Here is a 72,089-nt window from a genome sequence, read left to right on the forward strand (position 1 = left end):
GAATACTCCGGGACAACACAGTCCCTTCAAGGTCCACTGGTTCAGGAGCCTGATCCCCGCTCTCCCCCCTCTTCCCCAGTTGCCCACCAACCAACCACAGGAGGGGAAAACAAAAGCACGATTTCCACACATTCTTCTTCTTCTTTTTTAAATTTTTATTGTTATTCAATTACAGTTGTATGCCTTTTCTCCCCATCCCTCCACCCCACCCCAGCCGAACCCACCTCCCTCCTCCACCTCCACACTCCCCCTTGATTTTGTCCATGTGTCCTTTATAGTAGTTCCTGTAATCCCCTCTCCTCACTATCCCCTCACCATTCCCCCCTGCCCATTGTTAGATTGTTCTTAACTTCAGTGTCTCTGGTTATATTTTGTTTGCTTTTTTCTTCTGTTGATTATGTTCCAGTTAAAGGTGAGATCATATGGTATTTGTCCCTCACCGTCTGGCTTATTTCACTTAGCATAATGCTCTCCAGTTCCATCCATGCTGTTGCAAAGGGTATAAGCTCCTTCTTTCTCTCTGCTGCATAGAATTCCATTGCACACACTCTTCTTTTAAAGACTGTCCCAGTAATGCCCTGCAGGGCAGATGTAGATAGAGGGTATATCCCTCCCATCCAATCACCTCTCTAGCTCCAAGCATCTGCTCTTTCGGCTGAGTCAGGTGTGTGTGGTAGGGGTTGCTGGGGTAATGTAGGCATGCACAGTCTTAGCGCTTTTCTGCCCCTCTTCATTTCCAGCACCCTTCCCCCATTACACAATGACGCATATCAGTTCTCCAGTAAGAAAGGAATTTCACCCTGGGAATCAAGAAAAATCTCTTGACAACTTAGTGTAACTATGTAACTGGAATGCAGGTTCAGCTGCCTGCCGCAATAAAAACCAAACTCCACAGGTGCTTGTGCAAAAGGAGAGAGGGTTATTCAGCTGCCTTGACTTGAGAGAATAGTGGACTCCCATCTCAAAGACCATCCCCCCTTCCTGCCCAAGCCCTGGTTCTTACAGTGTTAGGGAGGGGAAGGCTTTTTTTCTATCCAATTATCTTGCTAACTTTTGGCATACTGAGACCTTTTCCATTTATCTTTCCAGGTTTTGGCATGTGCAGTGTAAGAAGCTATCTTGGCCAATGGGGGAAAGCCCCAGGCGTTCCCTGACTGTCTATGGTATCAGGGTCAGTGGGGGAAGGAGGAGACTGTAGGACTAGCCATCAGGAAGCCTGGAAATGCCACAGCCTCTGTGCTGCCTCACTTCTGAAGTGGCCACTTGGGCCACACTCACCGTGTCTCTGACTGATCATGCTCTGTCTATAGTAATAATTATACCATCAGCCAGCAACCCATTGATAATATTTTTGTTTGAAGCAGGACTTTAACATACCAGAAAAGTCTTCATAGCAGAAGCTGTTTATGGTATAGTAAATAACAGCAACATTCAAAAAAGTCTTATAGGTTTTAAAATTAAATTCTCCTTACTAACACAGTTATTTTGTTGACAGGAGAGACCTGGTTCTTCTTGAGGATGCATGTAAAGAATTACAGATCAGCAAATCTATTAAAGTGCAATCAGTTTATTAGTGATACATCCCCATGGAAGAGAACAGGACTAGCTAGAGTGGGGGATGAAAGACAAAGTTTCAAGGCAAAGCAGGGCAGGAAAAGTAAGAGTGGCTGAAGACCAGGGTGGTAAAGCCCCCAGGTGGCCTGATGCCGGGTGGCCAGAGAGCCAGGAGCTCCAAGAGCACCCCGAGTGCCCTGAGGCCCTGAGAGAGAGAGAGTCCTTTGTTCTGAGGACTTATATAGTTGGTGGAATAGGAGAAAAAAAGTTACACATTGTTTAATGGATAAATATGGTGCCAGCTTTCCCGGGGGGACGTGACTACTCAAACATAGGTGTGTGTGGGGGGTCTGTTAGCCCAAATCCTTGTCTTGCTCCAGACTCCATTCATTCATCTTGTTGTAAAACAGATACGTGACAGGAGGCAGTTAATTAAAGTTGGGGCACTTTCCCAAATTTATTTATGGGCTCTTTCTGTAAGAATCAGGGACTCCCTTGTAAAACAGATAATAACCAGAAGTAGGCAATTAACCAAAGTTGTTTTATGGGCTCCTTCTTTGGGCACTGTGGACCCTCTCCCGCATTCCAGGTCTTAGAATTGAAAGCACAGTATCAAGGGCTTCTTTCCCAGGGAGTGGAAACACTGAAACCAGAAAAGACACTGGCATTCAGGCTGCCTGTCATGTACCAAACCCAATAAGCAGAGACAGGGATTGAATCTTTATGGGCACTTTATTCAGATGGCCTGCAATCTGAGAAGATGGTGGGTTCATACCCTGATAGACCATCTTGTCTTTTCTTTCCAGGCCAACATTTTTACACCAGGGAATAAACAAGGTGAGGGGTTTTGAAGTCCAGGGAGGATTAAGTGAAAGAAAATGCAACATTCTCATCCTGGACAGTTAGCTGTTCCCAGGGGCAGATGGTCATCTGTCTCTCCCTGGAATACAATGGCCTGGATGCCTCCACTTGTCCCCAGGCAGTAATCTTTAGCAGTGTCCCAGTAGGTAGGCTGTTTTCCCAGGAGCCAGGATGGGCCTTATCTGTACTTTCTGAAACAAAAACTTTAACATATGCATTACTTACTAGGCTTATAACCATTTACCTTAAACTAAAATTTTCCAATTCTTGAGTCCCCTATCAATACTACATAGAATTTCAAGGACTTCCCTCCTCCCATGCTAACATAGTGTTTATTGTGATGTTGGACACCTGGCAACATTATCAGACCAGGCTCAGGACTGCTGAGCTAGCATGTGAGACATGTCTTCTCCTCCTCCCTGCCTCGGTTTACTATTCATTCTACCTAACTGCTAAAAGGCTAACAGAATGCAAGACACTGGCCAGTAACAGCAATGCAGCCTCAGAATTCTTCCTATGCTGTCTCCTGCCTCAACTTCATGTGAATAGGATGCAATCTATTCCTTTTTTCATATAATGGATAAATTGACATTTCCTTTTAAAATTTTTGTAACATTGCACTTCAACTCCAGGTATATAATAGTTTAAGGCAGTAATTTTCAATCACTATGCCTCAAGAATTTTAAAAACATATGATACCTGACTACTTAGTCAAGGGCACTGACCTCTTTTCCCTTAGATTGTCAAATTAAAAAAAAATGACAATAGCCAACACAACAATAGCCATCCAGTGTGAATGAATCGCAATTACACCTCTTTTTGGTCAGATCAGCAAAAATATATATTTTTGTTGTGCCGCAGAATTTTATTAATTAATGTATATGTGCCAAATGGTTGAAAATCACTGGCTTAATATATAGAGGCTTATAATCTATAACTAGCAAATAAATACACAACCCAATACCCCCATTCCTTGAGGTATCTTTGATTGTCATGCTACAAATCATGCTTTATTTACCTATAATGTTTTTCTCTGCATGGTACAAAAAGTTACTTTTTGTACATAACTTACAAAGCCCTCTTTAAAGCAAACACACTGAAATTTTGGCTGATTAGAAAATATTAAGCCCCATGAAGTGTATTGATTCAGGAATGGTTAAGCCACTTCAGCAAACTCATGTCAAGGTTTTTTAGAGAGAGAAGAGTCATACAAACACCCTCTCAGATAGAAACTTTGTGAAAGAATGGATTACACTTCTGTGTTACAAAGTAAGTGATATTAACAAGAAGATTGAAATCCATCAAACTCAAAAGCTTCTTCAGAACTGTGTGAAATGATATATTTAAATATCTGAAGGTTGTACAGATACCTCATCCATTTAGTTCTTGGAATTTCTAAATTCCAATAAGGAAAGGCACCTGCTGCCAGACCAAGAAAGTGGAAGTTAAGGACAGAAGGTTTGGAGCAGTATTATTCAAAGCACAATAAGTGTACCCCATGCATCCAAATCACCCAGAGTATTTAGTATGAAGACTGATTCCAGGTTCCACCACTCCAGGTATTCCAAGGTATATTTATTGTCTGAAATTGGGGAAATTTGGCACATCTCCTTATAATAACCCCCTACGTTATTCTATCATCATTAATATTTGAGAAACAGGCATTTACCCTTGGTTATTCTTTTGATGCTCAAACAAGTCTTTCAAACCTCTTCTGTGTGAAAGTTCACTACTATTTTAAGTCAATGGGTCTCACTATGCCCAAATGATAGCAACAAACAAGGTCTTTACAGTATTTAAAACATAGCCCCACTTTCTGACAAGGGACTGTTTGTATTTTGCAAACTCCAGTATCCATTGTCCACATTTATTTATGTCTTTGGGGGTCTTCAATCAAAAACATTTGTTGAGACACAACTTGGTAAAGTCTTGATACTATTTTAAGTTATAATTTCCCAGAGGACAGAGAATGTTTAACTGAACAATGAACATGAATGAAAAATTTTAAAGAGACAAACTTTTTGATGATGACTACTCACAAAAATAGAAAAGTGCAATTTAATATTTACTCACTAGAATATGAGAAACATTCATTGAATGTTTATACCACACACATACAAAATCCAGTTAACAGTTTTTGCAGAGCAGAAGAAAAAAGCCTATTAGATCTTGATCTTCTGATTTAGACATTGTGGTCAATGAAATCTGCAGAAAGTTCACAGAAGTAGTGGTTTACAATAAGCTCCATAATTTTCCATGTCTTTCTGGTGAACTTAATTATCACAGTGTCATTTAAACCCCAAATGGGCAATTTCTATTGATTATAATGCTGCATACTGCTGAGAGCAAAACTGATCCACTGCATACTCCAGAGTAGGCAATCCTTGCCAGCAGGTCACTTATGCCTCCCAAGGTTTCTATTTAACACAATTAATGATGATGATAATGGTGGTGATAATAATAATAATAATAATAATAATAATAATAATACTCCTTAATGTTTACTCACCACATTCTATTAAGATAGGTGGAAAATTAAATAGGGTTCACATAATGTCATTTTCTTGGCAGTGAAAACATAGGGTAGATATTCTAAAGGCCCAATTATGTTTTAATGGCAATTTGAGATTTTATTCAAAACTTGATCTTAAGACATCCTTGAAACAAAAAGAGGCTTAAAACACATTTAATGAATAGGATAATACAACTATGGATTTATTACAAAGTTGTATCATCTAGTGTATGACATTTTGCTATTTCCCATAACTCATATCAAAATACTCATAATTTCCAAAGAATATGTATATATGTGTGGCAGGTGGCTTCTGCTTAGTAAAGGAAGAAAACAATTACATCTCTTATGAGTTTTGCAAAATATGCTTCCTTACTCTTCTAAAAAATAAAAGGACTATACCTCCCAAAACTAGCTCTACCAATTTATCAGATTCGCTAATTGACTATTTGTTATACCCTTAGTAGGTTCAGGAGTGAAGATAGTTGCTTTTCCTTTGAAGGAAAGGTGAGGCCATTCATGTTTTCTGAAGTTCTAATGGTAGGTGAGTCCAAAGTTGAATTAAAATTTGCTTTAACAATATAAATATAAAACCTAAATCTATTTAGTCTTCTGTACACATTTTTTGTCTTTCTATCCCTTTCCTTTATTTTTTAAAGGTCCACTTGCATCAGCATTTTTTGAAATGTCATTTGGTAATGAAGCTGTAGTTCTTTCATTCATCCTTATTTTCTTGGGAAAGTAAAACGAAAGGGCTGAACAATCTTACCTTTATGATCCCTTCTCTAAATCTATGATTATGGCATTGTTAGATAGGACAAGGGTCTCAAGGCCTGGGCCATTCTTATTAAATGTTATTTCCTGCTAAACGTTAAAATGTAGTATAGTATTTTGTCGATGCAGCTGTACACAGGATTATCTGACAGGAACTCAACCAGATGAAATTAGCTAACTGCAAAGAAGAAAATAAACATGTAATTGACCAAATAGTATAACTAAGCAATGGCTAAGCATCCCTTCAGGGAGGCAGAGCTTTAAATATGAATCCCCTGCCTCCTTTACTTGCTAGAAGTAAATAAAAGTACCTTTGGACATCCATGTCTCATTTTTTAATAGAGCATGCCTTCAATTCAGTAATAGAATAACCATTAAAGAACTACTTATTTACCTTCTTTGATTAGAGGGAAAATGCAGCCTGAGAAGCAGTACCTACTGTTTGCATGAAAATATTTAAAATACACTGAAACCAAGCTATAAAGACGTTTCTTATGAAACAAAATTTATTACAAGCTACTTTTAATTGTTTGGAAACCATATAAGGATCATTGTTTTCTAATTAACTGTATGGCAGTGTCGTTACAGAAGGAAAAGCCCACCAAAACCAGTGAAAACCTTTATACCACCATTATCTTCATCATTCAAAAAAATAAAAAAAAAAAACAGGTTGTAGAACTATCACTGCCTTAGTCTACTCAGGTTGCCATAACAAAATCCCATAGGCTGGGTGGTATAAACAACAGAAATTTATTAATCATAGTTCTGGAAGCTGGAAAGTCCAAGATCAATGTGATGGCACAGTAGGTTTCATTCTGAAGCCTATTCTCTTGGCTTGTGGGTGGCCACCATCTCTCTGTGTCCTCACATGATAGGGTAAAAGAGAGAACAAGCTTTTGGTATTTCTTCTTATAATCCATTCATGAAGGTCATACCCTTAATACCTTACCTAATCCTAATTACCTCCTAAAGGCCTCATTTTCAAATGCCACTGCATTAGAGATTAAAGCTTCAACATATGAATCTGGGGGCAACAGCAACATTCAATCCATAACAGTCATGTGACCTGTCACTACCAACTTCTGTCATCTTTGCTGAGACATACTGTTAAAGAACAATGATTCGATACAGTGAATGCAGTACAAAGCAAGAGTTGAACAATACAAGCATCCAATCTGAGTACTTCCTTCTCACTGCAGAAAAAAAAAAGTTCCACCCCAACCCCATCATGCCAATAACCTTAGGCTTTGCCTGGACTGGCTATTTAAATGCCCTAATTTTTAATTAATTAGTTTTTTTCTTTTATTAGTTCTAGAGACAAGGGAAGAGAGGGAGAAAGAAAGAAATAGAAACATTGATGTGAGAGAGAAACATCAATAAGTTGCTTTTTCCACAAGTCCCAACTGGGAACAAAAACCACAGCCCAAGCATGTGCCCTGATGAGCAATCAAATTGGCGACCTTTAGGTTTGCAGGAGGATGCTGAACCAAATGAGCCACACTGGCCAGGGCTAAATACCCTAATTTTTTATTCCACCTTATTTATTTATACACTAACCAATTCTATGGTGAAATACATATAATTGGCTGAGAAACTATTCTTCCAAGTTGACTTCAGTGTATAGGGACCTCTCTTAAAAAAAGAAAATGCATTGTTCACCAGTCCTCTTTCATCACCAGGTACAAATTACTCTGTCCAGTTGGTAACATGACTTCCTCACATAAATTGAAGATCCAGATTTGGTAATACGTTGGGGGAACATGAAATTAAAGCACAAATCATGTCCTTCCTCATCATCATGGTACATCTGTTTTCCCACTTTCAGAAGCTACCAACTCTCAGGGAGACTGAAAGTATAATGGCTATGGTCTAAATGTTTGTATCTTCTGCCCCAAATTCTTGTGTTGAAATACTAACTCCCAAAATGATTTTATTAGTAGATGGGGCCTTTGGGAGGTATTTAGGTCATTAGGACAGAGCTTTCATGAAAGAGATTAGTGTTTTCAAGAGGGAAGAAGATGGCAGAGGAGTAAATGGAAGTGACACTAACTTCCTCCCAGGAACTTTCTGGAATTACAACTAAATTGTGGAGAAGTCACCTGGAACAAACAACTGATCAATAGTGAGAGAGAAACCATATAACCTCAGACACACAGAAGAATCAACTTCAGCACTAACTGATTGGTAAGGAGTGTGATGGAGACTTGAGAGGGCTGGCTGGGCTCCCACAGTGGGCAGTGCCAGAAGGGTAATTAAGCAGCTGGTTGGTTCCCCCTGAGAAATGTGGGATTTAAACTGTAAGCTAGGATTCCCAGCCTAGAGCACCAGAGCCCAAAAAGTACACAGATAACAACTGGTGGCAAAAAGTGGCAGGATTGTTCTCTGCCAGAGACAGAGGTCTGGAGACACAAAGAGCCATTTAAAGGGCCAACATACAACTTTTCATTTGCAGCCACTTACCGGGGGCTCTGGCAAAGGTGGGGGCCTGAGTGGGTGGGAGATACCTGAGGAGAGACTGGAGACAGAACCTTTGGGGAGAGGACTGAGAGAGTAGATGCTTGGATCCTGGCAGTGAATCATATCCCATATATCAGCAGCCATCCTGCTCAGGCAGATAACTCCTCTGTGGCAGCAGCCTGGGGGAAACAACAACCCTGCCCCCAAGAGGGATTCTGCCTGAGCTCTGTGGTGCTTAAACCTGAATGCTGAGTGCAGAGTATTTAGATTAACAATGGAAGGAGTCAGTCACAGACAGTAGAGCCCTGGAAGTCTCAAACTGGCTGCTAAGGTCAGACAGAGTCAACACCTGACATTGCCAGAGGCGGATCCAGAAAGAAAAAAACTGATAAATACTAGAGGCTACAGACATAAATCCACTGTGGTCTTCTCCATGATTTCCAATATTTTCTTTCCTGCATAGCTTTTTAACATTCATTTCTTGACCAGCAAGTTTGTATATATTAATTCATTAGATTTTATACTATAACTTATTGCAATTCACATATTTTGCGCCTCCCTTCTACCTCTATTAAAATACCTCTATTTTAATACTTCTTTCCTCTCATTATTTTCATTTCAAATTTTGTTTTCTCTCTTGCTACACCTTGTTACCATTTCACACTGTTACTATTTATCCCCTGTCCAGACACTCAAAACCAATTTTCTTGTCAATGTTCATCTCACATTCTTTTTCCCTTGCTCTTAAAATACCCACATTCTATCACCAACTTTAGCAATCTTAACAATAAGCAAGGGCCAAGAGGAAATGAAGAATACATTTTCTGAATTAAAGAACACAGTATAAGGAATCAAAAGCAGACCAGATGAAGCAGAGGATTGAATCAGTGAGCTGAAGGACAATGTAGAAAAAAACTCCTAGAAAGAGCAAGAAAATGAAAAAAAGACTCAAAAAGAACGAGGAGGGGATAAGAGAACTGCAGGACAACATGAAACATAATAATATCTGTATAATAGGGATACCAGAAGGAGAAGAAGAGCAAGGGGTAGAAAATCTCATTGAAAAAGTAATGATGCAAACTTCCCTAATTTGATGAGAGAAAAAGTCACACAAATCCAGGAAACACAGAGAGTCCCAATAAAGAGGAAGCCAAAGAGGCCCACTTCAAGACACATTATAATTAAAATGGCAAAATTCCAAGACAAAGAGAGAATCTTAAAGGCAGCAAGGGAGAAACAGGAATTAACATATGAGGGAGCCCAATGATGCTAGCAGCTGACCTGTCAACCAAAACACTACAAAACAGAAGGGAATGGCAAGAAATATTCCCAGTAATAAAAAGCAAAGACCTGCAACCAAGACTACGCTACCCAGCAAAGTTCTCAGTTACACTGCAAGGCAAAATAAGCAGTTTCCCAGACAAAAGAGGTCTAAAGGAATACACCTCCATGAAACCAGCTCCAATGGATTGGATCTGTTCATGGATTGACTGCTCCAATTAAAAATCATAGGGTAGCTAAATGGATAAGAAAACATGACCCACATATATGCTGCCTACAAGAGACCCACCTCAGAACAAAAGACCTACACAGCTTGAAAGTGAAGGGTTTGAAAAAATATGCCAAGCAAACGAACAGAAAAAAAAAAAAGCCAGGGTAGCAATACTTGTATCAGACAAAATAGACTTCAAAAAAAGAGCCATAAAAAGAGACACAGAAGGACTCTTCATAATACTCAAGGGAAGAATCCATCAAGAAGACATAAATATTATAAACATATATATACCCAACATAGGAACATGCAATACATAAGGAAAATCTTGGAGGACTTCAAGAAAGATATGGACAGCAAGACAATTATAGTAGGAGATTTTAACACTGCACTGTAAACAATGATATATCTTCCATGCAAAATATGAACAAGGATATTGTAGCATTGAACAATGCCCTAGACCAAATGGAATTAACTGATATATATATATATATATATATATAGAACCTTTCACCCCAAAGAAGTATATACACACACTTTTGAAATCCACATGGAACATTTTCAAAGACAAACCATATGATAGGACACAAAACAAGCCTCAACAAATCGAAGAAAATTGAAATCATAGCAAGCATTTTCTTGGACCACAAGGGCCAGAAACTGGAAACCAATCTCAAGGAAAAAACGCAAAAAACACTCAGATTCATGGATATTGAATAGCATGCTATTAAACAATGAATGGATAATAATGATCAAGGCAGAAATCAAGAAGTTTCTGGAAACAAATGAAAATGAATCCAAACTATCAAAAACATATGAGACATGGCAAAGGCAGTCCTTAGAGGGAAATTCATAGCATTACAGGCCTACCTAAAAAAGATAGAAACATTTCAAATAAGCAACGTAACCCTACATCTATGAGAACTGGAGGAAGAAAAAAGAGAAAAATCCCAGAGCGAGTACAAGGAAGAAAATAATCAAGATCACAACAGAATTAAGTGATGTAGAGATTAAAAGAACAATTCAAAGGATCAATAAGTCCAGGAACTGGTTCTTTGAAAAGATGAACAAAATTGACAAGACTTTAAGGAGACTCATCAAGAAAAAAAGGCAGAGGACCCAAATAAATAAAATCAGAAATTAAAGAGGAGAAAGTATGACTGATACCACAGAAATGCAAAGGATTGTAAGATATTACTATAAAGAACTATATGCCAAGAAATTTGAAAACCTAGGTGAAATGAACAAATTTCTAGAAAAATATAATGTTCCGAAACTCAATGAAGAAGAAGCTGAAAGCCTGAGCAGACTGATAACAGCTGATGAAATTGAAGCAGTAATCAAAACACTCCTGTCACACAAAAGCCCTGGACTGAGTGGTTTCAAAGGAGAATTAAAAAAAAAAAAAACATTTAAGAAAGAGATAACCCCTATCCTTCACAGACTACTCCAAAAAATCCAAGAAGAGGGAAGACTCCCAAACTATTTCTGTGCGCCGAGCATAATCACTGATGAACATGGATGCTAAAATCCTAAACAAAATATTGGCAAACTACATCCAGGAATACGTTAAAAAGATCATACACCTTAATCAAGTGGGATTCACTCAGGGATGCAAGGGTGGTACAGCTTTCACAAGTCACTAAGCATATTACGTCACATAAAGAAAAGGAAAGACGGAGAACCAAGATGGCAGCGTAGGTAGACACACTGCGCCTCCTCGCACAACCAGAACTGATAGAAAATCGAACGGCAAGGAAGTCCAACACCAAGTTGATAAAAAAGAAACATACGTCCAGACTGGTAGGAGGGGTGGAGACGGGCACTGGGGCGGAGAGGAATAGCGTGGCCATGGTGGGACCAAGACTGGCAGAGTGTGGGACAAACGGGGCAGGCAGTCTGACCACTAGCAGACCCTGCGGGCCCACATTTGTGCACAGAGAAACCGAGAGGGCTGGACTCAGAGTGGGAGAGAACAGGGCAGGCAGAGCAGGGGGTAGCACTCTGAGGCCCCACACTCGCGCACAGATAAACCGGGACGAACAGTGGGCAGTAAAGCAGACCATGTAACCCAGGGCTCCAGCACGGGGAAATAAAGCCTCAGACCTCTGAGTGAAAACGCCCGTGGGGGTTGGGGCGGCAGCAGGAGAGACTCCCAGCCTCACAGGAAAGGTCATTGGAGAGACCCACAGGGGCCTAGAGTGTGCACAAGCCCACCCACTTGGGAACCAGCACCAGAGGGGCCCAATTTGATTGTGGGTAGTGGAGGGAGTGACTGAAATCCGGTGGAGAGTGGAGTGGGCACCATTGCTCCCTCTCAGCCCCTCCCCCACATACAGCGTCACAGCGCAGTGACCAGTGTTACTAGGCCCCGGTGAACACCTAAGGCTCCGCCCCTTTAAGTAACAGATGTGACAAGACAAAAAAAAAAAAAATGGCCCAAATGACAGAACACTTCAAAGCTCCAGAAAAAATACAACTAAGCAAGGAAGAGATAGCCAACCTATCGGATGCACAGTTGAAAACACTGGTTATTAAGACGCTCACAGAATTGGTTGAATTTGTTCGAAAACTAGATGAAACATGAAGGCTATGCTAAGAGAAACAAAGGAAAATGTACAGGGAACCAATAGTGATGAGAAGGAAACTGGAACTCAAATCAATGGTGTGGAACAGAAGGAAGAAAGAAACATCCAAACAAAAAACTATGGTATATCTACACAATGGAATTCTACGCAGCAGAGAGAAAGGGGAGCTTATACCCTTTGCAACAGCATGGATGGAACTGGAGAGCATTATCTTAAGTGAAATAAATCAGACGGTGAGGGACAAATACCATATGGTCTCACCTTTAACTGGAACATAATAAATAGACAAAAAAAAATGGAAACAAAATATAACCAGAGACATTGAAGTTAAGAACAATCTAACAATGGACAGAGGGACAGTGAGGAGTGGGGATTACAGGAACTACTATAAAGGACACATGGACAAAATCAAGGGGGAGGATGGAGGTGGGGGAGGGAGGGGGGTTGGGCTGGGGTGGGGTGGAGGGATGGGGAGAAAAGGCACACAACTGTAATTGAATAACAATAAAAAGTTAAAATTAAAAAAAAACAACACCATAAAAATAAAGAAATATTATAGTATTCTATGTAAAACCTTAGAGACTAGGTTAGATTAGTGATTCTGGAGTTAGAAATATCTAGAACAGAAGCCAAAGTATGTACAAAATTCACTTTTACCCAAATTCTTTCATAAGCATGCTATGTCATGAAAATTTATGTATAATAAATATTACATTTTAATTAAACAAAGAAAAAAAAAAAGAAACATCCAACCAGAAAAGAATGAAGAAACAAGAATTCGGTGAAATGAGGAGAGGCTTAGCAATCTCCAGGATATCTTGAAACATTCCAACATCCGAATTATAAGGGTGCCAGAAGGAGAAGAGGAAGAACAAAAAATTGAAAACTTATTTGAACAAATAATGAAGGAAAAGTTCCCCAGTCTGGCAAAGGAAATAGACTTCTAGGAAGTCCCAGAAGCTCAGAGAGTCCCAAAGAAGCTGGACCCAAGGAGGAACACACCAAGGCACATCATCATTACATTACCCAAGATTAAAGAGAAGGAGAGAATCTTAGAAGCAGCAAGAGAAAAGGACACAGTTACCTACAAAGGGGTTCCCATAAAACTGTCAGCTGATTTCTCCAAGAGACCTTACAGGCAAGAAGGGACTGGCAAGAAGTATTCCAAGTCATGAAAGGCAAGGGCCTACATCCAAGATTACTCTATCCAGCAAAGCTATCATTTAGAATGGAAGTGCAGATAAAGTGCTTCTCGGATAAGGTCAAGTTAAAGGAGTTCATCATCACCAAGCCATTATTATATGAAATGTTAAAGGGACTTACCTAAGAAAAAGAAGATAAAAAATAGGAACAGTAAAAATGACAGCAAACTCACAGCTATTAACAACCACACCTAAAACAAAAAGCAAACTAAGCCAGCAACTAGAACAGAAACAGAACCACAGAAATGGAGATCACATGGAGGGTTATCAATAGGGGATTGGAAGGGGGAGAGAGGGGGGAAAGTTACAGAGAATAAATAGCATAAATGATAGGTGGAAAATAGACAGGGGGGGTAAGAATAGTGTAGGAAATGTAGAAGCCAAAGAACTTATAAGTATGACCCATGGACACGAACTATAGGGGGGGAATGTGGGAGGGATGGGGTGGGCAGGATGGAGTTGAGTGAAGGGGCAGAGATGGGACAACTGTAATAGCATAATCAATAAATGTATAAAAAATTAAAAATTTTTTAAAAAAGAAAAGGAAAGACAAAAATCACATGATCATATCAATATATGCAAAAAAAGCATTTGATAATGTACAGCACACACTTATGATAAAAGCACTCAGCACGTGGGAGTAGAGGGAGCATTCTTCAACATAATGAAGGTCATATATGAAAAACTTATAGCTGACATCATCCTCAATTGGCAAAAACTAAAAGATTTTGCACCAAGATAAGTAACAAGACAAGAGTATCTAGTTTCAGCACTTTTATTGAACATTGTATTGGTAGTTCCAGTCATAGCAATCAGACAGGAAAAAGATATAAAAGGCATCCAAATTGGAAAGGAGGATGTAAATCTGTCATTGTTTGCAGATGACATGATAGTGTACATAGACTCCACCAAAAAACTAGTCAACCTAATATGTGAATTTGGCAAAACAGCAGGATACAAAGTCAACATTCAGAAATTGAATGCATATTTGTACACCAACAACAAAATATCAGAAACAGAAAACAGGAAAAAATCCCACTTGATATAGCAACAAGAAAAATACAGTGCCTAGGAATAAACCTAACCAAGGAAGTAAAACACCTATACTCAGAAAACTACACAACACTGAAGAAAGAAATTAAGGAAGACACAAACAAATGGAAGCATGTACTGTGCCCATGGATTGGAAGAATTAACATCATCAGAATGCCAATATTACCCAAAGCAATTTATAGATTCAACATTATCCCTATTAAAATACCAATGCCATATTTCACAGATATAGAGCAAACACTTCAAAAATTTATGTGGAACCATAAATGACCCCGAATAGCTGCAGCAATTTTGAGAAAGAAGAACAAAGCAGGAGGGATCACACTACCTGATATCAAACTGTATTACAAGGCCACTGTAATCAAAACGGTCTGGTAGTAGCATAAAAACAGACATATGGATCAATGGAACAGAATAGAGAGCCCAGAAAGAAACCCAACTCTCTATGGTCAAATTAATATTTGACAAAGGAGGCAAAAGTATAAAATAGAGTAAAAATAGCCTCTTCAATCAATGGTGTAGGGAGAGCTGGACAGGTACATGCTACAAAATGAAACTCAACCTCCATCTTACAGCATACACAAAAATAAACTCGAGATGGGTAAAAGACTTAAATATAAGTCATTACCCCATAAAAGTCCTAGAGAAGAATATAGGCAAGAAAATTTCAGTTATTCGATGCAGCAATATTTTCAGTGATATGTCCCCTAGAGCAAGGGACATAAAGGAATGAATAAAAAAAATGAACTTCATCAAAATAAAAAGCTTCTGCCCAGCTAAAGAAACCATCAGCCAAATGAAAAGGGTAACAACCGTATGGGAAAACACTTTTGCAAATGATACCTTGGACAAGGGTTTGATTTATAAAATATATAAAGAACTCACACAACTCCACTCCAGGAAGACAAGCAATCCAATTAAAAAATTAGCAAAGGACCTGAACAGAGACTTCTCCAAGGAGGACATACAGAGGGCCCAGAGACATATGAATGGATGCTCAACATCACTAGCTATCAGAGAGATGCAAGTTAAAAGGACAATGAGATATCACTTCACACCGATCAGAATGGTCATCATAATGAAATCAACAAACAAATGCTGGTGAAATTGTGGAGAAAAGGGAAACCTAGTACATTGTTGGTGGGAATGCAGTCTGGTGAGGCCACTGTGGAAAACAGTATGGAATTTCCTCAGAAAACTAAAAATGTAACTGTCCTTTGACCCAGCAATTCCGGTGCTGGGATTATACCCTAAAAACCTTGAAATACCAATCCAAAAGATCCTATGCACCCCAATGTTCATAGCAGCACAATTTACAATAGGCAAGTACTGGAAGCAACCTAAGTGCCCATCAGCAAATGAGTGGATCCAAAAACTATGGTATATTTACACAATGGAATTCTACGCAGCAGAGAGAAAGAAGGAGCTTATACCCTTTGCAAGAGCATGGATGGAACTGGAGAGCATTATGCTAAGTGAAATAAACCAGATGGTGAGGGACAAATACCATATGATCTCACCTTTAACTGGAACATAATCAACAGAAGAAAAAAGCAAAGAAAATATAACCAGAGACATTGAAGTTAAGAGCAATCTAACAATAGCCAGAGGGGAATCAGGAGGGGACAGTGGGGAGAGGGGATTACAGGAACTACTATAAAGGACACATGGACAAAATCAAGGGGGAGGAGGGAGGTGGATTTGGCTGGGGTGGGGGAAAAATGCAGACAACTGTAATTGAACAACAATAAGAAAAAGAAAGAAACAAAGAAAGAAACAAAGAAAGAAAAATAAATAAATAAAAATGTATAACTTTATATCCCATTACAATAAACACAAGTGCGAATATAAAAAAAAGAAAGAAATTGTGGCATATTTACACAATGGAATACTAGGCAGCAGAAAGAAAGAAGGAGCTCCTAAGCTTTGCGACAGCTTGGATGGGACTGGAGAGCATTATGCTAAGTGAAGTAAGCCTGGCGTTGAAAGACAAATACTATATGATCTCAGCTATACATGGAGCCTAATCAATAAAACAAACAAGCAAGCAAAATATAGCCAGAGATGTTGAAATAAAGAACAAACTGACAGTAACTAGGGGGTAGGGGGAGGGGATAACAGGGAAAAGAAGGGAAAGTGCCATCAAGGAACATGTATAAAGGACCCAAGGACAGAGTCAAATGGGAGAAGGATTTAGGGTGGGAGGTGGGAGTGGTGGGGCCTGGGAAAAGTTGTGGGGGTGGGTGGGATGGAGACAACTGTTCTTATACAACAATAAAAGAAGAGGTTCTAAAAAAAATAAAAGACATTAGTGTTTTCATACAAGAGTCCCCAGAGAGTCCCCTCACCATTTCCACTAAGTTATGATGCAGGAAGTCTGTGGAAAGGAGCCCTCACCCCACCATGATCCTCATCTTGGACTTCCAGTCTCCAGAAGTATAAGAAATAAATTTCTGTTGTTTATAAGCTACCCAGTGTGATGTATTTTGTTATAGCAGCCTGAATGGGGTAGAACGGTATTTCATTTATGAAACAGTCCACAAAGCTCAGATAATACAGTGCAAGAAGAAATCTAAGATAGTCATATTGGATATCCGATTTTCTTAATAATTACAACTAAAACTCAACACATTATTCTGGAGTTTGGTCATGTAAATATATATATTTCTTGTTTTCATTTAAGAAAGCACCGAGCTACTGCTGACTGTGATGTTTTGCTAGATTTGGGCTTGAACAGTGTTTTTTACATTCTTGAATGGTCAATTCAAAAATATCTGCCTTAGTGGTATCCCAGAACTTCTAAAATAAAACAGAATGGAATTTTTTTTTCTCTTTTCAGTTATTTTATACCTTGAAATATTCACCAGTGGCTCCTTTCTCTAATTCATATATATTTGAATACTGGAGCTACTTTGAGATAAGCCTATTTCAAATTAATCATGACTGCTAATTTTGAGACTTGAGTTGATGTGTCTAAGTTCTGTATCAGTTCATTGACGTGACAATCAGTTTCTTCACAGAAAGTGTGGGCAATTTAGAGGTTTAAAATCAGTGTGAGCAAATTATTTAAAAGCTACAGAAGAAAGAGATTAATCAGGTCACAAGAATGGCTGGAGTGTCCCATTTCCAAGATCTCACTTATTTTCTTATCCATTAATAGTTTAATCAAACTTACACAAATTTCACTTAGTGAAATTTTTTTAAATATACAATGATCTGGCATTCATAGCTGAATTTAAGTATTTTTGTCCATTTTCTGACTGAAGGTTTTTTTTTTCCAAAATGAATGACCAGTAAAGTTTAACATTCAGTGGAAAATTAATAAATATTATTGACCACTAGGAACAAAAATTTGATGACTTAATGTCTTGCTAATTACATGTTTAAGTACTTGATTTATGGCTTCTAAATACTAACCCTTGTTACATATCCTTTTAGTCAAGCAAAACTGGAGGAAGTTTGAAGGTTACAATTTAGTTTTAATACTTTTAAAAAATAGAAAACTTATGAAAATGTTTAACTGTCATAAAAATATAAGGAAAAAATCTAAACACAACCCCATAAGCATATATATAATTTCTACTTTTGGTCCTTTTTTTTGGATGTAGAGCATAAGAATTTATCTTTTTATTTTTTAATATATTTTATTGATTATACTATTACAGTTGTTGCATCCCCCCCTTTTAGAACTCTATTTAAAATAGAATGGCCTTTATTGACAAAGTTGACAAACTGAATTTTGGGTGGGTATTTGGTTTCTAGCTTTATACTATCCTAACATTATAACTTCTAAAAATGTTTTCTTTAAATATTGGTAATTATATATGAAAATATTATAAATACATTTTGGAGTTTTAAACCCAATAGCTTGTAGTGGTCATGTTTTGAATACTTATTTGATGAATTAATCAAGTAGATTTCTTCTTTGTATTCCAAGGAAGATTGCCAGTACTTTGTGGGCAAAGTGGTTATAACTCATATTCTCCACTGTTACATCAATTTGCAGTCTATATTAGGTTTTTTATCTACAATCTTAAGCAAGAAATATAAATCTTTCCATAGTTTCCATAAAGAAGGCCAAAGTCTAATGAAGCAGTGGGCAAACTATATGCTAGAAAACTTTAATTGGATTGTAAAAAGAGAATTTCAGGGTCAGATTTGGCAGATCACCTAGTAGGTGTTAGGGGATGGGAATCAGGGAGGCACGCTGACTTTCAATACTGGCTAGGAGCACAGATCCTGTTCCTAGGTAGCAAATAATTCCAAACCTCAGCACTATAACCTTCCACATCCTTTAAAAAATTGGCATCAGATGGTTGCCAGAGGGTAGAGGGATTGGGCAACTGGGTGAAAAAGATGAAGGGATTTAGAAGTACACATTGGTATTCACAAAAGTCACAAGGATGTAAAGTACAGTATAGGCAATATAGTTAATAGCATTGTAATAACTATGATGCCAGGTGGGAACTGGAAATATTAGGGGACCACCTTGTAAAGTATATGATTATTTAACCACTAATCTTTACACCTGAAACTATTACAAAGTAATATTGAACGTAAACGGTAATTGAAAAATAAAATTTAAAAATTTGCCATCAACTCACTCAGAGAATTCAAGCATATTACTTTGTTAATACATTTGACATTATTATACAAGTTGGAGAGAAAAGAAAAATAATTTAATATAGGGTGTTGGCAGAGCACAGCTAGGTGTACATGACCAAGCATGTTACTATGACACTCTACATTTAGCTTTCAGGTGTCTAACACAAACTTTAGGTCTATTTTTTCACTTTTATTTATTTATTTTTTATTGTTGCTAAAATGGGCTTCTTCTCTGGAAAATCCTTTTCATGATCTTTTATCTTTATCAGGTAGCATTATTTACACCTCCATGTCATGACTCTTATGATTGCTATATAAGACACCAATGCACAGCACTCAAGATTTAGATATTTGGATCTAGCCCTGGCCACATGACTCAGCTGGCTGGAGCATTGTCCCATACACCAAAAGTTTGCAGATTTGATTCCCAGTCAGGACCTGCACCTTGATTGCAAGCTAGGTTGCAGGGCACATACCTAGGTTGCAGGTTTGATCCATGGTTCTTTCTTTGTTTCTTCCTATCTCTCTGAAATGAGTAAACACATCCTCAGGTGAGGATTAAAAAATCATTAGGTATTTGGAATTTAAGCAAATGGAGTCTTAATTATTATTTACAGGGTTTTAATTTCATTCCACTGATTTTGAGTGAATGCAAAGCTTTCAGAACAATACTTGTTTCATTATTGTGGTTTTCTTGTTTCTTATAAATTTCTTGACTCGCACATTTGTTTGGTTTGCAGGCAAGAGATTCATTTAAACTGAAGGAAGTGAATAGTGAGAGAAAGACCATTTCTGCGCCAAATTCAACATCTGGTTTCAGATATACTATCCTATGATCCACCACTTTAACAGTAATTCATGGTTTAGTTTCTTAGTGAATAGCTAATTTGTATCTCATCAAAATACTCTGTCCTCCTCCAAAAGATAAACTGGACTATGAAGTTCTCAGCTGCTAGTGGCTTAGAGAGACTGCATCTCCCAGAATAGGTTCCTGCATATTCAAAAATAGATAGCATACAAATATCTTCTGTTTACTTCCTAACATTTGTAGATTACTTTCAGATCCTTTTATCTCACAGAGCCATCTTACTGCTAACACCCTTCCACACCATGTCCAGATCACTGTTTGTATGTCACTTTTGTATGGCATAATCCCCTCCAAGCACTTCCAGAAACACCCACTAAGAGCAAAAGATGTGCTATGCCCACTTACCCATTAAACACTTTTAATACAAAAATTTTTAAATTCTAATTACCAAAAAATATGTGTGAAAGTGATAGGGGACTCAAGAGTTGGGAAATTTTAGCTTAAGGTAAAAAGTTATAAGCCTAGCAAGTAATATATATGTTAAAGCTTTTGTTTCAGAAACTACAGATAAGGCCCATCCTGGCTCCTGGGAAAACAGCTGACCTCCTGGGGCACTGCTAAAGACTACTGCCTGGGGACAACTGGAGGCATCCGGGTCTTTGTGTTCCAGGGAGGGACAGAGGACCACCTGCCTATGGGGACAGCTAACTGCCCAGGACAGGAATGTTGCAACTTCTTTCACCTAATCCACCCTGAATCTCAAAGCCCTCACCGCGCATTGTTTATTCCCTGGTATAAAAAACTGTTGGCCTGGAAAGAGAAGGGAAGATGGTCTGTTAGGGTATGAACCTGCCATCTTCTCAGATCACCGGCATTCTGAATAAAGCGCCCATAAAGATTCAATCACTGACATTGCTTATTGGGTTTGGTAGTGACAGGCAACCCGAACGCCAGTGTCTTTTCTGGTTTGAAAATAATAAAATTACAGTTTTAGTTATGAAGGCAGAAAACCTACAAACTTCCATTCCGTATCATGACAAACTCACAGGCATTTTCCTAGAGACCAAATAAGGAGATGTAGACTAATTCAGACCAGGACTGAGGAGTTTGCCAGGATATGGGACTTTTAGTGTTAACAGCAGGAATGTCGTGAGCAAATCAGTATGGTTAGTCACCTGAAGACCAACTAAATGTAGTAGCTATTGCTACTGCCAAGAAAATCAAAACCTCTTGTTCTCTTTTATCCTTATACTTGAAGTCATTGATGAGCCTCTATCTCTTATTATAATAATGTTTTCCACCCTGACTGGTGTGGCTTAGTAGGTTGGGCATCATCCCACAAACCAGAAGTTCACTGGTTCTATTCCCCAGTCAGGGCACATGCCGCAGTTGTGGGTGTGTGAGAGGCAATGGTTGTTTCTCTTACACATTGAAGTTTCTCTCCCTCTCTTTCCTCCTCCCTTCCCCTCTCTCTAATAATAAATAAATAAATAAAATATTTTTAAAACATAATATTGTTTTCTACCTGTTGCTACCTTCTTATCTACAAAGCCAATATATTGTGTCTTCTAGTTTTCTTGTTATTATGGTTGCTCTTTTGACCAAAAAGATACTAATTTGTTTTTAAATTATCACCTTAAAGACTGTCCCTGAACTATCTTATTATATGATTTTTAAAAATAGGTATGTATTCTACGATAATTTCTGGAATCATGCTACCATTCTCCATTTCTTCATCTCACCAACGAAAGTAGCTGGGGTTTTTGCTGACTATCTCATGACACTTGCACATGCCTTACATTTATCTTGGCTTCACAATAATAATATTGTTCCCATTTTCCTGATGAGAAAATAGAGACTATGTGGAGTCAGGTGACTGACACAGGTTGTAGAATTAGTCACAGGACCAGTCTACTGTCTGTCATCACCTTGGCTGTCCATATTAATAATGACTCCATTTTCTAGCCTATTTATCAAATATTCTTCACATCTGTAAGCAGAGAAGAATTATGGCTTAAAGCTTGTAGATCAAAAGACCTACTGGAAAATATTTTCTAGCCCTGCCTTGTATGTAGTTTAGATATAACTTCATGGTTGACTTTTATAATTGCTCTCATGAGACCATAGAATTTAATTGTCTGACAGACTGCTATTGAGTTGTTTTCCCTTATTTCGACCTTGGATACACTAGTTGTGTTTTAAATTTTCTTGGTAAACATTACTCAGAAAGTAGGTTCTCATAATATTTCAAAAAGAAACCATATTGAAGAGCCTGAAAATTGAGGGGGAGGATGATAGTCCTGATTTTTAATTTTTTATTATTATTTTATTTTATTTTTTTTTACTCAAAGTACCCATGAGAGAAGATTGAAGTTCAGGGCACCAGACCAAATAATTTTCTTCAAAATTGAAGTTAAAATTCTCTTCCTATAGATAAAGACAAAAGATTTTTTTTCCTATTTATCATTCAAGAATTAAAAAATGAGCCAGGAACCTATCTTTCACTTTAGTAAAAAAAATTTCTTGGGAATTATACTCTAGAAATGGCTGTAGTGTGGCAATTCTAGAATTTATAATACAGAAGTCATTTATATTCCAAATTAAATCTTTTCACTTTGAAGGATAGCTCTGCTTTAGTTAAATTCACATAATAAAGTAGAAATAAAAGCCTAAAGTCACTTCTGTAAGAGTATAGGGTTACAAGCAAGCTTTGATACAAATTAATGACATCAAGTCAAGTCACAAACTTGAAGTTTATTGGACAGAGTATCTTCAAAGTCAAAATATACACAGAGGCAGTAGCTATGAATGTGGAGGAAGATATCAGTCCAAGATCACTGAAAGACAGACTTATAGTTCAGCTTATCTGTCTACAGGTAAGTTTTTATTGGAATTTGGTTCATTCTAGAAGATTCCAAAATGGGAATTCACTGAACCTTAACTCACAGAAAACTGACAGCCAGTCAGGTACATTTCACTCCAGTCAGAGTTGATGCTGTCTTCCTGGAAATGTGTGTATCTGTCTATATTTGAGGTGTGACCCCCCAAAAACCAGAATTATCTTCTGGAGGGTAGACTTCTTATAGTACAGGCTTCCCCCATTAGGTAACTGTTCTAGGAACCTATCTGTATCAATGTACCAGCTGGCATTGTTGTGAGAGGCTGCATTCTGCTTCAGTGAACGTTTTTGAAGACTCTTTCAATGTGTTTACCCATTTTATGATGGGTGATTTCTGAGAGTACCTGCCCACACCACATGGAGTGTTCAGCAGTTTTTGACCAAAATCAGCACGAGTCCAATGCCCCACCCTCCCTATTCATCAGATCTCACCCCTGAGCGACTTTTGTTTGTTTCCCAGGATGAAAAAGGGCCTCAAAGGGAAACATTCTGATAATGTGGGAGAGGTGAAACAAAAAAAACAGCAGAAGCACTAAAAGGCATCAAAATCAACAAATTCGAAAACTGTTTTTCATAGTGGAAAAAAAATCCCTATAGGTGTATTGCTTCAAATCGAGCGTACTTTGGAGGTGACTGAAATTTAAACATGTAAGAATAAATGCACAATTTTTGATAAATAAATTCCTGGGTTTTTTTGCATCTCCTCTAGTACATCTCTTTAACCCCAAATATAGGGAAATGAGTATAAACAATATAGACTTCAAAAGGACAGGTATAATGTATAAATTGCTAACAATCTTAACCCCTAAATTGTATTTCCTATACATGTCTGGCTGAGATTTCCATGACACTTGTTTTAAAGAACATGCATGTTCTGCTCTGGCTGGTGTGGCTCAGTGGATCGAGTGCTGGCTTGCAAACCAAAATTTTACCAGTTCAATTCCCAGTCAGGGCACATGCCTGGGTTGCGGGCCAGGTCCCCTGTTGGGGCCGTGCGAGAGGCAACCACACATTGATGTTTCTGTCCCTCTCTATCTCCCTCCCTTCCCCTCTCTAAAAACAAATAAATAAAATCTTTCAAAAAATAAAAACAGCCATGTTCCTAATGATTCCCACAATGTGACTCTTTATTTAACACTGTTGCTTTAAGATTTAAAAACTATGTATGGCTCAAACTGGTGTCCTACTAAACTGTAATTTTAAAAGTACAACATCATTAATAAACCAATGATGACTGTTTGTGGGAACAGTGCTTGGTAAACTGAATAAGGTAAATAGGCATTTAAACATCTACCTTAACATCTCTGTTATACTTTATGAGCAGTTTGGTAGGGAATGATGCCACAATCACTTATGAAACCATGTCATCGAATCATTAAAGCCATTGGGTTCTCACATCTCTAGAAAAATGGCCTTGTTAAAACAGACTGATAAGCTATATTGCTTCATGAGCCTGGATAGCCCCATTCTACATTTGATTTAAGATATCCAAAAAATCATAGAGCTGAAAAGATATTCAAATGAAATAAATATATACCTTCCATTTGATTTCCATTTGATTGTAATCTATCACATTGAAATCATAATGCAGTGTTTTGTTGTTGTTGTTGTTGTTGTTTTATCAAACCAGGGTTCCTGCCATACTTCAAAGACCAAAGTGGAAATAGTAAAATACCTTTCCTGTTTCACATATATTCCTTGTCACCCACTAGGAACAGCTGTTTTTATCGGTTTATACCTTTGGGGTAGAAGGGAACAAAATGGTTTTATTAAAGTTGTAAAACTATAAGAATTAACAATTTTAGCACAATATTGAGAACTATTTCTTAGTTCTTTTAAAAATTATTTTATTCCTCTTCAACTGTTAATGATATATACTGAACTATTTACAAATAAAATATGATGGATTTGCCTTAAACTATTCCAGGTGAAAAAAAGGATGGAATAGATGAAAAATCATTGGGAAAGTGTTAATAATTGTGGAAATTGGGTGATAATTACATGGAACTGATTACATTAGTAGTCTCTCATTTTTCTCTTTTATATTCTCCACTTTTGTGCGTATGTGAAAATCTTATATGAATTTGTTAAAAATTGTTTGTTATCACAGTTTATCCTATCTTCATGGGATTAACTCTAGTAAGTGTGGTTTAGTGATGTATATGAACTTTATGTAAAAACACCATGTTTTACTCTTTGTTGAATTCAAACATGAAAGAAAATTGACCTGTAAATGATATTCTACCACAAATACATAGGTGCTGAAAAATAGCCTAAAATTAGCAAGATTTTATGAGACCAATCCTTGAAGTGATTTAACTGATTGCTTTATGTCTCAAAAGTAGTGGGAGAATCTAAGAACCAAATGTAGACATCGGCTGCTTCATATGAATCAATCAACCATTTATTTAGAAACACAGTAGAGGCTGTGAAACATACATTTAAATAAATAAGACATTTCCCCAACTGTCAAAAAGTTTTAAGGTCAGCAGAAGAGTTAAGAGTAGCACACACCAAACAGGAAATAGTTAAAAGGTGACATGCATTGTCCAGGTAGTAATTATAAAGGAATTTATCAAAGAGAGAGTTTTGTGAAGGTCTCACATAAAAAAATTAGAATTTAAATGCTCTTTCAGGAATGGATAAAATATGGGCAAGCAAGAAAAAGTATCATGTTGCATGTTAGGGGTATCCAACCCGTGGCTTGAAGGCTGCACGTGGCCTGGGGTGGCTATGAATGCGGCCCAACACAAAATCTTAAATTTACTTAAAACCTTTTTTTTTCTCATCAGTTTTTGTTAGTGTTTATGTATTTAATATGTGGCCCAAGACAACTCCTCTTCTTCTAGTGTGTCCCAGAGATGCTAAAAGTTCAACAGTCAACACAAGCAAAAATAAAAAGAGAAAAGTAAGCATGGCATGTAGATATTAAAGAGAACATGAAGCCTAGAGCAAAGGGCACATGTTAAGGAGTAATAATAATGACAACAGTAATAATAATAACAAACATTGTGTAAAGCACTATTCTCAGTATTTTATATATATTTACCCGTTGGAGTTATATATTATCAGTAGTCCAATTTTGCAAATGTAGAAACTGAGGCACAGAGAAATTAAGTAGTGTGTCCAAGGTCACAGAGTTTATAATGATAAAGCAAGGTTTTGAACCCAGACAATCTAGTTTCAGAATGCATGTGCCAACTCCCATGTAGTACTGCCCAGTGGGAAATAAAACTTTACAGGTAGTTTGTGAGAAAATAATGAAAGTAAGAGAGAGGACTTCCCACTTGATGCTGACCATATTGGTTCCTGACAGACAAATAACTTGGGAAAAGAATTGTGGCTATACCATGCATTCACAGAACTCATTTCTGATACTAAAACTGACCTCTTTTCCATACCACGCTTCCCTTCCAATACTACAACTTTTATGGACTGTCCAAAGTTGGTCAGCCTAGAAGTTGAGAGCTAACTTTTGCTGTCTCAAATCAAAGAATCTGAAAACCATGGCACTAAGTTTAAGCAACTTGACTGAAAACACATTAGTTTGTGTTGGATCAAAGAACTAGAAATCCAAAGACTCTTGATCTCAATCTTAGACTTCATGCACAAACGTACACTTCTTCTCTCAAACTATAAGATAATTCCATAGACTTAAAATGGCAGTATGGTGTAAGTGCTGAGACACAGAATAAAATTATAGAATCTAAGTATGTAATTATTAATATTGTCTTCTCATACTTTTCATGTTACCTCTGACCTTGACACCTGACTAGTTCTCAGGCCTGTTGTTTTTACTATTTTCTTGTGTACTACAGTTATTAAGTTATCTTCTCAAATCTACCCTCTTTAAGTCAGGAATTACCTGTTGTGTATTATAAAGATTTTGCATTGTCATATCAGAATGATTTTTCTGAACTCAGGTGACCAACCCTCTTGGTTGGTTGGAGACACTCTTGGTTTGGTCAATGAACATCCTGCATTCAAGGAAAAGCCTTCAGTTCTGGGCAAACCAGGGTAGTTGATCACCCTAGTGCCTTGCATAACTTCTAAAATGTTAGAGAAAAACATGTGTGCTTGTCTCAATATAACTGTTTGCATATCTATGCAGTGTTTGATGAAACAAAGTAAATATGTGAGGGTGAAAAAAACACATAGAATAAAAAGTGAAACTCTCCCTTAGCCTTCTGGAGACACACTTAATCTTAGCATGAGAACTCCTTCTACTTGGAACAGAAGTAAACTTGTTCCCTGAACCTGTTATGATCTGTTACTAAACAGCTACAATAAAGGTAAAAACATTTCCCAGTAACGCCTTAAAGTTGCAGTAATGCTGCTTACATGCTGCACAGGGTAAGCAAGATACCAATTTACCTGAAAAATCTAACTAGCTCTTAATTAAAACTAATTGTTCAACACAGAATTTCTCTATTACAGTGTGCTGGCCTGTGACCCAATTTTCAGGAACTACAACAGTTAAAGAATGTTTTATTTTGGCAGAAAACCTGGTAATGGCATAAAGCAAAATGACTCACATTTATTATTAAGGTGTTCTTTGCGAAATCCATAATTTATGGAAAACAAAGAAGGGAATAAAGAGGAAGCTGATATTTTAGTAAAATACTTCTCCTGAGATACTTACCAAGAGTGTGGACACTATTTTTCAACACACACTCTAGCCTCAAAAATACCTGAAAAAGGACCTACAAGAGTTCCCCTTTCCAGCTATACTTTATTTTTTAAAAAAGAGTTCTCCTTCAGAAAATTTTAAGGAAACATTCTTCCTGCAAATAGACACTACTTTTGAGAGAAAGCAAAGGATGAAATTAATTCTGTGTTAAAAACCTCCAAAAATATTTTGAAGACATTTCTCTTTTCTTCAAATAGAAGTTGTTTGGGGGGCCTGATAATAAATGGGAAATGTATTTTTAAATTGCATCTAATTTATAAAATATGATATTTCTTTACAATCTCTTAATTATCTAAATGAACTCCCATCACCAAAAGTATCTTGAATAAGTCTAATGAAAATAAAATCCTTGCCAATCAGAATTAGATTTGAAATTAGAATTAATCATGTATTTTTAAAAGATTTTTATTGATTTATTTTTTACAGAGAGTGGGAGGGAAGGGGAAAGAGAGGGAAAAACATCAATGTGTGGTTGCCTCTCACGTGCCCCCTACTGGGGACATAGCCTGCAGCCCAAGCTTGTGTCCTGACTAGGAATCGAACCGGTCACCCTTTGGTTCACAGGCCCGCACTCAATGCACTGAGCTACATTCATCACTCATTTTATTTGCTCACTATAATAAAAGGAAAATGACAAGAATAGTTAGTATATACAGGATCCAGCAGAAGTAACGGCTGTTTGAGTGTGGTTGGTAGGGTAATAATACGGGTGTAATAATTTATAGTTTTAAATGGAACATTGCATCTCAAATATCATATGCTATGCTCGAGTGTGACATTGTTATGTTACAGAATTGCATGCTTATGATTTTGTAGGAAAATAATTTGTAATAAAAAGGAGTGTTGTTTGTGCTGGACCCTGTATATAAAGAAAATCAAGCTGAAGTAGTACATTGTATCATTACAGACTTTTGTTATAGAACAAACATTTGAGATTAAAAACTTAAATTACACATTACACTGTTGTAAATGCAGAACATAAGGTATAGACAGAAAAACGGATTGCCTTCAGATTTATGTGTCAAAATGGAGAATTTATGTTTACTATTGCTGAGACTCTGTGATAAGACCTTAGGCTGAGAGGGCCAGGGTGAAAAATCATATACAGAAAATCAACTTCTCTACATACATGCTCTTAGCAAAATTTCACTACATATTAAGTGAGAAAAACAGTTAAAAACAAAAGCAAGCAAACAACCAGAAAAGCTAGGAAACAACAAAGATCAAGCTGAAAAAAGTTACTTTCTTTTTGATGCATTGCTGTTTTCATGTATTTGACAATGAAAGATATCACTAATAGAACCTAATGTCTATTCTTGGTCTGACAAACTTATGTTCAATTGTTTAATATAAAAAAGCCTTCACTCCTCTTAGTCTCTAGCTTATCACCTTGTTTTAGTTTCTTTATATCAATTACCTATTCTGTAAACATATAGTTTATTCATGACTGTATTTACTTGCCTATCTCCTTCTCCACAGAATGTAAGCTCCATGATTTTGGAGGTTACAAGAGTCATAGGAATATAGTGTGGGGAAAAAACAAATTTTCCTCTACTCTCAAGGTTCTTCTGGCTGGTCTAAGGATGAAATAGATGTAAGACAGATTAGCAAGAGAAAATAACCAAATTTAATAAAACATATGTATGGGACCCTGCATGCATGAGAGTCAGAGACCCCACATGCACAACAGGTTCAGAGTTAGAAAGGGGGATTGAGGTATATAAGACATTCATTTTTTTTTAATTTTATTGTTGTTCAAGTAACAGTTTTCTGCCTTTTTCCCCCACTCCAGCCCAACCCCCAGCCCTCCCCTCCTCCCACCCATTTCCAACCCCCACCCCCTCCCCGTTATTGTCCCTGTGTCCTTTGTAATTGCTCCTACAAACTCTTCACCCTTTTCCCCTGAAATTCCCTCCCCTCTCCCCTCTGGTCACTGTCAGCCAGTTCTCAATTTCAGTGTATATAAGACATTCTTGAGCTAGGGGTGAGGTAATGTTACTGAACAGAGCGAGATTTAGCTGCCTGCCACCAAACACAAGCATAAAACAAAAGTAGGAGGGGAAGGAAAAAAGTTCTTTATTAAAATGTTGCCCAATTTGGGGAGTGGGATACTGCCTGGCTCCAGGCCAGTCTCTTCTGCAAAACACAGAAAAAACCAGCCACTCCCAGAACCAGAGGCAGTGTCAAGAAACCCCTCTCCATCCTCCTCTGTCCTTCTGGAGCCCAAGGCTGCTACATGGCTTGCTCTCCGGCTTCAGGATCCCTTCCTAGAGTGCACGCTTGTGGGGCTGGCATCGCCATTGCCACACTGCAGCTTCCCTCTGCATGCAGGGGTTCTGGCCCAGCACCAAAGGCTGCTAGCACCCCCGGGGACAGTGAGCACTCTGGTCCGCACATCTGTGCACTGATCTCAGAGGCAGAGAAGGGCATGATCCCGGATCCTCTGTGCTGTGAGGAGCTGCAGCATCCCGCAGGCTGCCGCCAGGGCTTGCATCCCCAGGGACGGGGGATGGGAGGCGGTGGAGCTTTGATGCAAGCCAGCTCAGGACAGGGTGAATGAGGGGAAGCAGAAAAGGGCCGAGACTCTGCTTGCCTTCCATTCAAATCTTTGGCCCCAGAGTTCCATGTGTCGTGGAAGCAAGTAGGAGGGTTTTTTTTCCCCCTCTGTCCAAACATTTCACTAGCCTGACACAAACTGCACAAGCCTCCTTCTGCTATGTCACACGCCGGTTTTGTTTTCCCTTGTGAGGGTATGGAAATCTATCACGTGTTGTGCTGCAGTTTCAGTCCCACAACCTCTGGCATTTCCTGCAACCTTTCTCCTCCTTGCAACACAGGCTCTTGTGCACTGCTTCAGGGGTCCCTCCCCTCTCCCCAGCAATCTTGCCAGATCCCCACGTAACAATAATGCATCTTGGGGTCTTCAAAGGATCACTGCAGAATAATAAGAGTAGATGTTTAGTATATAAAATTTGCCCTGCCATATAGGTGGGTCAAAAAGTTATGGTGATAATCTTTTATAGGCAAGGCCTCTAATTCATATTTTTCTAGGCAGTTAAGGGTGGCTGCCAAAAGTTTCTTCTGGGACTATGGCTAAAGTTGCCTTTAGCTCAAAACAGTCTGCATACTACAGAGGCACATTTTGAGGTGACTCATTCTGAACCCCTCAAAACTGTAAGCACTCAATAAATACTTATCAAATGAATAAATAAACCAGAAATGAGTCATTTTCATCAGACCCAGTATTATTGCTCCATCCAGAGTGAACAGTTCTGTATTATGCTTACTAAACTAGCGAAGTCTGGCTTTCCTTTCAGAAATTATACCATTTAGTCCTCTTTAATACTAGTTGTACAAAGACTCTAAAAGGAAACTTAAGAATGACCTATAAGGGCAGTGCTTTTCTGTACTCTTTATCTAAGTATAAATAAACTCACTTCTCAGAGTGATCTAAAATAAAAACTATGCAAGGTTATGCTAGTTGTACCATCACTTAAACCAAGAATAGAATGTTAACAGAGAAGGGCTAGTTTTACCCATTAAAGAAAACAAATGTAGTTCACTATGTAAACTGTTCTTTAATAGTAATTCTGCTGACAGATTCTGTTGTTAACGAATATTCAGTCTACGTCCACATTCATCAAAGGACAGAGAGAGCCCTGGTCCCACTGGGTAAGCTTATGGAATGGTTCTCATGATCAAACAGTTGGGAAACATTGTGTACTCTAGCTTTCTCTTAAGAGATTCACAAAGCATATAAGAACAGAATAAAGCTTTTGAGAAGTCTTACATTCGAAAGCCTTTGAAACTGTTTAATCCATGTTTTCCAAATTTTGACTGATCCATGTAAGCAAAACACACTGTGGGAAAAGCAACTTGGTTATTATTTGTTTTGTTTCTAGTGAGTGACAAATTTCTGGTGGGATAGCTAGCTAGTACACAAGGTCATTAAGACTGTGCCCGGATATGGACCTTCACTGAATGAACAATGAGTGTTTGATTTTCCAAGATCCTTAGCATTATTCAGGGTTCTAAAATAATCTTCTAGCTCTCTAGCCTCACAAAACTGCCTAGGGACTTATGTGGTTGAAATTCCTTCAGAGTTAGTTTACAGCTCTTTGATCAAAGCCATCAGATACAAGAAGTTGTATTAAAAATATCAGATAATTTGGCCCTGGCTGGTGTAACTCAGTGGATAGAGCACAGGCTTGCAAACCAAAGGGCGGTGGGTTCAATTCCCAGTCAGGGTACATGCCTAGGTTGCCTGCCAGGTTCCCAGTAGGGGGCATGGGAGAGACAACCACACATTGGGTGTTTTTCTCCCTGTCTCCTTCCCTTCCCCTCTCTCCAAAAATAAAATAAAAATAAAATCTTTTTAAAAAATCAGATAATTTGGCATAGCTTTAGGAGAGAAAGGCATGGATCAGTGAAAAAGAAGGGAGCACTCCAACAGTCAGTCAAATCAGCTATATCATGCCTGAGGTCAATTGGTGGCAGATATTGCTGTCACACACATACGGAGATAATTTGGTTGCTCTCCCCCACTCCCAGAGAGACTTCTAAGGAACCCACAAATGATCAACTTCATGGAATTTTCTCTTCAGATAGGAACATAGTTTTCCTATAAAGAATGCCAAAAGAATTACTTTTTCTCTAGAGGTTTTTAGCCCTTTCTGGTTTAAGGTGCAGTATGACAATACTGGGGAATGCCTTTCTTCCTTCCTTCTTTCTTTCCTTCCTTCCTTCTTTCCTTCCTCTCTCTCTCCCTCCCTCCATCCTTCCTTCCATTTAAGGGGAAGTCGGCCTGCAAAACAGTGACATCCTGGATATTTTCCAGAAAGAGAGATTGCACAACTCATATGTGTCACACTAACAGACATCAATTTCCCTCTGGAGGTGGCCTGCCAACTTAACTCAACAAATACACAGGGAGGGGAAAGGCTTTAAGCCTTTCTACAAATGGCCAGAACATTTGCTTTTAAATAACTAGTGGAGAAATGCTAAATAATACCTTTTATCAGAGGGAGATGGGTGCACTCTCAGACAATTTTAAAGGTTACTTTGAGTATTGTTGGCACCTGAGGCTTTAGATCTGAGAGTTACGCAAATTCTGCTTGTAGTTACAGAGAGAGTCTCTTATCTCATGTCTGCCAGTGTGGTTATACTGATGAATCTAAGGCTTTGTTTCAGGCAGAATCCCACATTCTATGGCCTAAACTGATGACCTGGTCTTTCATTCAAATGTCTCATGGGACTACATTTTGTTGTGCTCTGCGAACTTTATTGATTCAGAGACTTAACTTCTTGCTCCAAACTATTGTTTTCCATGAATGAATCTGATGTTATTTCCATGCATAATAAACATTACTGATAAGATAATAAACATCTCTGATAAGAAACAGCACCATTATCTATGTCACTTGGTTCCCCTAGTTTATGGGGAAAAAAAGTTGATGGAACATTACTTCCCTTAATCAAAAAAAGGTAGATACCTAGATATAATTAAGATTGGAAAGTTCAGAGATCCAGCGGTGACCATTATACTTCATTTCCATCATTCCACAAAAGGTTATTGACAATAATGTAGTACAACAAAAGCTGCTACAGTGTTATGGGATTATAAGGTAGGTTTCTGCAAACCAAGGAATTTTGTAAGGAAAAATAATAGTGTGGGGAAGTAAGATAGAAAACTAACAGAAATGGGAAAGGTAAGACTGTAGAACATTGGACATTCAAATTAGGCCTCAAAATATAGTTGGCAAAGGGAATGGATGGTACAGGTAGAGAGTATTATAAGAGCAGAAGCAGTGGCAGTGGGAAAGGACAGATAGGAAGCACATACTCGTGTATGTTCATGTGTGTGTGTGTTATGTATAAGGTGTGGATTTGCGTGAAACGTAAGTCCACACATGGGAGTCATTAGTGATAGGAAAAGCTAGAAAGACGAATTGGAGCCTAATCATGGAAGGCCTTGAATGTCAGACTAAAGAGATTCAGCAGATGATGGGGAGAGACTGAAGGGTGTTTTAGGAGGAGAATGATATTATTCATTAATTAATTTGAAGATGTACCTGGTTATGATGTGGAAGATAACCAGGGTTTCATGAAACACTGAGCAGAAAGACTACTTAGGTGGTTTTTCAGGGGGAAATTAGAGAAAAATTGAAGTGTAACCCACAGCAATTAAATTATAAACTAATGCAACATATCACATACAACATATCACAACCACCTCTTTCTACTTAGTGCCCTCTATGTACAATGGATGACTTAGGAAGACCTAAAACAAAAACATAATGCTTTGCAAAGTTCTTCTTTACAATACGAAATTGCTCAACCAATAGAGAAAAACGCACCATTTTATTTTGTAACTTTTACTGCTGGGAATATTAATAATGGGAGGCATAGAAAGAACTAAAATTAAGCTTCTTTACTATACTATGTAAAAAATGCACATGGTAACTTCCAAATATTTTTAAAAAGAGGGAGAAAGAGAAACCATTTTTTTTTCAAAATTCAAAAATAGCATTCTTCTGTGACCCAAGTCATGAATAAAAACATAAAACTAGTGCTAAGCACCGCTGTCACATTTTATTTGATGGAGAAACTTTAGTTAAACTCTAAATCTTGCTCTTGAATCAAAAAAAAAGAAAAAGAAAGAAGGAAGTCAGGAAATGTGTTTGCGTTGTTGTGAAGCAAAGCATTTACGCAAAGCTGAGGGGGGAAAAGGATGACTTTAATATAAATGTCTTGGATTCTGGAAAGCTTTGGAGTATTCATATTGTTTTATTTTGAGAGTCAGAGTGAACTATATGTCAGTAGCAGCATGCTGAATGCCAATTTTTTCAAACCTAAAAATATCTCCAAAATAATTACTTTAAGATACTCTTGTCCCTTTTCCCTTTGGCTCTTCAGCTGTCTTTTTCTCTCTTTCTTTTTTTAACCAATTAGGTAAATATGAAGTATATCATGAATCTAGCCAATGGAATGTATTGTCAGAATATAGTTCGTAAAAGTGATGAAGGAAAATGCAACATGGCACATAAAAATAAAGTAAGAAGAGTAAAATAAGCATCATTTAAAAATTCTGGTATCTCTGTGTGTTGATTTAACAGCATCCACTTTAAGAATGAAGTGTTATAATTGTCTTTTGCTTTCCTGTTATGGTTTTCAGCTCAATCAATTTCTGCTTCCTGATTTTGTCATACTAGGAATTCTGCTGTACTCACTAATCACATCTATTTTTGGCCTCTGTATCCTGTCTCCATCTCTAAGGGCATATTATCAAATTCTTCAAACTGACTCAGGGTGTCTGGAGACTTCCCAGATAGTTTGGGTAATTCAATGGAACATTTAACCACTCCAATAACTATACTGTAGGAAAAAAATTGGATGTACAGTTATATTTTGCCTGAAGATTAGCATTACCATGTTATTGTGTTTACATTTCCTTCCAAAGATGTTTAACTGTATTGTCAATGTTGGTTTGATTCTTTCCCCCAAATTTTTCAATTCTCAGGAGCTAATGTTCTTTTTAAATGAAAAAGTGAGATATCCTTTATAAAGAAGCTGGTGCTACTGGCCCTATGACAGCAGGACCTACCCTTTGTGTTGGGTTTCCCAGTAATGCCAATGAGTTGTACTGAGTATTCCTGTAATAGGTGGGTTTGACCAGATTGCTGGGGAGCAGAGGAGAAATCCTGAGAGCCATCACCCACTCCTGAAGGAAAGGGGTTGCAGGAAGTTCCTGAGGCCAACTGGATTGAAATCACACCAAAAGTGTGACAACAGCTCTCCCACACCCTGGGGTTACTGTAAACAAAGGCAACACAGCTGCATACAACTGGTGATCTTGTGACCCAGCTGGAGAGAGGTTGTACAGAGCCTATGTGAGCTGCGGGGCGCAGACACCCCTTCCAGGCAAACAGATGCTGCACCCTTGTCGAGAATGTCTGTCCCCTTGCACAAAATGGTAGCTGCAAGAGGGTCAAACACACTGGAGAGCTGACAAAAATGGTAGAAATTGGTAGACATGGGTAAAAAATCCAGGTGCTCCATCATGTAGGGATTTTGGGGCAGAGTCTTTAAAATTCAACATGCCAGGAAACACATGGCCTTTTCCTTTTCCCTGACTAGCCGGGTGGGCTGTGGTAGATCTGAGTTCCTGAGACTGATGGACCCTGGAGCCCCTCCCACACAGAAAACAGAGGCAGCACTGGCTGTGCTGCATGGAACTCAGGCAGCACACACACATTCTTGAGAGATGCCAGGAGCTGAACTGTGACTGGGAACCAGCTAAGCTGCTTGAATGATCATGCTGCAGACATCTGCCTTTCTTAAAGGATGGCACATTTAAATGGGAAAAAGGATTCCAGGCACATTTTGAAATGGGTCTGGCCTAGCAGAGGGTGGCAAGATAATTAGTCCTTGGGTGTTTTAAAGAGAGCGGGCCTCTGAGGCAGAAACCTGCCAGTATTCTAAAACTGTATAGCCTTTAAATAAACAACCTTTTTCCTTTTCCAACAAACTTCTGACTCTAGAGTTTTGCCTTTATGCAGCAAGCAATAGAACCCCACAGACTGTTTAGAACAGCAATGGCTGGTTCTTTAATATTTCTACATGTCTCTGCACAAATATTCAGATGCTAAAACATGATCTCTCTCACCCATACACTACTACAGCTTTGTTTATTGTTCTTATTCATATAAGTTTCTTCAACAAACAGTTATTGAGCAACTACTGTGTACAAAAGACTGATTGATCTACATGCTGTAGAGAACATACAATGATGAGTGGGGCATGGTGCCTGCCCTCAAGAAGCTTCTAGTTTTTAGGGAATGAAGGGTGGTAGTATAAGCTAAGCATAAAAAGAACTGTAATACAAGGTAGAATATGATAAGAACAATAGAGGAAGAGTTCTGGAGGGGGTAGATTATAAATGGTGGCTGGACCAGGGAAGGATTCAGGAAAAAGTATCAGTGGAACTATGGAATTTAATAGAAAGGATCTCAACAGGCAGAGAGAAGAAATAACCTAGAGAGAGGTAATAACAGGCAAAGGCATGGAGGTAGGAAAACACATGACAAGTTTGGAAAAAGGCAAGTGATCAAGTCTGATGGACCATGGAGTTGACTATCCTAGGAGAATGGACAATAAAAGTGCAAAAGTGAGTTGAGGTCATATCATGTTGAACATCATCTAGACTGAGAAGTTCAGAGGTTATTTAGTGCACAAGCAGAGGGCAATGGAAAGAGACTAAGATGAATTGCTAAAATAATAAAATTTTCAAATGACATCAGTAGTTAGTGCACAAAAATGTGTGAAGAAGATCCTTCACAATTATCGACAGTGGGGCTCACACTCAGCCATGTGTTTCTAATTTGCCAAAGCAAAGGCAGAGATGTAATATGTGGACCAAGGACATGAGGAAAGCTGTACTTCATAAAGGTCAATCTAGCAGTGGCAAGAAAGATGGATTGAAGTACTGTAGTGCAGGCAATGTTAGAGGAGGGGAGACTGGTTAGGAAGTTATTACAACAGCAAGAAACTCAACAAGGTGATAACAAGACTACTTATGGAATTTAGATCCCTTAATAGAAATCTGACAAAGACGATAAACTATTGCACTGGTATCTCTACAGCCCAAAATTTTTTGGAAGTGACAAACCCTAAAAACCTATAAAACTAATTTGGTGCTATTTTGTGTATGCTAGAGGTCTTTTTCTTAGGGTATGTATGTTGCACCATTAATTTCTTCCAAGCGCTTCTTCCTGAAGCGTCTCCAGGCAGTTGGCAGGTCAAAGTCCTCCATGTCCTCTATGTGCAAAAATGACATCTTTAACTGTTAGACTGCATAGTACCTTTCAGAGTGTACTACCCTTCTGCAGTCCAAACACTAGTAAGCCATTTAAGAATAAATGTTCAGTTAAAACTGGTTTCTTTCAAAATAAATAAAGAAAATGCTTTTTTTCTACCTTTGTGTGATTGCTCACTTTCAATATGATGATATGTGATGCTAGCAGGAGGGAAAAGAGATAGCTTGCAAAGGCGACTGCAACTCCAAAATTTTAAAAAGTTGGGGGGGGAGTCCAAGTAGTAATGCTATAGATTCATTTCATTTTAGAATCCCTGGTCACAGTAGCAAGATCCATTTTAATAACAGCAGTTGTGTCCTGTGGTGAAAGTAAGTACTTTCCTGCTGGGTCTAAATTATTCAGAAGCAGGGGTAAATAGACAGGGGGAGTAATTATCTCTACCAATGAGACTTGCCAACCTTTCCAAGCAACGTATCATTCTAAACCACACACATGCACACACATGGACACATATATGACACATAACTTACATGGATATAGTTTGAAGTGTACTCTATATTTGCATCTACTCTCTTGAGGATTGTCTCTTACCTCACCTTCACCTTCCTCCTGAATTACTCTGAGGTTCCATTCTTCCCCTTTCTTTTTTTCCTCCCATTTGCCCTTCTGACTAAATATCTGTGAAAAGAATAGTTCTCAAATAGTTCTAATATCCACACAACTCTATTTCTGGATAGCCACTGTTCAGGTGTTCTTATTTTAATTTTATTTTTATTTATTTATTTTTTATTGTTGTTCAAGTACAGTTTTCATTTTGTTTTGTATTATGTAATATTACAGAAAAGCTTACATGTTATACATGCTAGTTATAAAGCATAACACTACAGCAGTCATTCCCAGACTTCAGCACACATCAGAATCACCAGGAGGGTTTATTGTGACACAGATTGTTGGGTGCATCCCCAGAATTTCTGATTAAGTAGCTCTGGGTAGGACCTGAAAATGTGAATTTGTAACAAGATCCCTGGCAATGATGATGCTGGCAGCCTTGAGATCACAATTTGACCATTACTGCAATAAAATATTACTAGTAATGTTAAAGCTGCCTAGGGGCTTCTTTTAATTTAAAACCCCTGTATCCTCTTAAGAGGTCATTACTATGCTTAAAAATTACTTCCATGCTTTAAAAAAACTCCAATTTTGTCACATATACATATACTTCTAAACTGCAATAAATAAATAGTGGTATAGTCAGACAATGGAATATTACACAACAGTGAAAAAAGAATAAGCCACAGCTACATGGTAACATGATGAATCTTAGCAACATAATTCCAGGTTGTAAAAAACAATTTATTGAAGATTAGATGTAACGATTTAGCACTTTTAAACATTTCAGTGCTTTTCATTCCCAGATTTGGTTGATGGCATCCTCATAAAAGTCTTCATATTTTTCACAAGTAATATATCAAATGTGCAACACAACTTCCTTCTCAGGATCTCTAAGTAGTTTCAACTTTCTTACTTAATCTAAAACTTATGAGGTAGATAGGAAAATACATTTCCTTTTATCTTTTAAAAAATTAGAAATGTGAAGGATAGCCCTGACTGGTGTGGCTCAGTGAGTTGGGCATCGTCCTGCCAACTGAAAGTCACTGGTTTGATTCCCAGTCAATGCACATGCCTGGGTTGCGGGCCAGGTCCCCAGTTGGGGGCATGCAAGAAGCAACGAATGTTTCTCTCACACATTCATGTTTCTCTCTCTCTCTTTCCCCCTTCCTTCCATTCTTTCTAAAAATAAATAAATAGTGGTATATTCAGACAAAAAGAAATGTGAAGGACAGAAAGGAATCATGTAAGGGTGAATGCAGTTGGAGAAATAAAACCTAAAATTCTACATTCTTGGAGATTTTTATTGAAGGTAATGGATTTTAGTTCTATAAGCAATGGGGGAGCATAATAAAGAATGTACTTGCTAGGAATTAAGAGAGGTAGATTCTAGTCCTGACTCTACTCTAGGCAAATTAGTTCATTCCTCTAGGTTTGTTCCCTAATTTACAAAATAATGAGGTCAATGGTTTTTAAAATGTACTCAAAGGGATTCCTCAGAGATGCTTCCTTTGACACTGCTTCTCAGATCAGATCAGGCTGAGCTCCATGTTCTGCAGTCTGTGGAACACTTCATCCTAAACCCACACTCAGTGCAGGCATCTAGGTACACAGCATGCTGGTACCTGGTTTGTTCAGATATCTGGGGAGTAAATTCAAGGAGCTATTTCTTCTTATGCTGCACATTCTCACTAGGTGATATCCACTCTCTTGTGATTTAAACTACCACCTGTGTGTTAGTCATTTTCAGACTTCCTACTTCACACTCAGACCCATATATCCTAATTGCAGCAAGATATTGCCACTTGAATATGCAATAGGTACCTCAGTCTCAAGACATCTGAACTAAATCATCTTCCCTCTAGTACTTGATCTTTCTCCTGATTTTCCTATTTCAGTGAACAATAACGCCTTCTAACCCATTGTCTGCATTGGAATAAATGAAACAAGTAGAGATACACAACAACACAGAGTTCAGATCATAGATATCCCTATGTCTTCTATATGTTAATATCCTGGATCAATGCCACAGTTCCTTTGCTCCCAATCCTCTACTACCATTGATTTTTCTAAAACAAATATTTATTGAGTGCCTAAAGTGTGCTTGATATTGTTCTGGGCATGAAAGACACAGCAGTGAGCCAAATGATACACCTATGCTATTTATTGTGTTTCTTTCACAGGATTCATTCTCCACCCTTCTGTGGCCTCCTCTGTTCCCCAAGAGGCTAACCTCTAAGAACTGCTTCACTGGGCTCCTTACCAGGTGGCTCCTGCTTAGGTTTTTTTAAAAATTATTTATTTACTTATTTATTTTTAAATTTGTATTGTTATTCAATTACAGTTGTATGCCTTTTCTCCCCATCCCTCCACCCCACCCCAGCTGAACCCACCTCCCTCCCCACCTCCACCCTCCCCCTTGATTTTGTCCATGTGTCTTTTATAGTAGTTTCTGTAATCCCCTCTCCTCACTGTCCTCTCCCCACTCTACCCTGGCTATTGTTAGATTGTTCTTAACTTCAGTGTCTCTGGTTATATTTTGTTTGCTTTTTTCTTCTGTTGATTATGTTCCTGCTCAGGTTTTAACTATAGTCACATTGGTAGGAGATGGAATACAGAGAGAGAAAAGTGTTGGTAATTCTCTTGCTCCTCCTGACTTCCAGGGCCATGTCGCTCTATGTCAGTAGCTGAGTTTCTCCAAGACTACATCTTTTTTCAGGCAATCCCTCCTTGCCATATCCAGCTCTCGCTTCTCTCTTTATCTTGGCCTTTCAGGTCTAGTTTCAATATGCCTTGTTTATTCCCATAACCCTACCCATACTGCTGGAAGTAATCCTTCATTACAGCCTTCATTTATACAATCTGCAAGGATTTCTGTTTCCTTATGAGACTCTGGAATGATATAGTCCCAGAACATATTGACCTCACATTCTATAGTGGCAGTGGATCAAAGAAAGGAAAGAGAGACAAAACATTGCTCACATAATGATATAGTGTCACAGTGTGCTATGAAGAAAAAGTGAAGCAGGATGAGTATGACTGGCATGGCATAGTTGGAGATAGACTGTTTTAATAAACTGTAGTTCTATGAACTTTGTACTAATGTTCACAAGCCAAATTCAAGATCCACTCATTCATTAACTTAGATATTGCATATTCTTACAAATAGTCACAGGCTATTAAGATGTTTAAAGACAGTTGCCAAAAAGAAAATAATACCCGATGTTATTTTAAAACAAAATTGCTACCTTATGTTAGATAGCAAAGTATGCAGTGTTTGAAAAGATAAAGAGAAATTGAAGGATGCACTTTATCGACCTAATTTTCTTAACTTTATGATGAAGTACAAAGATAGTAAAAGAGATAGAAGAAAAAGTCCAGAATGAAAAGAGGAAGAGAAAATGCATTTGGAAATAGGGTACTGGAAGAACCCCTTCATATATATTGAGAGTGACAAATATTAGAGTGGTCCATGGAAACCTCAGTCTCCTGATTTCCTTAAGAAAAGGCAACTATCTGTCTTTAATGAAACAGACACTGATGTGCATAAAGAAAACATATATTCATCACGTTATTCAGTTATGCAAACGGCATTTCTAAAGTACAGACTATGTGCATACAACTTTGTACAGCCTATAGGGAATACAAACTATAAGACAGTTATGCTCTCAGTCCTGTAAGTGTTTGTGAGGAGTTAAGACAAATATATAAAAAGACTTAACAGATGCAAAAAGAAAATCAGTCTAAAAAGGAATGATTCTACTTCCAGTCAAGATGGAGGTATAGGTAGATATACTTTGCCTCCTCACACAACCAATAGAAGGACAACAACAAATTTAAAATCAAAAAACAACTGAAACTGCCAGAAAATCAAACTGTAATTGAAGTCCAACACTAAGGAGTTGAAGAAGAAATATTCATCCAGACCAGCAGGAGGGGCAGAGACGGGCAGCTGAGGTGGAGAGGAGTCATGATGAGGCGGCAGCTGTCAGACTGGGCGGTCCCACATTTGCTTGTGGATAAACCAGGAGAAACAACTGGGGAGCGAGACAGACCACACAACCCAGGGTTCCAGTGTGGGGAAATAAAGCCTCAAACCTCTGACTGGAGAAACCTGTGGGGGTTGAGGCAGTGGGAAAAACTCCCAGCCTCACAGGAGATTTCAATGGAGAGACCCACAAGGTCCTTGAACATACACAAAACCACCCACCTGGAAATCAGCACCAGAAGGGCCCGATTTGCTCGTGGGTAGCGGGGGAAGTGACTGAAACCTAGCCAAAAGCCCAGAAAGTGGTATTTTTCCCTATCACACCGCTCCCCCCCCATACAGCACCAAAACTCAGCGAGGTAGGTTGACCCGCCCTAGCAAATACCTAAGGTTCCACCCCTTACTATGTAACAGAAGTGCAAGACAAAAAAAATATAACACAAATGAAAGCACAGATCAAAGCTCCAGAGAAAATACAACTAAACGATGAAGAGATAGCCAACTTATCAGATGCAGAGTTCCAAACACAGGTAATCAGGGTGTGCATAGAAATGGTTGAGTATAGTTGCAAAATAGAGGAAAAATTGAAGGCTATGAAAAGTGAAACAAAGGAAAATGTACAGGCAACCAACAGTGAAGGGAAGGAAAACGGGACTAATATCAATGGTTTGGAGCAAAAAGAAGAAGTAAACATTCAACCAGAACAGAATGAAGAAACAAGAATTTTAAAAAATGAGGAAAGGCTTAGGAACCTCAAGGACAACTTTAAACGTTCCAACATCCAAATCATAAGGGTGCCAGAAAAAGAAGAGGAAGAGCAAGAAATTGAAAACATTTGAAAACATAATGAAGGAGAACTTCCCTAATATGGCAAAGGAAATAGACTTCCAGGAAGCTCAGAGAGTCCCAAAGAAGCTGGACTCCAGGAGGAACACACCAAGGCACATCACAATTAGATTACCCAAGATTAAAGATAAGGAGAGAATCTTAAAAGCAGCAAGAGAAAAGGAGATAGTTACTTACAAAGGAGTTCCCATAAGGCTATCAGCTGATTTCTCAAAGGAAACCTTACAGGCAAGAAGGGAATAGAAAGTATTCCAAGTCATGAAAGGCAAGGACCTACACCCAAGATTACTCTATCCAGCAAAGCCATCATTTAGAATGGAAGGGCAGATGAAGCACTTCCCACATAAGGTCAAGTTAAAGGAGTTCATCATCACCAAGCCTTTAATATATGGAATGTTAAAGGGACTTATCTAAGGAAAAGAAGATCAAAAATATGAACAGTAAAATTACAACAAACTCACAGCTATCAACAACCAAACTTAAAAAAACAAAAATGAACAAAGCAAACAGCTAGAACAGGAACAGATTTACAGAAATGGACATCACATGGTTGTTATCAGTGGGGAGGGAGAGGGGAGAAAATAGGGGAAAAGGTACAGGGAATGAGAAGTATAACTGGTAGGTACAAAATAGACAGGGGGAGGTTAAGAATAGCATGGTAAATGGAGAAGCCAAAGAACTTATACGCACGACCCATGGACATGAACTAAGGTGTGGGGATGCTGTTGGGGGGGGGGGGTTGCAGGGTGGAGAGGAATAAAGGGGAGAAAAGAATAGGACAACTGTAATAGCACAATCAATAAGATATATTAAAAAACAAAATATAATAACAGGAGGTTAAGAATAGTATATGAAATGGAGAAGTCAAAGAACTTATATGTAGGACCCATGGACATGAAGTGGGAGGGATTGCTGGAGGGTGGGTGTGTGCAGGGAGGAAGGGGATCAAGGGGAGAAAAAAATTGGGACAACTGTAATAGCATAATCAATAAAGTATACTTTAATAAAAAAAATTGTACTCAGTTTCCAAGACACTCTTTTCACCTCATTGAATTTTGCTAATCATTGAATCTGGTTTGCTTGTTTCTTGGTAAAAATTTCATTCCTTTTTTATTACTTTTCACACCTGCACGGATCTGACTCAGCGACAGCACGTTACTGTGCATTAATAATGATTACTGGTTACTGACTGAATGGGACAACTCTTTCTACAAGGGATGTATAACTATTGGGATTTTCATCAAAGCACATTTTTGTAATTCAAAAAATTAAAAATATATATTTATTGATTTTAGACGGGAAAGGAGAAAGAGAGAAAAAAACCTCAATGTGAAATAGAAGCATCAACTGACTGCTTCCTGTACATGTCCCGACCAGGGATCAAACCCACAACCTAGGTATATGTCCTAACTGTGAATCAAAGTGCAACCCTTTGGTGTACAGGACAACACTCCAACCAACTAAGTCACCCAGCTAGGTTTTTAATCACTCTGCAAATAAAAATGAATATGATGCTTCTCTTAGTTATTTCAATCATCACTACTTCTCAGTCTTCAGCTAAAGGAAGCAGCAAGCATATCTGACTAGCTCCCTCATTCACATTTGTTGGTACAGTTTTGTCAAGATGCCCAATATCTGCAATGATAAACATATATTGGTAGGTAGGTTGTGCTCATAATGTTTGCTAATGAAGAAATCTATTTAAATTATTTTAGAGATGTTAGACTTTACTCCCTTCTAGTGTGAGATCTGTTTCTGGAGAAATGCAATGGAAAGGATATTGCATTTAGTTATGATTCATTAATGTCAGGATTTAAGTGTTCTAAGGGCTTTGTGGGAGCGGAAGAGGTAGTAGAAACAGGAAGCCAGGCTGCCATAAGCACATACATAACAAGTAATTAATTGACTACAGATGTGAGGGAACCTACAGAGAACATTAGAAAATACTATTGTACATGAAATGTATTAACGTTAATATTGTGAACAGCTGGATGGCTGGAGGTTTGATAATGAAGCAAGTCACTTTAATTTGATCTAAGCTTCAGCTTTTAATTGAATTTATAAGAGCATGGGGGAAATTAACAGGCAGCTTCTGGCAATTCAAAAACAATATTTTGGCTCAGAGTCTAAGTTTCTCTCTAAATTTGGGAAATCTGGCTCTGGCTAAAGATGGAGCAAAGAAAAATCATGCTCTAATACCAAGGACAACAGATCTATGTCTCTGATTTTAAATAAATACAGATTGTCATTGTCAGAAAGGTAACTATTCCTTTGGACATAATCATACCTTACAATGACTAACCAGTCAGCTCTAATGATTAGATAGTTGGTTGAATCAGCTATATAACTTTTTCCTCTATGAAAAGTCACAAATATGATGTACAATCATTGTTTGAAGACATTCAAAGAGGAACAGTGTGCATCTTCTTTGTTAATAGACCCCAGAAGAATTAGGCAAGAAATTTAAAAAAATAATAATAATAATGGGACCCTGTTGTCTTTTGACTAGGGCTGGAGATTTATGTGTTCCAAATTGCCACTTCCTACAAGAAATATAAAAGATCATCACTTTTCTTTTCCTGAAAAGTTACCCTGAGCAATCACATTTGTATCCCAATACCCCTAATGCAGGGGTGTCAAACTCATTTTCTCTGGAGGCTACATCAGCCTTGCAGTTGCCTTCAAAGGATCGAATGTAATTTAGGACTGCATAAATGTAACTACTCCTTAACTGTTAAGTGAGAGCTCAGCTCTGTGGCCAGGTAGAAACAAGGTGCCGGGCCAGATAAAACAAGGTGGAGGGCCGGATTTGGCCTGTGCGCCTTGTGTTTGCCACCTCTGTCTTAATGCATAATCTAAACTGCGAGTGTTTTGCATCCTCAGATGAAATATTTTATCATCTTACCCCATCATTCATTAGAACAATGCAAGGCAAAACAGACTATTCATGATGAAAGGTATAAATCATATTCATAGAATGGGGTGCCTAGAGATGAAGTATAGTTTTTCTTCCCCCTCAAGTGGTAACAGATCTCTTCTGCCCCACTTTTCTCTTGTGAAAGAAAATAATCAGTTGTTTTCACCCAGTTCCCAAGCCACAGAAAGCTGAAAGTTCACTTTTTCAAAAATTGTTGGGCCAGATTTTCTCAGCTAAGGAAAAAGCCAGATCAAGAATCATTTACTTCAAGTTTTTCCTAATTATATTTTCACCAGTTGATTTCTCCCATTATTTGCATTTTTCAACATCTTATGTTATTTGAACATGCTGTCAGATTAATTTTTATTCTTTTTTTTAAATGTGTCTATCTTAGACCTCATTCTAAATAAATTTGTGTAGGTCAAGAATTCTCACTCTTTTATGTTTGCACCTTCTATAGCATCTAAAATACTTCCAGGCACGCTATAGAAATTTAATAGAAATGATTACTAGAGCATGTTCATACAAGTCCTTGGGTAACCTCTGTAATGGCAATGGGTACTTGAAAAATTATTTAGCATCTAATTTAAAGTGTGGATATCCTTTTATTATTTTTTTTTGGTAGAGACATTCCACAGGTGCTCTGTGACTTGTATATTTTAGTATTGTTTATTATGCAAATCATATGTTGAAAATGGTAGATGATATATGGAGATAATAATTCCTTCTTTAAAAAAAATAAATTTGTTGGGGTGACATTGATTAATGAAATTATACAGGTTTCAAATAACTTCTTTTAAAGTAACCTTAAAAGTGCATCAATGAAGTCATCAAACCTTAACAATATTATATCTTAAAGAATCACTTCCAAAATATGGAAAATAATCAATCTTTAACATCAGAGGTTGTGATTAAACCAGCTCCAGATTATTTGGGTAATTGGCGATGGTGTCTGCTGATGTAAGTGAAGGCCTGTGACAGTTGTTTTGCTTAATCATGGTTGGTGGTACAGAGTAGAGGAGGATACAGAAATATACAGCTGCTACGTAAACCTAGTAATTAAAGGAATTTCGGAAAATAGAGTCACCTTCTGATTATCTCTGTAGACATAGCCAATTTACAGCCCAGGATGTATTTTATTTTACTTTTTATTTTTTAATTAATTGATTTATTTTTATTCAGTTACAATTGTCTGCATTTTCTCCCCATCCCTCCACCCCACCCCAGCCAGTCCCACCTCCCTCCCCCACCTCTACCCTCTCCCTTGATTTTGTCCTTGTGTCCTTTATAGTAGCTCCTATAGACCCCTTTCCCCACTCCCCTCTGGCTATTGTTACAATGTTCTTAATTTCAAAAAGATTTTATTTATTTATTTTTAGCGAGAGGGGAAGGGAGGGAGAAAAAAGAGGAAGAGAAACATCAGTGTGTGAGAGAAACATCAATTGATCACTTCCTCAAACACCCCCAATCAGGCACTTGGACTGCAATCCAGGCACGTGCCCTGACTGGGAATGGGACCATTTTGCAGCTCGGTGCTCAATCCACTGAGCCACACCACCCAGGGCCCCAGGACATATTTTAAATTTCATAACTGACTAGCTAGCTTTCCTTTGTTACCCAGTCTTTCACCTTTTTCCTCTAACAATGTTGTAGTCTTTGGAAACTTCCACGTAGTTTGATATGTAGATTCAATAAAATATAAGCAGCAAGGTAAGTTTCTGGAGAAATGGCTTCATGGAATGAAAAACAAAACTCATCACTATAACATAGTAGATTCCAAGTTGTGGATGAATGTGCTCATGAGCTCACATAGAACTGCTTAGGCCTGACTAAAGTTTCTCTCATAATACAGTATATTTAACAACCTTATTTACATCCACCTGTAGTATTCAGTTGGATGAGCTAATTGGCAATTCTTTGTGAAGAATAGTGAACACTGTTCACTGTTACTATAGACATTGGCCAAACAGAATTTGGATGCCAGGAGACATTCCATATTTTCAAATCTATTTCATCAGTTGCTAAACAATGTGTAGAAAAGAGGTCTTCAGAACTAATGCAACAATACTGATAGACTGAAAAGTCCTGAAAGTACATGTTGGTGACTTCTCTGTTCAGGACCCTGTATGGAATACACTCAAAGTAAAGTGAAAGATAACCCCATAGGGTTTGATATTGAATGACTGGGGATAATAATGTTGACTGTAACCACTTCCTCAATACATTTATTAACATTTTAAAAGTGTAGTCTTAAAGGAATGTCTTTAAATCATGTTCTCTATCTGAGTAAAAAATTGTTAAGAGCTAGACAACTTAGAATCATTCCTTTATCTGCTTTTAAATATATTTTATTGATTATGCTATTACAGTTGTCCCATTTTTTTTCTCCCCTTTATTCCTCTCCACCCTGCACCCCCCTCCCACCATTATTACTCTACCTTAGTTCATGTCCATGGGTCATGCACATAAGTTCTTTGGCTTCTCCTTTTACCATGCTATTCTTAACCTCCCCCTGTCTATATTGTACCTACCAGTTATACTTCTCATTCCCTGTACCTTTTCCCCTATTCTCTCCCCTCTCCCACCCCACTGATAACACTCCATATGATGTCCATTTCTGTAAATCTGTTCCTGTTCTAGCTGTTTGCTTTGTTCATTTTTGTTTTTTTAAGTTTGGTTGTTGATAGCTGTGAGTTTGTTGTAATTTTACTGTTCTTATTTTTGATCTTCTTTTCCTTAGATAAGTCCCTTTAACATTCCATATATTAAAGGCTTGGTGATGATGAACTCCTTTAACTTGACCTTATGTGGGAAGTGCTTCATCTGCCCTTCCATTCTAATTGATGGCTTTGCTGGATAGAGTAATCTTGGGTGTAGGTCCTTGCCTTTCATGACTTGGAATACTTTCTATTCCCTTCTTGCCTGTAAGGTTTCCTTTGAGAAATCAGCTGATAGCCTTATGGGAACTCCTTTGTAAGTAACTATCTCCTTTTCTCTTGCTGCTTTTAAGATTCTCTCCTTATCTTTAATCTTGGGTAATCTAATTGTGATGTGCCTTGGTGTGTGTTTCCTTGTCTCCAGCTTCTTTGGGACTCTCTGAGCTTCCTGAAAGTCTATTTCCTTTGCCATATTAGAGAAGTTTTCCTTCATTATTTTCTCAAATAAGTTTTCAATTTCTTGCTCTTCCTCTTCTCTTTCTGGCACCCCTATCATTCAGATGTTGAAACATTTAAAGTTGTCCTGGAGATTCCTAAGCCTCTCCTCATTTTTAAAAAAAATTCTTGTTTCTTCATTCTGTTCTGGTTGAATGTTTACTTCTTCCTTTTGTCCCACATCATTGATTTCAGTCCCAGTTTCCTTCCCTTCACTGTTGGTTCCCTATATATTTTCCTTTATTTCACTTTGTTTAACCTTCATTTCTTCCTTCATTTTCTTTTTTTTATTCTAAAACATTTTTTTAATTTTTATTGTTATTCAATTACAGTTGTATGCCTTTTCTCCCCATACCTCCACCACACCCCAACTGAACCCACCTCCCTCCCCCACCTCCACCCTCCCCCTTGATTTTGTCCATGTGTCCTTTATAGCAGTTCCTGTAATCCCCTCTTCCCACTGTCCCCACCCCACTCCCCCCTGGCTATTGCTAGATTGTTCTTAACTTCAATGTCTCTGGTTATATTTTGTTTGCTTTTTTCTTCTATTTATTATGTTCCAGTTAAAGGTGAGATCATATGGTATTTGTCCCTCACCGCCTGGCTTATTTCACTTAGCATAATGCTCTCCAGTTCCATCCATGCTGTTGCAAAGGGTATAAGCTCCTTCTTTCACTCTGCTGCGTAGAATTCCATTGTGTAAATATACCATAGTTTTTGGATCCACTCGTTTGCTGATGGGCACTTAGATTGCTTCCAGTACTTGGCTATTGTAAATTGTGCTGCTATGAACATTGGGGTGCACAGGTTCTTTTTCTTCCTTCACTTTCTAAGCAAGCTCAATCAATTCTGTGAGCGTCCTGATTACCAGTGTTTTGATCTCTGCATCTGATAGGTTGGCTATCTCTTCACTGCTTAGTTCTTTCTCTGAAGTTTTAATCTGTTCTTTCATTTGGGCCATATTTCTTTGTGTCTGTGCACCTGTGACATTCTACAGGATGGAGCTTTAGGTATTCTCCAGGGTGGGGCAGCCCTCTTTGCTGTGTTGTGGTACTGTCTGTGGGGGAGGGGTTGGAGAAAGAACAATGCCACTTACTTGATTCTTACCCCACTTTCTGTCATTTTCCTTGTTTCCCACATGCAGATTGTGCCCTTTCAGGTGCTGATACACAGGTAGGTGGGTTTGTGTAGGTTCTAGGACCCTGTGGGGTCTTCAGTAAACCATCCTGTGAGACTGGGAGTTTCTCTTGCTGCCACAACCCCCACAGATTTTTCAGCCAGAGGTTTTGAGTCTTTAGTTTCCTGAGCTGAAACTCTGGGTTTCATAGCCTGTCTTGCCCCCCAGTTGTTCCTCCCAGCTTATCCAAGTGATAATGTGGGCTTGTCTCCATGGTCTGCTGCCTTGCCTTGCCCTGTGTCCTCTCTGATCCTGTCTCTGACCCTCCTACTATCTGGATGAATGTTTCTTTAACTCCTTGGTTGTTGGACTTCCATGCAGTTTGATTTTCTGGCAGTTCTGATTGTTTTTTGTTTTTAAATTGGTTGTTATCCTTCTTTTGGCTGTGTGAGGAAGTGAAGCATTCCTGCCTATGCCTCCATCTTGGCCAGAACTCTGAAACTGAGTATAATTTCAAATGCTTCTTTTCCTCATACTAATCCCTTCCTGAATTGCTATATATATGTAGCTTCCTGCATCACCTGAGTCCTTCTGAACCTGACTTGGAATTTTCAGCTATCTTTAGTACCTGTTTTAGACTAACAAATACTATTACTGTCCCAGCAACTACACACCCGCAAGTATTTTGCCAGCCTGAAGCATTATCTGGTTAGCTGTATAAGTATGTTATGCCCATTCCAAACCAGCCATACATATTCATATTCAACAGAGAGCATATTTGTCTGGGAAAGAATCAGAGGAAAGGCCATTTCAGAGAGGTGGAAGAGCATGAGCAGAGGCATGAAGCACAAAACACTACACTATGTGTAGAGAACTACAATCTCTGCTGGAAGAAGAAATACAAATTCAGGTTTGGAGGAAGGGGCATCTTCATTGCTTTCAGTTATGTGCCACTTACACAAAAGTACAGATTACACAAATATTTTAAGGCCACAGAGACTTAATCAATGAGTCCACACTGGGCCTATATGTATTACAGATGACAAATGTATAATTCAAGTAACTGTAGAATTTTTATCTGTATCTAAGTGCCTTATTGTCTAAACATTCATAATGTGCCAGTTCCAACATGTGATATCAGTGTTATGAAACTTTCTGTTTCAAAAGTATATAATTAATTTCCTCCATCGTTTCCCATTTATTAGTTTCCTAGGTATTAGACCGAGGCTTTCTAATACGGTGTCTCTCAAATCATGGACTACAGACACCTTCACCAGCAACCTCACTCCAGGCTTGGTAACATGTGGATTCTTGGAACTCAGGCTACATCTGCTGAATCACAGTAAATAGAGCACAGGAATCTGAATTTTGATAAATGCCTTCAGCTGATTCTTGTGCACAATGAAATCTAATAACATCGCTGGCATGATACTTATGTGTGGTGAGTTAGACAAGAGTAACTGCTGATGGAAGGTTAGTACATACTGGCTTGTTTCTGCTGAACTCTGTGTCAGTCTTTGTTAAGTCATAGTCCTCAGAGACCTGCTCGCTGGAGATGCTCTAGAGAAAAATTTCTGTGTTCAAATATATTAGTGATACTATCAAATTATATATTCCTCTTACAGAGTCCCAGTGAATATTAACATATCAAAGTTTTTGAGAAGTCCTTGTTTAAGTCAGCATTTCCCAAACTTATTTGACCATGAAACCCTTTATTACCATAAACCTATTATCATACTATAGAATGAGTATGAGAGTATATGAGAATATTTACGAGAATATTTAGAAAATAATACTCTAATGTTTTACTGTTAAATATGTTGTTGGGAATTATTTATCATATTGTTGAATTATTTTTCATTTATAATTTATTAAGATTTTTTTAAAAATCAGGGATATATTAGGATATTTTTAAAAATCAGGGATATAACTAATTGTACTGAAGGGTAAGTACACTAATGAAAACAAACAAGAATACATTGAAATTCCATATGTTTTTTTCAATCAGTTGTTCAATTTCTCACTGTGTTATTATTTGTGATTCATCAGTAAGACTTAGTCGACAATTTGTGAGCCATAAACCAGTAAAATCAGCTGAGTGCCCCGGTTAAAATGTTAAAAATATTTTGTTTGATAAGTAAGTGAAACATAATTTGGTGATACTAGGAGATCAAATGTGACTTGTAAAACAACTTTTAGCAGTTATCATTCAGATGCTGTATTCAATGATTTCCTCATTAATGTGGTATCCCCCTTCTTGTCACACACATGGTGCACTGTCCATTACCTGGCAGTGGATTCACCGCTGTGTGGATTTATTTGTGAGACTCTAAGCACATCTTTGTCGCCTCACACCAGAGTGCTGAGCAGTCCCCAACCCCAGGACACTGGAAACACACTAAGAACATCTGAATCCACTCAAATTTTACCCAAGCAGCCTTCCACCAAGAGAACAAACTTTCACCTTTATAACATTTCCAGAAAGCACAGTTTATTTATGTATGAACTCACTTGACCCTACTGATAATACTCTTACTTGTTTCTCCATTATAATTGCTTATTTCCTTGGAAAACTCAAGCTTTAAATAAAATCAAGCCCATTTAGGAAAGTACAAAGAATCATCTTTTTAACTGGGAGCAAGCATGATGCAAGCAGTAATAATATAAGGTAGAAATCATTTGCTTTAAAGACTGTATCAAATATTATAGAATGTCCCATTGTGAAAAGCAGTTTAGCACAGAATTAGCAATCAAAGCTTTTCCCCAGCCTCCTGAGCAGCTGTTTAACTTGCTTGGAACCTTAGCATAGAAAGGCTGCAGCAACTACAGCAGTTCATCTGAAATACATTTATGGCCCTGAAAAGCACAGCAAAACATCTGCAAAGGAAAAAAAGCATTAGGGGTTAGAAAGGGAAGTTAGTAAAGCTTCCCAGAATTATCTCAGAGCTTGTCAAGGAAGGTTAAAAAGGAGGTTTCCCAGCAGCTACCAGATAGAGAACTACAGCTGCCAAGAATTAAAGGAAACAAACAAATCGTGGAGTAACCTGAAGGATCCCCTTTCCTCTCCCTCTCTCTCTCGCTCTCATAGGCTCAGAATGATGAGATGGAGATAGATAAGTACTAACCTCCAAAGGAGAATGTATGAAGAAATAGAGTGGGTTGAACCTTGTATGATCAACACAGTCTGCACACAAACAAGAAGAAATATTCTATAATGTGTGAAGTATTCATTACAGTGACTTCAAGGAGTAGCTTATCAATTGCTTCTTTAAATGGGATAAAAACTAAATTTCCACATGTTCTAAGAAATCAGAGGTTTGATTGGAAAGATACAAAAGTGCATTTCAGGATAAAATAGAAATATATACATTGAAAGTCAAAGAAGGCAGCATGGAGAATTCCAAGTAATTACTACTCTTTTTTTTTCACTGTATGAATATACTATATTCTATTTATCCCTTCAGGTGATGAAAATTTGGGTTATTTTCACTTTTTTAATTGTTTTTCAAGTACAGTTGTTTCTATTTTCACACCACCTCGACCCTCTGCCCCAACCATCCCCACCTCCCATCCTAAAACCTACCCCCTTTGGCTTTCTCCACGTGTCCTTTATACATGTTCCTTGATGGAACTTCCCATACTTTCTCCCATTATTCCCTACCCCCTGCCTTCTGGTTACTGTCAGTTTGTTCTTTAATTCAATGTTTCTGGTTATATTTTGCTTCCTTGTTTGTTTTGTTGATTAAGTTCCATCGTGAGATCATATGGTATTTGTCTTTCACCGCCTGGCTTACTTCACTTAGCATAATGCTCTCCAGTTCCATCCATGCTGTCACAGAGGGTAGGAGCTCATTCTTTCTTTCTGCTGCATAGTATTCCATTTTGTAAATGTACCATATTTTTAATCCACTCATTTACTGGTGGACACCTAGGTTACTTCCAGTACTTGGCTATTGTAAATTGTGCTGCTATGAACATTGGGGTGCACAGGTTCTTTTGAATTGGTGTTTCAGGATTCTTAGGGTATAACCCCAGCAGTAGAATTTCTGGGTCAAAAGGCAGTAATTAATACTCTTAAAGATGGAAAGGATTTGAGTCAAGTTCACAATAAATTCAGAAAAGCACATTCAGAAATTTAAGAAGACGTCAACTATTATCAATGGGTTACTTTTGCCTCAACTTACACTGGCCAAGTGATTTATCTTCTCTCATTCTTCTTTCTTAAAGTCTTCTAAGTCATTCATAGATCAAATATATGTTAAGTGGAAATTTACAGAGATTTATGTTAAAAACTTGCACAAAAAATGTAAATCTCTGTTGATTATCATTCCATCATCATGTGTTCAGTAGTAACTTTAGACATAGTGTAGAAATAATGTATACAAAGTTCAATGCATTTATTCTCTGAGGAGGTATAAATCTAAGATTGCACCAGATAGCTGCCACTGCCTTCTAATGCATTATGAGACAGTGTTAGTAACTGCTATGCTTTTAAAACATTGCTTTGTTATCACACACAAAAAAGCTAGGTAGCTGAATTTTAGAGAGTTTACTTAAAGCCACTGAAAGAAACCCAAAGTTTTGTCTTTTGGGATATTGATTTTTAAGTTGGTTATTAAGAAAAGTTTCAGAAAGAAACTTTGACCCTCCTCTTTTTGTGCCTAAGAGATTCGGGGGGGGAGGAACACCCCTATTTCAGGGAGGGAAACTTAAAATAATCACGAATGTAGTAAAGAGAAGACTCAAAGCAGGAGCCTGTTAACTAAACCCACAACCTCCCACCCATTGGTCTCATTTTTTTTGCGTGTTCTAGCAAAAATTCATCTGCCATGTGTGTTTCACTACTCCTCAATTACTTGCAGATCATCCATTCTCATTTTTGAAATCTCAGACCCATACCTTACCTTTTCCTTTTGTTCAATATAACATATACACACAATTTCAGCACACTGTTTTGGCATTTTCATGCTAATGGGAATTCCGTATGCACATGCATTAAAAGTTGATTTTCTCCTGTTAATCTGTTTCTGTTAATTTAATTATTAGCTCAGATAGGAGAATTTAGAACAGGGGTGTCAAACTCATTTTCACCGGGGCCACATCAGCCTCAAGGTTGCCTTCAAGGGCCAAAATAATTTAATTTTAATTTTTTATTGTTATTCAATTAGAGTTGTGTGCCTTTTCTCCCCATCCCTCCAACCCATCCCAGCTGAACCCCCCTCCCTCCCCCACCTCCACCCACCCTTTGATTTTGCCCATGTGTCCTTTATAGTAGTTTCTGTAATCCCCTCTCCTCACTGTCCCCTCCCCACTCCCCACTGTCCATTGTTAGATTGTTCTAACTTCAATGTCTCTGGTTATATTTTGTTTCCTTTTTTCTTCTATTGATTATGTTCCAGTTAAGGGTAAGATCATATGGTATTTGTCCCTCATCGTCTGGCTTATTTCACTTAGCATAATGCTCTCCAGTTCCATCCATGCTGTTGCAAAGGGTATAAGCTCCTTCTTTCTCTCTGCTGCGTAGAATTCCATTGTGTAAATATACCATAGTTTTTGGATCCACTCGTTTGCTGATGGGCACTTCGGTTGCTTCCAGTACTTGGCTATTGTAAATTGTGCTGCTATGAACATTGGGGTGCACAGGTTCTTTTGGATTGGTGTTTCAGGGGTTTTAGGGTATAATCCCAGCAGTGGAATTGCTGGGTCAAAGGGCAGTTCCATTTTCAGTTTTCTGAGGAAATTCCATACTGTTTTCCACAGTGGCCTCACCAGTCTGCATTCCCACCAACAGTGCACTAGGGTTCCCTTTTCTCTGCATCCTCTCCAACATTTGTTTGTGGATTTGTTTATGTTGGCCACTCTGGTGTGAGATGGTACCTCATTGTGGTTTTAATTTGCATTTCTATGATGGGCCAAAATAATTATAGGAGTGTATAAATGTAACTACTGCTTAACTATTAAGGAGTTGAAATAACATTCAGCCGGAGAGAACCAAGATGGCGGCGTAGGTAGACATACTACACCTCCTCGCACAACCAGAACTGACAGAAAATCGAATGGCAAGGAAGTCCGACACCAAGTAGATAAAAAAGAAACATACATCCAGGCTGGTAGGAGGGGCGGAGATGGGTACCAGGCTGGAGAGGACTCGCGTGGCCGTGGAGGGACCAAGACTGGCAGAGTGTGGGACAAACGGGGCAGGCAGTCTGACCACTAGCAGACCCTGCGGGCCCACATTTGCGCACAGAGAAACCGAGAGGGCTGGACTCAGAGTGGGAGAGAACAGGGCAGGCAGAGCAGGGGGTAGCACTCTGAGGCCCCACACTCGCGCACAGATAAACCGGGACGAACAGTGGGCAGTAAAGCAGACCATGTAACCCAGGGCTCCAGCACGGGGAAATAAAGCCTCAGACCTCTGAGTGAAAACGCCCGTGGGGGTTGGGGCAGCAGCAGGAGAGACTCCCAGCCTCACAGGAGAGGTCATGGGAGAGACCCACAGGGGCCTAGAGTGTGCACAAGCCCACCCACTTGGGAACCAGCACCAGAGGGGCCCAATTTGATTGTGGGTAGTGGAGGGAGTGACTGAAATCCGGTGGAGAGTGGAGTGGGCACCATTGCTCCCTCTCAGCCCCTCCCCCACATACAGCGTCACAGCACAGCGACCAGTGTTACTAGGTCCCGGTGAACACCTAAGGCTCCGCCCCTTTAAGTAACAGATGTGACAAGACAAAAAAAAATGGCCCAAATGACAGCACACTTCAAAACTCCAGAAAAAATACAACTAAGCGAGGAAGAGACAGCCAACCTATCAGATGCACAGTTCAAAACACTGGTTATTAAGACGCTCACAGAATTGGTTGAATTTGTTCAAAAACTAGATGAAAAAATGAAGCCTGTGCTAAGAGAAACAAAGGAAAATGTACAGGGAACCAATAGTGATGTGAAGGAAACTGGAACTCAAATCAATGGTGTGGACCAGAAGGAAGAAGGAAACATCCAACCAGAAAAGAATGAAGAAACAAGAATTCATAAAAATGAGGAGAGGCTTAGGAACCTCCAGGACATCTTGAAACGTTCCAACATCCGAATTATAGGGGTGCCAGAAGGAGAAGAGGAAGAACATGAAATTGAAAACTTATTTGAACAAATAATGAAGGAGAACTTCCCCAGTCTGGCAAAGGAAATAGACTTCCAGAAAGTCCAGGAAGCTCAGAGAGTCCCAAAGAAGCTGGACCCAAGGAGGAACACACCAAGGCACATCATAATTAGATTACCCAAGATTAAACAGAAGGAGAGAATCTTAAAAGCACCAAGAGAAAAGGACACAGTTACCTACAAAGGACTTCCCATAAGACTGTCAGCTGATTTCTCCAAAGAGACCTTACAGGCAAGAAGGGACTGGCAAGAAGTTTTCCAAGTCATGAAAGGCAAGGACCTACATCCAAGATTACTGTATCCAGCAAAGCTATCATTTAGAATGAAAGGGCAGATAAAGTGCTTCTCAGATAAGGTCAAGTTAAAGGAGTTAAACATCAATAAGCCATTATTATATGAAATGTTAAAGGGACTTATCTAAGAAAAAGAAGATAAAAAATAGGAACAGTAAAAATGACAGCAAACTCACAGTTATTAACAACCACACCTAAAACAAAAAGAAAAGCAAACTAAGCCAACAACTAGAAAAGGAACAGAACCACAGAAATGGAGATCACATGGAGGGTTATCAATAGGGGATTGGGAGGGGGAGAGAGGGGGGAATGGTACAGAGAATAAATAGCATAAATGATAGGTGGAAAATAGACAGGGGGAGGGTAAGAATAGTGTAGGAAATGTAGAAGCCAAAGAACTTATAAGCATGATCCATGGACATGAACTATAGGGGGGGAATGTGGGAGGGAGGGGGTGGGCAGGATGGAGTTGAGTGAAGGGGCGGAAATGGGACAACTGTAATAGCATAATCAATAAATATATCAAAAAACAATAACATTCGGTCCTTTGAAGGCAACCACAAGGCTGATGCGGCCCTCAGTGAAAATGAGTTTGACACCCCTGATTTAGAAAGTGAGAAGGGAAATGTTTTTAGCCCCATACCACACTCCCATAAGTCAATAAAACATAGAAATATTTTTAAATTCCAATATAATTCACATTAATTTCTATATCTCAATGTTAGATAGGTCTGGGCTCCTAACTAACTAAATAAATTGAGTGATAATAGGGTGGTGATAATACGTTAACATTAGGATATTTCTCCAAGAAGTCAGAACAAGGTAAAAACCTCTGTGTTATATGTTTCCATTGTGTGTTAGTAAAGATCATTTCCTAAGGACGTTCATCTTATATTGATATAACAATTGCCCTTACCTTTAGGATCCCACACTCCAACTTCCTCCATCCCAGATCAATCTACTAACATCAAGTAAACTTCCTATCATCAGTGCTATCTCTGCACCTTCACACATGAGGTACCCCTACTTCAAATATTCTCACAGTGCCTCCCAGATCAGTTCCCAAATTCTCCAGTGTCTTTATACTTCAGCTCAATTTTTATGTACTTTATGAAGACTTCTGGTGAGTCCTAATCCATACTTAAATTTCCACAGTTTTAAGTTTTTCCAGCACTTATTAATAGTTTGTATCACAAGATTATAATCTTGCTCATAAGTAGGAATTATTATCTGGGAATGATGTGGAAAATAAAGCTTGTTCTTACAACTAGACCTCAAATTCCTGTAGGAGAAGGCTCAAACAGTGTATTTGATCTTCCGTAACATCTACTGCAGTGTTATCATTTAGTCAAAAGGACTTACTGGGTATTTCTTTGTACTCCTGGCACTGTACAATGTATTATGAGGATAGAAGTGAATAAAGACTATTGTCTATGCATAGCATAGCCTGTAAACAAATGTTTCTTGTATGAATGAATACATGCAGTAATGGATTGTGTTTAGATGCCCTGTGGATCTTTCTTGCTCTCCAGTTCCATCCATGTGGCTTTCGCCTCTACTCTAGAATTTCTGTGGAAGGGCCCCCTTTCCAAGCATACTCTTTTCAATACATCTTCTTTTTTTTTATTGTTGTTCAAATACAGTTGTGTCCACTTTCACCCCACCATACCCCCAACCTCACCCATTCCCCACCTCCCAACCTCAAACCTACCCCCTTTGGCCTTGTCCAAATGTTCTTTATACATGTTTTTTGATGGCCCTTCCCCTTCAGTATATCTTCTAATGCAAACAGAAATTTTCAAATCTTACTACTAAATTATCTACATCTAAGTTAAGCAATTATAAGCACTTCAAATGTGTGCGTCACACCTAAGACACATTATAAATAAACTCTGATGTTTAGAGTGGTGTGAAGGAATAGAAGAGGCACTGAGCTAAAAGTCAGGAATCTGGACTCTATCGTTAGTTGATTGTGTGATAATTGGAAAGGCCACTTGGTCTCTTCACACTTGTTTCTCACATATGCACCCTCCTAACCTTCAGTCTCAGAGTGTGGTCTGTGGACCAGCAGTGTGAGCATCACCTAGGAGCTTGTTAGAAATGGAGAATCTCAGGCTCCACCCTAGGCCTCCTCGATTATGGATTAAAGTCTACATTTGAACAGATTTCCCAGGTGATCTGTACAGACATTAAAGTTTGAGAGGCACTGCCTTGGATTATGAGATTTTTAGGACAGAGACAATTGCATTCACCATTATATCTCCTAACATTTATGAATGAGCCACGGACAAGGTAGGCATTCAATAATTTGTCTAAAGGATGAGTGAAAGTGTTTTAAAAGAAGGTCTAGGATTGATTGTTTCTCTAGTCCTTTCCAAGTCTAATACTTTATAATTGTAGGCCAACCTTAAATTGGTTGATTTTAACATAGGCAAAATGGGACTTAAAATCCTGCTTGATGCTTAATGTCTCTGACCTATTTTTCCATCTGCTAAATAATAAATTGCATGCGAACTCATAGCACAGTATAATCAATTAAATTGTATGAAAAACACTAAAGTGTGTATGTTCCTTTTATAATCAATTTTTGTATATACTCACCGAGATCCTGGATCTTGACATTAAAAATGTTCGAGTTTTTAAAAGTGAAAAAAAATTGTCCTGGCCAGCTGTTTTTATGTCTCCAGTCTACTAGCTGGCTTTAAAAAATAACAACAATAAGAGAATGTGTACCATGATTTACAGATACTGTCAAACCACGTGCACTGAATTTCTTGCCCTTCTTCCATTACTTGTGTCTTGCTTTCAGAGAGTTTGAATAATCTCATACACACTCCTGGACTTCTGACTGTCCCAACTCATTTGGCTTTCACTTTTCTCTAAATACAAATTGCAGAAGCTCATATTTTCTCTAAGAAGTCAGTTATTACTGTAACAGTCTAAGTAAAAACAAAAAATGCAGAACTATTCATATTGCAATAATACCTTATAATATGATTCTGCCATCACAGTTTGAAAATAAGGTTTTGTTTTCCAAATACCACAGTATCTGTATCTGGGAACACTGGGTTTCAGATTTACATGCACCCAAAATGCATAGCCGTTTTTATTTCTGAAAAGTTGTAATACATTTCTACTTTAATTCTTAGTTGGATTTATTGAATAAATTGATTCCTTACCAAAGTGAATGTTAAATGTGCTACTTGCATAATTCCCACAACTAATTGTGGTGCCTTTCAAAAAATCTCCAGCAAATTCTCATCCCCTGACTTTCTGAACATTATAACCCTTTAGCATTTCTGAACTAGTGAACTGCCCACCTGTGTGGATCTCTGTGAACACCTGGTGTTGTGAGCACTCATGGCGGGAGAAGCAGAATGATGAAAATGGCAAACAAATAAACAAACAAACAAAGCAGCAACAACAACAACCTGTAAGTGTCCTACACCAAACATGGTTGCTATTTCAGAGCATAAGGCAGAAAGTTAGAACATGACAAGGAGAAAATATTTCTGTAAAATAAGGCTGTACATTTCTATTTCTTTGTGTCTGCCAATATAATAGAATTATGAGATTAGCTACCATGTTTCCTCTTATCCTAAGCAGTCTGAACATTTGTAATACAAGCACCTCACCTGTTTATTTCCAATACTATTACAAACACTCTCATAAGTGACCTTTTGAAAAGAATGGTAAGCCATTGATCACTGATTTAGCCTTCTAATAAATCTATTATGGATGAAAAATGATGTTTATTTATTACTACTAAGATTTTAGCAAAATCTCTCCTAGAATGTATAATAGCTAATAGTTAAAACCTTGCTTGGGGAAGGTATAACCTAGATTGCCACAGATGGGTTTGAAACCTGGCTAAAAGGTAAACCACGTACTAATTCCACACATAGCATTATTCCTACATTTTGAATTTGTTAAGAATGAACATAATCAGAATGATTGAAAAGTCTGACCTTCCTCTGCTGATTTGAAACATTTTTGATCAATATATAAACAAGAAACTAAAACAAACAAAGCTACAAAAACAGTGGCTCCAAAAATCCATCGTTCACCCAAGAAGCATTATTAGTAGAGTTTTCTTATACTTAATTTCATGTAGTAGCTTAGGTCTCTGTGGCACTCACACTCCCAGAAGTCAATCCCCCAAACTCACCAAGTAGCCAAACATCTTAAAAACTGTCGGGCATGCAGAGGGGAGAGGGGTTGCGGGACTGGGTAAAAAAGGTGAAGGGATTGCAGCGTGCAGATTTGTAGTTACAGAATAGTTACAAGGATGTGAAGTAGGGCATAGGGAATATAGTCAATATTATAATAACTATGTATGGTGCCAGGTGGGTACTGGAAATATTAGGGGGAGAACTTTGTAATGTATATGATTATCTAACTATTATGCTGTACATCTGAAACTGATACAAAATTATAGTGAATATCAACTGTAACTGAAAAAAGGGTTTTGGCCCTGGCCAGGTAGCTAAGTTGGTTAGAATGTCGTCTACATATGCCAAGGTGGAGATTGGATCCCTGGTTAGTGCACATTCAAAAAGCAACAATGAATGTATTAATTGGAACAACAAATCTCAATCTCTCTCTCCCCTTCCCTCCCCCCTACCTTTCTGTCTCTCTAAAAATCAATAATTTTAAAACAGAAAAAAAAAATTAAATTAAAAATGATGTAAAAAACCCCTGCCTGGCATGGTCTAAAATCTAATTGACTTATTACAATCCTGACAAGAGATTCAAAACAATGCATTTATTTCTAAGGACCACTGTAAAAAAAAAAAGAAAAAAGCACCACTGACCGGGTGACAAAACAACAGAATTTTTTGTGTGTGTGCAGCCTCCTTATATTTTTTCAGTACAGTTGACATAAATTATTATATTAGTTTCAAGTGTACAATATAGTGATTAGACATTTACTATAACATAAAATGATCACCCCGTCTAGTACCCACCTGGCACCATACATAGTTATTACTATATTATTGACTATATTCCCTATGCTGTACTTTACATCCCTGTGAGTATTCTGTAACTACCAATTTTTACTTCTTAATCCCTTCACCTCTTTCACCCAGCCCCCCAACCCTCCTCCCATCTAGCAACCAATTTTCTCTCTGTATCTGTGAGTTTGTTTCTGGTTAGTTTGTTTATTCATTTATTTATTTTTCGATTCCACATGTAATTGAAATCATACGGTATTTATCTTTCTCTGTCAGACTTGCTTTGCTTAGCATAATACCCTCTACATTCATCCATGTTGTCACAAATGGCAAAATTTCATTCTTTTATATGGCTGAGTAATATTCCATTATATATATGTACATCTTCTTTATCCAATAGTCTATCTATAGACACTTAGTTTGCTTCCATATGTGGAGGCTAGAAGTCTGAAGTCAAGGTGTTGGCAGGGACATGCTCCTCTGCAGCATGTATGGGTGGCTCTTTCCTTACTTCTTCCAACTTCTGGTAGCTCCAGGCTTTCCTTGCCTTGTGGCAGCATAATTCCAATCTCTGCCTCTGTCTTCACATGGCTGTCGCCCTTGTTTCTGCCTATGTCTAAATTTTCCTCTCATAAGACACCAGTCAGACCACATTAGGGGCCACCCTCATTCATTATGATCTCATCTTAACTTTATTACATCTGTAAAGACCCTATTTCCAAATAAGGTTATGTTCACAGGTAACAAGGATTAGCCTTCAACATATTTTTTTGTGGGGTTACAATTCAACCCATAACATTGGGCACAATGGTGTTTGGATGCTCTTTTGAGGCCTAACTTTCCTTAACTCTTTTATTCAAATGTTGAGCAGGAAATCCAATTACATTTTGTATTACTAATTTTTATATAAATCTGACTAAATACGATACACAATAAATAAAAGCACAATGATTCAACTTATTTATCTTTTTAAAAATGTCACTTTTTGCCCTGGCTGGTATAGCTCAGTGGATTGAGTGCCAACCTGCCAACCAAAGGGTCACCAGTTTGATTCCCAGTCAGGGCACATGCCTGGGTTGCAGGCCAGGTCCCCAGTTGGGGGCACATGAGGAGAAACCACACATTGATGTTTCTCTCCCTGTCTTTCTCCCTCCCTTACCCTCTCTCTAAAAAATAAATAAATAAAGTCTTTAAAAAATATATCACATTTTAAGTATCTCTCAGATCCCACACTGCATAAATATACATCTCAGAACTAGAATCAAGTACACAGTCATTAAAAACCAAAAAGCACAGATGTCACAGGCTACATGTGGTCAATGATTTTAAGCAGACAGTCTGCTACAATCTGTACCAACTGACACTTCCAGGTGGTGGACAAATGAAGCCCCAGGAAAGCTACATTGCTTCAAACTAGCCACATGAAAACATCTATCACATAATTCAACTTAAAAAAAATTCTCCCTTAGGTGGTCTAGGTGATTCTTAATTGTTGTCCTTCTCCTTAAATCTGTCCTGGGGAAAGGTGAGTAGTACATGATTTCTGTTATTTGGTGAGACTCTAACATTTATGTGGATACTGATGGTAGATGAAATCACTGCCCCTACTGTAGAATGATAATCAGTCACAGTGGCAAGATTGCATAGGAGTGTCTTAAGGAAAGTACAATAGCTAGGAGAAGCTCTATTATAGACTAGAGATACACTCTTGTAAAAGGAAATGAGTCGATTCAATGCTGTCAGAATCATTTTCTTCTTGAAGCATTTTTGGAATGTTTTTCTACTAGACCTGATTAACTTAAATGCAAAGCAAACTAAGCAGATGGCAATGACATTTACTATCTTATAGGGAGGAATGGTATATCAGGTCCCTTGCACCTAAAACTTTTTGAACCTTTTAACTCTCAAATCTAGTTTTAAAGCTCCCCCAAACTCAGACACCTAATATGCTCCTAGGCAGGTGAAAGACAGGGGGCCCTAGGCCAGCTGAGGGCTTAACTGCTCAATACCAAGCTGCCTTTTGGTGTCCCCATGCAGACCTCTACTTTGGTTCTCAGTTTGTTTTTGTGTATATGATTCTAATAGGTGGCCTAGTTTCTGTAACTAGATCTTGGTGTTCTGGCTAAGTACCTAAGTTTCTACATGATTCCTCCAACTCTAGGATTATGACTGATCACTGAGTCCTGGTAGAACCTCAGCTCCATCTTCAATCCCAGTTCCTAGTGAAGCCTACTGCAGGTCTACCTTAGGACAATTGGCTGCTGATCCTGTCTGTATTGTCTGTCAAAACTAAGTGGCAGACCGCCTTTGATGTTATGTTATTCTCTCATGTCCCATTTTCTTGTCCTGGCCTTCAGTCAGTCAGATATGGGTTCCAGTCAATCTTGGTTTGACACATTCTAAACACCAGTTATAATTCAGGATAATAGTTTGTTAAAAGTGATACCTCTAAATAAGTAATCACTCGAAGTATAAGTACCCTGTAGAAATAATAAATATAGTCACATATTAATTTGTTTCAGAGATTAACTGGGATACTTTCGACACTGTCTGCTATTATTTTTTAGTGTATATTGTGAAGGTTAGGGACTTGTATTTTCCCTAGGTAATCTACGTGCTTCTTAATTCCCTTTTTTGTAAATTTTAGCTTAATCTATATAAGATCAAGCATGTGTTTATCTGTTTTTTTAGGATTTTCCATTTCAAATATTGTTTCAAGCTTAAGTCTTCAAGGGATGTCTCTGATTAGATACAGGGTTTCATATTGATGTTGGAAACTTTAAATTTAATTGTAGCTCAGCTTTATCAGATGAAAGTGCAGTTGTTTAATAAGAAACCTCCCGCTGTGTACTGAGTCGTGTCCCTCCAAATTCCATATGTTGAAGTCCTAACTGCCAGTACCTCAGAATGTGACTATATTTGGAAATAGGGCCTGTAAAGAGGTAATTAAGGTTAATGAAGTTATAAGGGTGGAGCCCTAATCCAATCTGTTTAGTGTCATTTTAAGAAGAAAGAGACACCAGGGATGTGCACTGAGAGAAAAAGGGCACAATGAGAAGACAGCCATGTTTAAGACAAGGTGAGAGGCCTTAGGAGAATGTATCTTGCTGACACCTTGATCTTGGACTTCTAGACACCAGAACTGTGAGAAATATCTGCTGTTTAAGACACACCCACTCTGTGGTATTTTGTGATGGGCAGCCCTAGCAATAAACACACACCCTTTAAGGTCACAACTCTCAAGTCAAAAACTGAGAGAAAAGATGATGATGTTTGACATTTTGTTAATATCTTATTCCTGATATTTAATACATTCCTAGAAAATAAGCCATGAGCTGCTATAATTTGTATTAAGAATAATATATTTGAACAATGATTTTCAAACACTAGTTGCACCTGGAAGTTTTAGAAAGTCAATTAACAGTCAAGAAACTTGACTATAACCTATCCAACCAATTTACCAGTCATGAAACTTTGTTCAGGTGACAACCTCTCTGAACCTTTATTTACTTATCTAGAAAAAGGGGTTAACAACCATTATCTTGATCACCCCCCAAAATGTTATGAGGTTCAAAAGTGAGAGGGTGTGATAGTATTTGGAGGTTGCAAAGCTCTAAAAAAATATAGTCTTCTTTTTAGTAAAGTTCAAGGATTACCAAACATTTATAAAGAGGACTTTTTGTCCCCCACACCCTGCCATATTCATTACATGTTGAAGAATAATTGTAAAGTAACCCACTATACACGTAACAAAAACTGCATGGAAAATAGATCTACAAAGCCCACAATCTTGTAATTTACTTTGATAGTTGAAAGTGCCAGCTTCAGCCTAGAAAAACCTGAGTTTAAGCTCTGCCACTTTCTCTCTGACTAATGCAATTCTTTAAGCCTTAGTTTCCTCAGATATTTACTGCAGATGTTATCTATCACAGTAATTGAGATAATAATGAATGTAAAGCCCATAACACAATAGCACAATATATGGTATACATGCAATAAATGTTGGTTTCATTATTATTATATAATTCTTATTACTAAGAACCTAGAGATTACTCGGGAGGCTGTGAGTACTGTCACACTTTCCTAAACCACAAATGCACTATGTCTTAAAACCCTCAACCCTCACAGATAAGCCTTGCAGAATAACTAAAGAAATGCAAAGCCTAGCCCTGCCTGGTGTGGCTCAGTGGTTGAGTGCCGACCTGTGGGTCGCTGGTTCGGTTCCTGGTCAGGGAACATGCCCAGTCACTGGTTTGGTTGTGGGTCAGGCCCCCAGTAGGGGGCACATGAGAGTCAACCACACATTGATGTTTCTCTACCACTCTTTTTCTGTCCCTTTCCCTCTCTAAAAAATAAAATATTTTTTTAAAAACTAAAGAAATGCAAAGCCTAGAGTGAAATCATGGCAAGGGAGCTGGTTCAAAAGGAAAAAAAATATGTATGTGGTTTCATTTTTCTAAAAGTCTAAGTTTCTAGTGTCAGGCCAAATTGAGTGACCCAACCCAACTCTGAATTCTCCATTAGTGGGGCCGGGTAGCTGGGCATAAACTGCAGTGAATTTGATCAGATGGTCACAGATCAGCAGCATTTGAGTGTTGAAGTTCAAACTGGGTTTAAATAATGAAGCAGAAGAATTGAGGCCAGGAGATGAGGAAAAGGAGAACAGATGGGGTGGTTCACATAGAAACATAGCTGGGATAGGACACACAAAAAATGCCCATCTGATGGCCTGCTTTTTGTGCTGATTCAAGCATCTTTGTGAGTACGAATGATTAAAGACTAGCAGCAGCATGCAGAATCGGTGAATGAGGGAGTGTTCACCAGCTACCCATGACTACACAAAGGTTCTTGGTTAACAGGGAGTCCTAAGAGTTGTAAACCCCCCTTAGCTATTTTTACATGTGTATGTGATTCTGAAAATTTAACTTGTAGATGTCTAGACAGTGTGTTGATCAGGCATAGCAGTAGGAACTGGCCTGAGGTTCTAGATTATCTGTGTTTCAATCATGGTATGTGATATATATGCTAACTCTACCCATATGTATTTTACAGATATTATTTTCTATTTGTGTTAGGATTGACTAGGGGAGAGGACATGGTGGGCAGGAAAAGAGAGGTCTTGATGAAAATAATGAGTAATATATAGAGCATTTGTCATATGTCATTCTAAATGTTTTACACATGGTTATTTCACCAAATCCTCCCAACATTCCTGTGAGGTAGGTATTATTGGTGTTCTTATTGTCTAGATGGTAACCAAAGGCAATAGTAAGTAATGAATTTAGGATTCGAAACTAAGTGGTTGATCCCCAATTTCCCTAGGACCATTATTGAATGTCTAGTAGTGCCTCAATAAATGTTTGCTTAATTGATGGGTAAATCAATGTTAAATATTAGGAAATGTTATAATTTTATGTGTATACCCTGATTCTCTTAGTTTGCAAGCAAACTGGCTACAAAGAAATGTTTTCTACAGTTCTTGTACCTACTACTTCCTCACTCACAGTCAGTGCCTGCAGATCATTGATACTGTTGATGAAAATCAGAATTAGATTCAATGTCTAACAGAGGATTCACACTTACTATGTCCGTAACAATGTTCATTTTATTACCCAAACCTGCTCCACCTTCAGTCTTCCTGATCTCAACTAATCCTATTGGCTTTATGTTCAAATAGTTTCAAATCTAACCAACTCTCACTACTCCAGCTTCCACCACCAATGATTTCTTAGGTTACTGCAGTGAGTGGTCTCCATACTTCTGCCCTGGCCTCTTTTCAGCAGCCAGAGTTATCCCATTAATTACCTAAGTCAGACCATGTCATTCTCTTGTTCCTTCAATGGCTCCCATCTCATTGTGAGAAAAAACCAAAGACCTTACAAATAGCCTAAAACCTCCATAGGGTTATCTCTCTGATCACATCCTCTAAATCTCTAAGCCTCACACACTCACAGCACTCCAGTCACACAGGACTCTGCATTGCTCCTGTAACTCATGAGGGATGCTCTCCACATCAGAACCATTTCTCTGACTGAACTTTTCCTTCCCCCATAGTTATATGGCTCTCACCTCATCTTCTTCAAGTCTTTTCTTGGATGTCACTACAGTAATGTATATCCTGACCACCTTATTGTTTTTATTTATTTTTTTATCCTCACCCAAAGACATTTTGTTGCCATTGCTTTTAGAGAGGAGGGGAGAGAAAGAAACATTGATGTGAGAGAGGAACATTGATTAGTTGCCTCCCATATATGCCTGGACCAGAGATTGAATCTGCAACTTAGGTATGTGTCCTGACTGGAAATCAAACCTTAACCCTTCAGTTATCAGACAACGCTTCGACTAACTGAGCCACACCGACCAGGGCACTGACCACACTATTTCAAATCATGCCTTTGCTCTACACTTCAGATCCCCTTACCCTATTTTATTATTTTTCTAAAGCCCTTAGCTTTAGAGCATACCACAAAAATGTACTGATATAGTTGGTTTGCTGTCTTTCTCCATCCACCAAAATGTTAACCTCATGAGGTCAAGTCTTTTTGTCTGGTCTGTACACTGATATATCCCAAGCACCAAGAAGAAAACTGGGCACAAAACTAACACTCAGTATGTGTTTTTGAATAATATGAGAGATTTTCATGTGGAATATTGATGAACAGGCTTCGTTAAAGAAAATCTATGTGGTTATACTTAAAGGAATATTTCAAGATAATTCAATTCAATGTTATATTGTTCAAGCAGGTAAAATCCACCTTCCCAAACCCCACCTAGTTTGTTCTGAGCTAGTATAGGTATATCCAAACTGTTTAGGTATATTCTATTTATATCCAACAAGTCAATGGTATGAACAAAGAAAACCCACCATCCAGGACAAAATGTAAAACAGCACACAAAAAAGGCAAAATTAAATAGTGCATCTAAAAGTCTGCCGGGAAGATGGCGGCAAGGTAGGTGGGAGCTCAACCCACTTGCCAGTACATCCAGCTGGAACATCTAGCCGATCTTCTGAAGGACAGAGTGAACAGCCAATGGAATCCCAGCTTATATGAAGTTTGAAGCTAAAATTGTAGAAGATGTTGAAAAACAGATGGTAAGGAGATTGTATTGGGACAGTAAGGTCCCTAGGACCAGTGTGGGGACCAAGGCTGCTGTGGTCTCCGGACTGTTGCCTGGTGCTGGGGTTGGTAGCTACCACAGGAGCTTTGGATGAAAGCCAGCTCAGCTACCCTGCAGCTCCTTCCCCTCCCACAGCAGGGAAGGCAGCCTCACACCAGGAGAGACCTGGATTCTTGAAGTTGTTGGGGGGAACAAAGAAGCAGTGGGAGACACACAGAGGTGGTGTTCCCCCCCTGGGACTGTGGTCACCAGCTAGGACACTCCGAGAGAAATTGGGGAGCCAAGTGAAATCTAAAAAAGGGAGAATATTTGGGCTGTGATGGACCCTGACCAGGATAGTCTCCAGACTGGTCATAGAGTAGGGCTGTGTGAAAAGCTGGGTGCTTGTTAATGATAACAAGGGGGGGTGGAAACAGGGGAAGGAGGTGGGGAGGGCTGGGGTGGTGGGGAGGGATGGGGGAAAATGCAGAAAATTGTACTTGAACAACAATAAAATAAAAAGAACAGCAGGCATAAAGAAGAGGAATTTACTCAAAAACATAAAAAAGGCCCTCAGCTGCTGTTTAAGGAACCCTCAGCAGCAGCTGGGCCAGCAAAGAGGGAGGAGATGGGGCATGATTTGCTCCTAATCAGGACACCTCATGGACTGATCAGAGGAGGGCAGCAGGGGCTCAAAGGGGTAGCAGTCCCCAGAGGGACTTAATTTAATAGGGGAACTAAACTGCCCTGTAGGGTCTTTGAGGGTACACAGCACCCAGGCCAGCAAGGAGGGAGGAGGTGGGGTGCCAGTTGCTCCTAATCAGGGCACCTCACGGGTGGAACAATGTGGTCTATTAAAGGTGCCAGCCTGGCACAGATGGACAGTGTAGGCCTAGCAGCACTCAGGGCTTGGGCTGGAGGCTGGGCACCTGTGAATACCGTAGCCCAGACCAAGCTCCCATCCTCGCAAAACCACAGGAAAGGAAAAAAAGCGAAGCTCAGCCTCTCTCTGCCTGCAGCATCCAGGAAGACCAGCAGAACTCCCTTAGTGGGTTTAAAGTCAGCAGGAGGCTTTTTTTCTCTTTCCTTTTCCCAAGTGTGAGACAATAACACCTGGAGCTGTGAAAGAACAAAAGACAGATCCAGAGAGGGAGTACAAGGCTAATGCCAACAACTGAGAAGCTGAGACAAATTTCACTTTACTATCCCATAGAAGTTGCATTTTATTGTTTATTTTATTGTTATTTTTCAATATTTTTATTTCCTTTATTTGATTATAATTTTTATTTCTCCTTTGTGTGTTTAGTTTTCTTCATTTTGTTTGTTTAATTGCATTATTTCACTGGTTTTCCTTATTCTCTCACATTGCATTTTAATTTTTTTTCTTTCACTTCACTCATATTACAATAACACACTACTTTTGGTCTTTTACTTTCTATTTTTTAAATTCAGATCATATATTTTTTGTCATATTATTCTTGTTCCAGTATTATAGTAAATAATTGTTGTTCCATGTTATTGTAAATACTACAGAGCACCCCTCCCTGCTCTTGGCCCATTACACTATCTCCCTGAGCTTTATTACTGATGTGGTTAACACTATTCTCTCACACACTATGCCTAGTTTCTATATTTTATTCTCACTATATCTCACCATCTAACCTCGCACAAGCACTGTTTTCTGGATTCAGCTCACATTCCTTCTCCTCTTTAGTAAGAGTCTTACCTCTTTTTCAAATTTGTAAAAAGTGGCTACTTGGGTGAAATATCATGGTTATCTCTGTGCTTCTCAAAAGGATCTCCTATCTGTTCTTTACTTGTTGGTACTTTAAATCCCATAGAATACTCTATCACTGTTACAATCCACTCTGCCTTCACCCTTCCCCAGATCACATACAAGATAAGGTGGGAGTTATGAATACCAGTAGACCTACTGGCAGACAGAATCCAACAACAAGGAGCTACAAACGGGTAAAACCCAAGTACAACAAGAGAGCCCACTCAAACAGAAAAAAGGGCGACCCTAGAGCATCCAGACAAGGAGATCAAAGAGACCATACCACTGAATCCCAAAGAACTCCTACCATAGAAGTTCACCCTACAGACAGCTAGCAAAGCAGAACATCAGGATGCACGGAAACAAACAAAAAGAGTCACCTAAAATGGGGAGACAAAGAAAGAACCCACAATCAAAAGGAGTGGAAGACTCCCCACTAAAACAGCTAAATGCAATGGAGGCATGCAAACTATAACATACAGAATTAAAATGGATGGTTATAAGGTTGCTCAAGGAATTCACAGATAACTACAAAGAACTGAGAGAGAACTACAACAGTATGAAGAAGTAAATAGAAACTATAAACAAGAACCAGGAAAAAGTAAAGAATATAATTTCTAAAATAAAAAACACACTAGAAAGAATTACAAGCAGGCTGGATGAAGCAGAGGACTGAATTACTAAGCTGGAACACAAAGTAGACAGAAATGCCAGGGAGAGCAGATGCATGAAAAAAGACTCAAAATATGAAGATAGCTTAAGGGAACTCCAAGACAACATGAAAAGCAATAACATTTGAATCATAGGAATACCAGAATGAGAAGGAAAGGAGCAAGGAATAGAAACCCCGTTTGCAAAAATGATAACAGAAA

The sequence above is a fragment of the Desmodus rotundus genome, chromosome X (assembly GCF_022682495.2).
Source record: "Desmodus rotundus isolate HL8 chromosome X, HLdesRot8A.1, whole genome shotgun sequence".
NCBI lineage: Eukaryota > Metazoa > Chordata > Mammalia > Chiroptera > Phyllostomidae > Desmodus > Desmodus rotundus.